Source organism: Liolophura sinensis, chromosome 10 (assembly GCF_032854445.1).
Source record: "Liolophura sinensis isolate JHLJ2023 chromosome 10, CUHK_Ljap_v2, whole genome shotgun sequence".
NCBI lineage: Eukaryota > Metazoa > Mollusca > Polyplacophora > Chitonida > Chitonidae > Liolophura > Liolophura sinensis.
In genome coordinates this window covers 5078690-5150778 of record NC_088304.1, presented here as the reverse complement: position 1 = coordinate 5150778, position 72089 = coordinate 5078690, and the positions used below count along the sequence as shown (strand labels likewise).

Genomic DNA, 72089 nt, shown 5'->3' with positions numbered 1-72089 from the left:
GGAGCAGGCCTGTGGAGACCGCACAGAGAGGAGACGAAAAGCAGGTCTGTGAAGACTGCACACTGGAAGAGACAGAACAGGTCTGAGGAGACCACATGGGGAAGAAGCGGAGCAGGTCTGAAGAGGATACAGCAGGCCTAATCTGGCTTCAGAAGGGCATGGGGTGGAACCACCCATGAAGGGCACCTCATTGTTGAATATTTTGAGGTGGGGGGGAGAGAGGCAGAGCAGGTCTGTGGGGACCACATATGGGTAAGAAGCAGAGCAGGTCTGTGGGGATCGCATAATGGGAAGAGGCAGAGCAGGTCTGAGGAGGCCACACAGGGGGAAGAGGCAGAGCAGGTCTGAGGAGACCGCACAGGGGAAGAGGCATAGCAGGTCTGATGAGGCCGCACAGGGGAAGAGGCATAGCAGGTCTGAGGAGACCGCACAGAGAAAAAGGGAAGGGGGGGGGGGGTCTGCGGAGAACGCAGATGTGGAAGTGGGGGCAGGTCTGCAGTGGCCACACATGGGGGAGAGGGGAGAAAAGCCGCATATGGGGAAGAGTGGGTTGGTCTGTGGAAGAAGCACAGGGGGAAGAGGGGGTAGGTCTATGAAACCCGTTAAAGGGGAAGGGGGGGGGGGTGGAGACCCTATAGCGGTAGTGGGGGAGGAGGTGTGACCCCTAGTGTGACAGAATTGGACATGGGTCCTAGCGTCATTGGGTTGGACAGGGTGACAGCATTGGAAATAATGACCAGATTGGACATTGGTCCGAGGGTTTTGGTGATAGAGGAGCCATTACATGACCAGACAGCTAGGGGGTTTGAAGTCACTAGGATTCGATGGTGGCCAAACAGACTGGACGCGAGATTTGCATGACCAGACTGAAGGGGGATTAATGGCTTGGCGACTAGTCTGACAGCACTGGGGCCTGGCCTAATCTGACAGAGGTAGTGTGACAGCATTTGTGGGCAGGTCTGGTCTGACAGCACTGGGGGCAGGTCTAGTATGACAGCACTGGTGGCAGGTCTGAGTTGGGGAACGTCTGGTTTGACAGCATTGGGGCCAGGTCTGGCGTGACAGCGATGGGGACAGGTCTGACCTGACAGCACTGGGGCAGGTCTAGCGTGACAGCACAAGGGCAGGTCTAGCGTGACAGAACAAGGGCAGGTCTAGCGTGACAGCACAAGGGCAGGTCTAGCATGACAGAACAAGGGCAGGTCTAGCGTGACAGCGCTGGAGGCAAGACTGGTGTGACAGAGCTGGAGGCAAGACTTGTGTGACAGCACTGGAGGTGACACGTGTGTGACAGCACTGGAGGCAGGTCTAGTGCGACAGCCCTGGAGGCAGGCCTACTGTGACAGCGCTGAGAGCAGGCCTAGTGTGACAACGCTGGGAGCAGGCCTCGTGTGACAACGCTGGGAGCAGGCCTAGTGTGACAGTGCTGGGGGCAGGCCTAGTGTGCCAGTGCTGGGAGCAGGTCTAGTATGACAGAATTTGAGGCAGCCATGACAGGGTAGAAATCCAAACACATGACTGATTCAGCTAAAACCAAGGCTGCCCTGTACTGTACCAGGTGCCGCCCACTCCCAATTAGAGGCTACCACAAAGGTATATACCTACACGCCCACTTTTGTGTCTGGAATGAGCTTATTGATTTTTGGGTGCAGATCAAACAAATGGGATTGTGAGAATACACATACTAACTTATGACCTATGTGGGTACATCCCTGATCCAGTTCACCAGGTGTTTCCAGGGTTTCTTGTCACACAGACAGATCCATTCAAATAGTTGACGTGGTTTTAACCTACATATAATTACACATGTCACTAATTCTATATGAATGAACACATTCACCCAAGTCAGTTTTGACTGAAGTAAAAATTTTGAAATGTGATTTACATGCTTAGCTTGATCTTAGAAGGTTTAAAATTAAAAAAAAAAAAAGATTTATGTAGAAAACAAAATGTATTTCAGTGATCATAACCTGGGTATTACAATGAAAAATCTCTGGATCCAGTAATCAAAAAGAATGGCACCAAAAATGTTCATACTCATCTACATATGGTCCTCAGCAGAGTGATATCTACACTTGTAACTACGAATGCAAGACACATGTTGTGTAACTACGAATGCAAGACACGTGTTGTGTAACTATGAATGCAAGACACGTGTTGTGTAACTACAAATGCAAGACACGTGTTGTGTAACTACGAATGCAAGACACATGTGTAACTACGAATGCAAGACACATGTTGTGTAACTACGAATGCAAGACACGTGTTTCGTAACTGCGAATGCAAAACATGTTAAGCAATGTAAAAATTTGCCAAGTTTCATGAAATCCGTGGAATATTTTAGGAGTTGTGCAGACGAGCTGTTATTTTTTTTTTTTTTTATATGAAAATCCAGACAATCTGCCAATGATGAAAACTTGGAAAATAATTTACGGACAGAAGCTAAAAATCTCCATAATAATTCAGCATAATTTATTATCCCAATTTTGAGGAATATTTGTTGAACACCACAGGCCTTGCATTCACAAGGTCACGACCATAATCACCTTTTAGATGGTGATAACTTAAAAATTAATTCAATTTCCAATCAATCTTCAAGCACAATAACATGTCATCCACAACACATTCACCAAGATCCATGAAAATCCAGATGGCCCGTGGAAAACCACCTACCTTTGGCAAGTTACTGACAAACTGTTAACATGAAGAACTTGATTCATACATGAAAATTGCTCTAAGTTAGTGTTCACTACCAGAAACATGGATTAATACATGGCTTTAATAAAGAGTTATGAACAGGAAAGGAAAGAATACAAATATCTGAAAATGACCAATTTAATTAAAAGAAAAAATAAATATGGGCAGTGGGTAATGCCAAGATGAAATGAGGAGTTACTGTACAGAAGGAGCCAAAAAAAAAAATGTAGGCTTGATGGAGAAGGTTCATGTCAAATTCTTAAACATTTGTATACACTACATTATCTAAATAAAAAAAAAACATTTAACAGTAAGTCTACATAAGTGTATGCAATCCCACTATTACATCATGTCATTTCACAATTTGCAGCTACAAACAGAGAAAGATGCTTGCTCAGGTCCATAACATCCATACATATATATCTGTAGACACACAACCAACATCCAAGAGATAGAACAGACAATTGTGACAAGCATTCTTATCATAAGATGAAGATATGGGTGTAAAGGTACACATAAATTACCTTGGGGGGAACCTTAAATAAGCGAAGCATTATACAGCTCCAACATGGCACTCAAAAATGGCTGGAAATGAAATAGGCCAGGAAAATATAAAGACAGACGTAAAAGGGTATTAATCAGAAATTACCATGGCGGGTGTTGTTGGAGAATACCCTGGGGATGTAGTCAGCTGTGACTATATAGGTAGCGGCTAACTAAGCCTGGGTGGTACAGGAACACAGCTCTAGTCTCCTCAAATCAATGTGGTCTCACTCCCTACACAACCGGCTTCCCTTCACCATGTGCTCTCCCCACTGGTCACCAGGATCATAGGCTATTTTTAGACTAGCCTATCGGAGGGCTGGGTTAGAGGCTGTCAGCCAATCAGATGGCTAGGAGGCCTGAGTCACTATCAGGGTGTAGGTTTGTCAGGCAGATTTATATATATGTATGCAAGTGTGGTGAGGATAAAGACAGGACTACAGACAGTGCAAGGTGTGCAAGGATACATGGAGTCTACACAACTACATGTCATCTAACACTAACCAGTGCAAGACCATGCATTTCATAATGTAAAAAAAAAGGGGCATGTTGTTCAGGTCTCAATCTGTATTGTTCCAACTCACATGCTATCATTGATCTCCTGACTGAGCCCAGCCTTTAGCCTGGCGAGCCGGTCGGTCTGGTGATCAGCTGATCTCTGTCTCTGTACATGCACAATAAGCTCAGCCGGCTTGTAAGCTCTGAAATCTGCATGCTGTGGCAGAGTTAACTTAGATCCTGTACCTCAGGCAGTCATGTATAACGGTCATGACAGTATCAACTACCTAGATTCTGTATCAGGAAGAATCACAACCTAAACTACATGTACAACGTAAAGGTCACCCTGGACTCTCAATTTCAATGCCACAATGACAATGACAGCTCTTTATCTCTGCGCCTATTAAACATGATGTTGTATGATTGGCTTATTAATAAGCCATTATGACCAACATCTAGAAACAAAAAAAAAAAAATACAAAATTTTATTATTCATGTATACGGCCTTAATTTTCACAGATTAAATAACATGAAATTAATATATATATATATTCATACATTATATATATATATATATATATATATATATTATATATATATATATATATATATTCATACAGAATTTATAGCCTGTAAGCTCTTTAAATTCTTTGCAATAATATGTGTATCTGAATTTGTACCACACCTGTCTGATTTACTTCAAAATTTAAATTCTATTTACATACACAGGTATTTCACATATGCATTTAATTCAGAATTTTATTCCACGATGTCTGCTCTACTCCTATACTTCCTGTGATTTTAATTTTTTTTAATTTTTAAACAAAATTTGACCTGCAGTTTAAGTACGCACCTAACATGGCATACAGAACCCACGTCTAATTACGACAAGAGAGAGTACAACATTCCATGTACTTTCTTTTCACATCTTATTTATTCATCAGTATTAACTGCTGCACCTCAAGAATTTTGACAGTTGCATCAAGCAAGTGCTTTACACATCTGGACCAGTTGAAATTCCCACAGCGGTCATAGCCTTTGAATGAATCCAGTGCTAGGACTTATTTTTGATTACATCAGAAAAATTTCAGTCATATTGTGGTGAAACTGCAGCCAGTGAGTGTCAAACCCTTAAGGACACCAGTTTATGCAGACACGTATGGGAAATACACACGGTCCACAATGCAGCATCAAACACATGGGAAAACTCATCGCCTTGCCTATAACAACCCAATTTGCATGGAAAACCAATCCAGTAGTCAGTGCAGCAAAAAAAACATGGAAAACCTAATCACGTCACTGAAAAGACAGGTATGCATTGGAAATAGACTGCAGCGTATTTGGAGAAAATTATCTTGTGATTTACACAGTACAATATACTTGAAAAGCTAATGACATTTAGTTACTATGATATATATGGAAAACCAGACACGATTCAGGGTCGTAAGGTGTGCAACTTCTAACCCCAAGGTACACAAAATGCGTGTTTCATCCCACCCTTGGACAAGGAATTTGTTCATTTCACCCCTTTTTTATTGTTTGAGGGACTTTTGGTGACGATATGTTTTCTCAACACTTTCGAGGCTGTATGCGCAGTCTTTGAGCCATGGAGGACAACTGATTGTCTTCTCTCTCTATCCTTGGAATGAGATATATCAGTACTTTAACTACCGTATATGATATACAATCATATTTTAGATTAAGTTTCAAAAAGATTTAACTTATATCACAGGACACCACACATACAAGTTTTCCCTCATATCTGTATGATATAGACAATTCAACTTAACGAATAATAGAACAAATCAATTATATAAGTGTTGTCAGTCTTATCAGTCAATGTCTAGTCTACGTCATTACCTGAGAAAGTATGGATTTTTCTGTCAATAAGTACATTTATTTACAGGTAAGGTGTGTGTAATGTAAGGCATTATCATCTGAGGTTGTACACATGCTACAAACAGGAGAGGGTACCTGATACGTGATATTTATGTAGATGTAAGTTCAGATTTTTACTTTTGTTGAAAAGAGGACTGAATTCCTAGCATTTTAGACATTTAGACTACAACAGAGATAATAACTGTATTATTGCATTTCTACATTGAAACTCAACAGATTTCAATATACTGCCTATTTCACAGTGGTATAATAGACTATACGACAGCAGAATGGCGTATGCAGCCAGCCAATCGGACAGACAGTCGGACAGCCGGCCAGCCAACCGGCCAGCGTAACGGACAGCCAGCCAGCCTATCAGACAGACTGCCAGCCAGCCAGTCAGCCAGCCAGCCAGCTTGCCAGCCAATCTGACAGATGGCCAGCCGGCCAGCCAGCCAGCCAGCCAATCTGACAGACGGCCGGATAGGCGGCCAGCCAGCCAGCAAATCGGACAGACGGCCGGCCAGCCAATCGGACAGACGGCCAGCCAGCGAGCCAGCCAATCGAACAGCCAGCCAGCCAATCGGACAGACGGCCGGACAGACGGACGGACAGCGAACCAGCCAATCGGAAAGACAGAAAGATAGCCATCCAATCGGACAGACAGACAGACAGTCAGCCATCCAATCAGACAGCCAATCAGCCAGACAGTCAGCCAGACAATCAGCCAGCCAGCCAGACAATCAGACAGACAGACAATAAGACAGCCAGCCAGCAAGCCAGCCAATCAGACAGCCAGCCAGCCAATCAGACAGACAGAGACAGCCAGCCAATCAGACAGACAGAGACAATCAGACCAACAATCAGACAGAGACAATCAGACCAACAGGCAATCAGACCAACAGACAATCAGGCCAACAGACAATCAGACCAACAGACAATCAGACCAACAGACAATCAGACCAACAGACAATCAGACCCACAGACAATCAGACAGACAGGGAGAGACAATCAGACTGACAATCAGTCAGGCAGACAGTCAATCAGACAGCCAGCCAATCAGATGGACACACAGTCAATCACACAGCCTATCAAACAGCCAGCCAGCCAATCAGACAGACATCCAATCTGGCAGCCAGCCAGCCAGCCAGCCCTGCATAGATCACCATGACAAGATCCTGGTTACTGAGTGCACAGATGAAAAACAGTACAGACAAACATGAACCTGATGTTGTACATGAAGATCATGACCAGTGACAATTTTACCATTGGTGTAACCACAATTTATTACAACGCCAACATGTGACCGTATCACATAACATGCTTACACACACCTTTTACTGACCCCACCTCACGAAAACATCAATAATTCCATGCACAAGGATATATAAATCAGGATATGACTGGGTTTCATATTTGTTGTTCTGCGAAATGCATCTATAGCTACATCTATCTATTTTCAGCTACATGTACATGAATTTACCACCTAGCATGTGACAAGGCGGCCAAACAAAGAGCACCTCTGACATTTATTTTTAATTTTATTATGAAGACAAAAACTACATTGGCTGAATTGAGCTTCACAAAATGCATAATTTTTATCGGTCTACACTGAATAATTCCCTAAGAATTTGCTTGAATCAACATCCTGCAAACACGAGAAAAGTTCGAATAATTTACACATCATCAGCTAATAACAGGACTTGTCTGAACTTCGCAACATTAAGAAATCAACACTTAACTTGACTTTTGTATATTTAATATCACAGTGTTTGAAACGGAAGACAATTTAATCAATGCTTAAGTAATCCTAAAATTGAAAAGGAATTAATGTGAAAATGTTCTTTAATTCTTGCGGCACACACTCTGATTTTTATGTGACAATCTTGGACTATCCTGCTAAAGCTTTATTTTATAACCAAAGAGTTACCTGGCTCTTTAATAGTTTGGCCACAGTATTAAGTTGGCTGGTGTGTCAGGTACCTCGCAAAACCTAGAGCCTTACTTGTAGCACTCTGTGGTGTGAAATTCATTGTCGCAATCATTCATTTGTCATCCCAATTTGGCGCTACAGTACTTATTCAATGTAAGTCTTGTAATTCTTTTCGCATGTTTGCAAGGTGTTTGTTCAAGCATATTCTGAGAACATTATTCCAGTGGTGTAGACTGATAAAATTACATTTTTGTTAAGTCATGAAATTGGTCAACCCAACCAATGTAGCTTTTTCCTTTTTGAGCAGATCAAAAAAGAAAGGCGCATAAATCTCACTCAAAGTTGCTCTTTCACCTTTACAAATATTACACCGTCATTAATTTTGATGTAATTAAGTAACAACACCAATTAGAGGCCACATAACACATTCAACTGACTGTTCCAAGTAGAAAGCCAAAATTGAAAGCACTATTTTTTTTCTTTTTCTTCCTGGTCAAAGCTTTTATGCTGCCTTGAGTAACCTCTATGTAAATCACAGCGAAACAAATTCCCACAAGAAAACAGCACAGCTGAACCACAAGGTCACTTAAGGTGCCAATTTAATACTGGTTATAATAAGGAAGTGTTTTAGTGCCAGTACTACTATCTTGCCAGCAGGTCCTGTGTGTTACAGGTAGCGGACACAGTTACTTAAATAACCTTGTGGGGGAAAAAGGTTAATATTAATGCTCATGTCAACATGCATGTCCTGTATTGATGTGTCAAATCACAGACTGGCTTCAGCCAGGAAGTAACCAGAAAGACAGACATGGTAAATTACCTAAAATTTTGTTTATGGCCAAGTTATACATTTTGTCCGATTTTGAAAGTTATTGATCTTACAAGGGTGTTCTGGCTTTTGTTTGAAAGGTAGATGTAGGATCATACCCTACTGGAAAAGGAAGTTTTTAAAATTACTGATCTGAGACTGGAACAAGACTAATACCACACCTTGGTGGACAATGAAATTGCACGCAACCCAACCTTGGTGACACATGCTCTCAAAGAACTCTTAAAAATGAAGAAATACAAACCATCCTTTTCAGATGGTCAAATCTGCCAAGGGAAATCCGCAATGTCACACAAATGAGCTATCAACATTCATTTATTATCTATTTCACTTATGTTTATGAATTATATTTATATGATGGCAGATTCATTAATAGAGGAAATCACCTTTGAACAGGTATATGTGAAACTTTTAAACTGAAAGCCAAACCAGTATAGTCTGTATAATTTGATCATTAAGAAACCCTTATTACAGATCATTTAGGTTGGTACAGAGTGGTTCTTAAATTACCTGTACTACATTTTACACATTTTCTAGTCCTCCACAAATGACGATATGCACAGATTACTCTGAGATGGGGGGGGGAAGAGAGAAGAGATTGGCAAAGTCCAGTCTGGCAAAGAGGATGGTTCAAGATGACCTGCTAAACATCAGGTGCCAGTCCAAGACTTGGCAACGGCTTGAGATCAGAGACCGAGTTTTCCGCAGCCTTTGCGCGATCCTCCCACATAACTGACATGTTAGTCTGACCTGATCAAAGGCGTCTCGTAAGTTAAGAGCGCTGCCCAGCCTACAGTGAGGAGACGACACAGCCGTCTACCACCATATCCTGGATGCCCACACATTGGCAGCAAACTCGTATGTGTGCCTTCTCTGGAGTCTTCTGATAATATCCCTGTTACCTACAACAATTTCCTTCAAACAATTATTTTTTTTTTTTTTTAGTTTTTGTTTTTTCATTGCACAGCTGGCTAGTCGGACCTGTGAACCATACTTCATTCAAATTTTTCCTGAAATTTGTTTTAATGTGTATAATCAATGTTAATTCCAAACTGTATTTGTTTGCAATGACCAGACACTAAGCTATGTACACATACATGTATTTATAACCATCTAAAATAGCACTATGCTCTTTCTAAAGGTTTTATTAAAAAGTGGTAAATTCAAATACTTCCATGCACCTTTCCGCAGCTTTTGAAGCCCGCTAATGCCACACCAAGTTTTTAATGTTAGAGGAAGGTATAAAAATAAAAGTTAAAAATCATCAGAATTATGGGAAATGTTAGATGTACCAGCAATAGCTCCAGTTAGACACAGTTATGTCATGTTAAACAGAAAGGTTATCAAAAAAACCAAAAAAACAATTTATATAGGGCAAAATAAAAAAAGATGGATTTTCAGTTTCAATTTAAATTTAAAATCTGACTGCCACGTAATCATAGCTCGAGAAAATAAAACTGGCATTACCTTAATCACTGGTTTTCTGCGAATGATCTTAAATAAAGCCAGAAACATTCAGGAGAAAGACTCATATTATACATATACGCATGATGCTAAAAAAAAAAAAAAAAAAAAAAAAAAAAAAAAAAAATTGGCTGCACATAAATGTGTATGACCCAATTCTGCCACCAATATTTCGAAACATTCTAACAGAACTATGGGTTTTAGAGAAACACACTGCGCAGTTTTACGAAGCTTGAAGTTTTAATGACCTGAACAAACCACCTTTAGCCGCATATTCATAATAATTGTGTGCATAAACTCCACTCCAAAAAGTGTGTTAATGCTTGAAAAGTTTGAAGATTTACACTATATACAAGTGCATGCAATGTGCCCGTAATATGCAACTTGGAACTTGTTTACACATACCTACATCTGTGTATGTATGTGTGTATGTGTGTATGTGTGTATATATATATATATATATATATATATATATATATATATATATATATATATATGCAGGTGTCTGACACTGCTGAATGACAGACTCCAGAACATATACTATATTCTTTTGAATTAAGATTAAGAGAAGACAAAATCCTGCTCTTTTGATATTTTGTATTCATGGGCGATGACAACTCCCTACACATTCTATGGATGCCGGCAGAGCTATTTACATGAAAGGTTTAATGGTGAATGCATAATGGTCAAATAAGAGAGTTCACTTTTCACCCATCTGAGCAACCCACATTAGTCTGGTATTGTCGTGCCTTTTCAAATGTCACCTAGCTCAAGAGAGACACCTCAGTGAGACTCAATGCCAAGTGAACTCTCATCAATTCATAAATACCATGGAAAAAAAACAACCTTGGCAATGTTTTTGTCTCCTTTACCCCAAGGTGGGCAAATCCACATAGCATTCATACAAACTGACTCGCTGAGCTTATAAAAAGGAGAAATCTTCAACATTTTCAACACCTCGAAAGAACTGTTTCAGGTGGAATTTGTCATGAAAATGAGAGTAAAAATGCAAGGTTCATAAATTTGAGAATTTATTATTTCTCTGGCCCCTAAAGAAGGTTTCAAAATATTGGTTGCATAGGTTCTTACGGTAAACTAAAATTATGACCTATATTTTGCAACCCAAAAAATACAGGGTTCGCACAGGTATATGAAAATGAAATTTAAGGAGTTTTCACGGAGTTTTTTGTCATTTTCAAGGTTAGTTTAAACATACCATGGTGCAAATTATAGACTATATTTTAAGTCTGAATTATAGATGCTTTAATTTGCATGCATGTATATTGAATAGTATGCACTCTTTTGCAAGAAATATCTGTCCTGCACCTCTGTAATGCAACACATTCTTTGATCCAGCCTTGGCTAATTTAAAAAAATGAACGCCATATATCATCATGCAGGGCTTCCTCTAAGTCAGTATTTTTAGTATTTTTTTTTCAACGTGTCACATTAGCCACACATCAAATTTTGTAGTAAATACTATTTTTCTTTAGCCATACTTCCTTAGCGGCCATGACTCTTGTACAGGTAGGTCTCCTTCTGTAATTCGTTTTTATCTTTTATCAATCTTATCCCCAAAATTCTCATTTGTTAGTTAACAAAAATTGTTTCAAGCATTATTTAATGTAACATAGCTTGCAACAATGCTGAATACCCTTTGTAGATTTCTGTCAAGTAATTGCCATACAACTGTGTTGTTCTTGTTTCCCCGAGATGAGGCCGTTTGAAATGAAAATGAGTGGATTATTTTCATAAGAAAAATTGCGAAAATCTGCTAAAAACTCCAAAAAACTCAAATGGTAGATTTTGTATAACATTTGTATTTTTTCTTAAGCAAATAAATCTGCCGTCAAAAAAAATTCAAATTTTATCGCCATTTCAAAAAATTGTCCTAAATTTGCGACTATGGCTAGTACGAGCGGAAGCCCTGATTATGGGAGAATTATCAGCGAGCTCCCGATATACAGACTCAGCGGTCAACAGACAATATTTAAGTTCGGGACAAATTCAGATTTTCAAGGAGTTTCCAGGGGTATTTGTCTTTTTTAAGGGCTTTCAGGTACTTGAAAATGAAATTGTATTTTTCAAGCACTTTTAAGGAGTTTCAAGGTCTGTGCGCACCCTGAAACACTTTTACAGGCAAATAAATGTCACAAAATAATACTTTTGAGAAATTTTAGGCCAAGCTATCAGTGCAGGCCTCTCTCTAATTTTAATCAAAACTTAAATAGACTCCTTTAGATTCGCATTTCCAGAATCTGGTCTAAATCCATTACCACAATGAAGTTCCTCAAAGCTAATATTTTAATGCATTTAAAGTAAACAGATTTTTGGGGCGCCATTTTTATTACTGTAGTGACGTGAAGCTTTTGTCAACTTAATGTCAAAAGAAGGTACATGTAGATATCAACTGGAAACTTGAAAACATTTGGTGATTTTGAAAATTAGACTTTTTTTAGCAACTGTACACTGCTATCATGTACAACACAGCTGGCCATTCACCCACACACATCTATATATATATATATATATATATATATATATATATATATATATATATAGGACTTGCATATTACATATGTAATACTCTTACATATTTGAGGTTTGAGTAAATGGAACATGTGCCAGTCAAAAATTTGTCTTGCCTTCATTTTCAGAAGAGCCGTATTTCACAGTGATTCAGCAGCTAAGAACAAATAAATACATCTTTTTAAGACAGTTAAACTGCACGTTTCGCAAAAACAGTCTACCAAAGGCTACCTGAGGCAAGTGTTTGTTAATTTTATGTTAATTTTGGGACGATAGTAAATATTTTCAACACAGTCAACTGGATCGTAATTCGGACTGTGAATTACAACTACGACAGTTAACAATCTCCTTATGCAAGAGGGCATTGATTGTAAGTTAGGGCTACAATCATGACATAGTGATTTACAATCATGATAATAGTGATTTACAATCATGATAATAGTGATTTACAATCATGATAATAGTGATTTATAATCAACTTAAGTTTACGATTCCTTTGTGCAAGCGGCCCCAAGTGTTTTGCAGGTGCACATGAATCTAGTTGGGGGGTATTTCAAAGGACACATTTAAAACTTGTCAGATGACTCACATTTGCTACACTAATTGATGAAATACCAACAAACTTTCCCATACATGTATACGGTTTCACTTAGATGTTTTAGAGTGATCAATGAAATGTTTATCAATTAAAATTGGCGAATATTAATAAATCTGGCCTTATGTTGAATTATCCCTAATTTTATAATAATATATAATTCCAACTAAATACACTTCTGGAAAAACCTCCACATGATCTCAATCAGACTTATTTATCAATTATTAAATTATCATATCGAGGTGTATACTACAGCTTTCTTGAAGCACCCATTGCTCACAGATTAACAAAATGTACATGTATGTATAAATACTGTAAATCTTCAACTTCTTCGATGTCTAAAAGACAGTTTTCAGTTGAATTTATGTATTCAATTATCTTGAAAATGAAACAAATGATTTGTATGTGTTAGTAAATTATTTCTTTACTCCCTACAGTTCTTTCAGAATGGTTCACATTGTCTGCTGGGGTGGGTGAAAAATGAGGGTAGCTGTACACTTCAGTCCTAGCAGGAAGCCAGCACTCTAGCCTATTGCCTGAAGGATGTGTTGTATACAGGAGATTAAACAGTGCACTGTGGTGTACTGATGTAGCTACATGTACTTGTTCTACACAAGGCCACACCAATTTAACTTGTTTTACTAACAGAATAAATCTTCTTCCAATATCGTCGGAGGGCATAAAACTTAACCATCTGCTTTGTGGGGAAGGCAGACTGTGCCAGAAAGTTTTCCTGTTCAAGAAATATTGAGTACTCTTGAAAAGGTGGGTTTTCTGTTTTATTCCTAATCCATATACAGTTTATTTGTTTTTTAGTGTTGGCTTGCTTGTAAAACATGAAGTAAAATTGGTGTAGCCTGATTTTAGCTAAACTGACGTCTGTATCTTTGAGACAACCTGTTCTGATGAAATGACCATAAGAAAAAGGAAAGATGGGAAAAAAAAAATTGAAAATGAAATGTGCCAATGTCAAAATCTGTCAATGTCAAAAATAAGCACTGTTTTTTATTGGTGTCGCCCGATGCCTGCACTTGTTGAATAATTAAACCGTTAAAAAGACAGACTGAATTTTACATACGTTTCACAAAGCCAAGATTTCAGGTTGAAAAAGAATCAACATAGAACACATGTTTGGTTTGTCCTTGAAAATGAATGGCTTCCAACCTTCACTTTTAACTTTAGGAATAATACATCCCATTCTGAGCCGTCTACATGTTTTATTATCTGCACTAATATACTAAATATACCCAGACGACCAATTGCAAAAATGGAAAAGTTCTATCTTTATCCTGTGTGCACTAAAATGAAGTTGAGAAATCTGGAAAATATCACCTGACTGTGAATCAAAAGTGAAAATTCCTCCGACATTAGCAGCACGAACTGTTCTTCAGCTCATGTCCACTTACACCTCTGACAATAGCAGCACTAACTGTTCTTCAGCTAATGTCCACTTACATCTCCAACATTAGCATCACTAACAGTTGTTCAGCTCATGTCCACTTACACCAAGAGACCGACATTAGCAGCACTAACTGCTCTTCAGCTCATGTCCACTTACACCTCCAACATTAGCGGAACTAACTGTTCTTCAGCTCATGTCCACTTACACCTCCCACATTAGCATCACTAACAGTTGTTCAGCTCATGTCCACTTACACCAAGAGACCGACATTAGCAGCACTAACTGTTCTTCAGCTCATGTCCACTTACACCTCCCACATTAGCATCACTAACAGTTGTTCAGCTCATGTCCACTTACACCAAGAGACCGACAATAGCAGCACTAACTGTTCTTCAGCTAATGTCCACTTACATCTCCAACATTAGCATCACTAACAGTTGTTCAGCTCATGTCCACTTACACCTCCGACATTGGCAGCACTAACTGTTCTTCAGCTCATGTCCACTTACACCTCCGACATTAGCAGCACTGTTGTTCAGATCATGTCCACTTACACAGAGAGACCAACATAAGCAGCACTAACTGTTCTTCAGCTAATGTTCACTTACACCTCCGACATTAGCAGCACTAACTGTTGTTCAGCTCATGTCCACTTACACTGAGAGACCAACATTAGCAGCACTAACTGTTGTTCAGCTCATGTCCACTTACACCTGTGACAATAGCAGCACTAACTGTCCTTCAGCTCATGTCCACTTACACCTCCGACATTAGCAGCACTAACTGTTCTTCAGCTCATGTCCACTTACACCGAGAGATCGACATTAGCAGCACTAACTGTTCTTCAGCTAATGTCCACTTACTACCTCTGACATTTATTTATTTATTTATTTGATTGGTGTTTTATGCCGTACTCAAGAATATTTCACTTATACGACGGCAGCCAGCATTATGGTGGGAGGAAAGCAGGCAGAGCCTGGGGGAAATCCACAACCATCCGCAGGTTGCTGCCAGACCTTCCGACTTACGGCCGGAGAGGAAGCCAACATGAGCTGGACATGAACTCACAGCAACCGCATTGGTGAGAGACTCCTGGGTCATTACACTGTGCTAGGGCGCTATCCACCCGAGCCACGGAGGCCCCCCACCTCTGACATTAGCAGCACTAACTGTTCTTCAGATAATGTCCACTTGCACCTCCGACATTAGCAGCACTGACTTATTCAGCTAGTGTCCACTTACACCGAGACAAACAAATTGAATGCAGGTTAATTTTCAATCACAAGGAAATTACTCGTTTGAAGTCTCCCATTCCCAAAACAGATCTACAGGTGATGCAAATTAAGCTCCTTGTGATTGCTGTTTGGTAACTACGATAGTGAAGTGCAATGTCAAGTGCCTTATGCCTTCACATTGCTTACAGTGATAAAACCTATTAAAAATTGCTTTTACACCAGATTATAAACCAGTTAAAAATAATACTGATTACACTTTTGAGAAAATTAATCACATGGATTCAGTCTCAGCATACTTATTGAAGTATTCAAATCACAAATCCAAAAGCAGATACGTGCAGTACTATGCATGATGTAGCTACATTGTGTAGTCTACATGTGCCACAGGAAGCTGGTAACAATTTACTTAATATCTGGTTGTTATTTACGAGAAATCTGAGTTTTATATGAGAAATGTGAAGTGCCATGTTACACAAACCAAACCGGTAAAGTTTCACATTAAAAGTCATCATTTACATGTTAATAAATCACACCTTAATTACTACTAACCAAATTTTTTAAACATCTGACCTTTAATCAGTCAATTAGGTAATAATAATAATAATAAATAATAAATGTTTTATTTCAGAACAAACGTCCATATCCTGTGTTAGATACCAAATTTCATTGTGCCCATCCAGGTACCAAAATAAACTTGACGAAAATAGTTTTTAAAAAAGTTTCCCTCCTAAAAGACTTCATGTATTTACATGCAACATTAAGTTAACCATAACAGCATTATGTAGAAGATATGCGTATTTCAGACCTGGCTATGAACAGGATATTGTGAATTCCTCAACATACAGCTAACGAAAATTGAACGTCAATATGTAGATATTTTATACATCTTTGCAATATGATAGTCAAGCATCATTCACAGTAAATAAATTTTTTTTCCAGCAGGAATATTTTCAATATCAATCTGGTTCTTAATATTGTGGTCTTATATGATGGATCATACTGATTTCTGTGTTCAACAACACAGTCTGATACAGTAAAAATTATTTTTCTTCCAATTTATTTTTTCTTACAGACCTACAGTATTTTTGAAAGTGTGAAATTCTTACCTGTGAACAGACTTAAAATCATTTGGGGTGGATAATTACAACAAATAAGGTAAGTTGACCTGCCAATAACCTTCTAATCACAGTCTCTGCTGGATTGAGCTGCTCAACATGCTGCTATATCTGTATGGCTGCGGATTGTCAGAGCACTCTCCAGGCTAGCCAGAGGTAACAGATATTAGATGTTAGAAATCTGCTGTATAAATAGTCAGGCCACCCTTACCTGGTCCCATCAAAAGGTCGTGAAAATAACAGAAGCAGAGGAAATTCTCCACATAACTGTAGTTAGGTTAGTCATGCTGAGCAAGCAGACACGTGGAGAGTTAAGGCTAGGTCTAGGTCACTGTCTGTGTGATAATCCTATTACAGGAAATACATCAAATGTCACACCATGCTGGACACCTGCAAGGCCACTCCTCAAGACACCTGTGGGGCCACCCCTCAGGGCGCCACGCGGGGCACCTGATGGCCATCCCTCCCAGGGCGCCACAGGGGACACCTGTGGGGGCCACCCCTCTTAAGGTACCACGGGGGACATCTGTGGGGCCATCCCTCAGGGCACCACGCGGAGCACCTGTGGGGCCACCCCTCTCAGGGCGCAATGCGGGACATCTGAGGGGCCACCCCCTTCAGGGCGCCACGATGGACACCTGTGGAGACAACCCCCTCAGGGCACCACGCGGGACACCTGTACGGACACCCCCATCAGGGCGCCACGCGGGACACCTGTGGCGAGACCCCCCTCAGGAGGCGCCACGCAGGACAACTGTGGCATGCGTACCCCGCCTCACTGGACAGCTCGTGGCACGTGTACCTTGCCGGGTGGTCAGCCCGCCTCGGCAAGCCCAACGGTCCCCCAGCCTCGGCAAGCTCGACAGTCCACCATAAGAAAGTGAAATTTTGCGATTCCACTGGTGAAAAGTTGCACTTTTGCTGCAGTATTAAAATCGTACGTTTACGTCACACTCACTGCATAAGACTGGGATTGTGATCTGCACCACTCATGTACCTAAATCTTTATTCCCAACACTCTTGGTTATATACCATGCGTATGTAATTAGCACATCCAGATTTCATGAGTGAAAAGGCATAGGTATGTGATAGCAGGTTTCAAATTTGAAGGCCTGATTCAGCGGTCCATGACCTGGATGTTGACGTTGATTAAGCGGTCCAAGATCTGTGTTGATTAAGCGGTCCAAGATCTGCTCACTCGATACCTACATCGCAGCAAACCTCATGAACTGATCTAATCAGAAATAAACTGCATCAGGCAAGTTGAAAAAACACTGTCTGACTTAACTGCTTAATTACAATGGTAAAGATTCTATTTAAACAAGCTTTAGAAACTGGTACCCAATTACACAGAATTCAGGAGTGGAAAAAAAAAGGTTAAAATTTGCAGGTTCTGAAACCTGACAAAGTGATGTGAACTTCCCATACTCTGGGTGACTGGTGATTTCATGGGCTGGCAACTCGCCAGGTCCTGCCTGACTACACAGACAAAACTGACTCAGACAGACTGCTACATCAGGCGAGCTGCCCGGCCAGGCCAGCTAAACACTAAGCTCTTCACAGGCTTGTCAGTCTGCCACACGTGACAATCTCCAACCAGTTCTGGCACTGTGATGAAAGCATTTGACCAGGTTCCCCAGTGCAATGATTCAACAGTTTTCACATTTCATTCCTTAATCATGTAATTCAAGAAACCTCAAATGTCTCTCACCAGTCATGTGCTTTTTTTTTAGATTGCTTCTCATTGAAAAATTGATTGTTTACACACATACATGACATGAACTGCAATATGACTTGTATATGGGAAATCTGATTGGTCCACACCCGCAATACAGGAGTGTGAGAGACAGACATTTTGTCTGCGAGGGCCTTCTGATCATGATCTGGTCATGTGATCCACATCAGCTGGGTGACCTTCCCAACTGCCATATGCATGCACAAACTGTCCAGAAAAACAGAACTTTAATACATTACACTTTCTGCCCTGTCGTGAACAAGTTCTTATCTTACACTATCTCTGAAAAAAAGATGAACTAAATCAAATCCTTTCAGCTATTCCACAATAATTGATACAAGCCAATACAGTGATGACAGACACCAGAAAACACAATTTTTCTTCAGTGAACTGTCATCAACTGACAATCGGTGACAGCGAAGAATTGGTAAGAGCGAAGGGGGATGGGGGAGACGGGGACGGAGGGGGGGAGTTTGGAAGCGAATTTAAGTATATCATTACTTACCATTGTCTGGGTCGGCATACAGTGTGTGACACTCCTTCAGAATTCGTTCGTTTACAGTCTGTATAGCCGAATCGGCTGTATTTGCCGAGGTCTTTTGTCGAACTTTCCCCGACATCTTTTCTGTGCAGTCGTGGATCTTTTTCGCCGGTCTGTCAATGAATGGGGTCAGACAATATGCCACGTCAGGTATGTCACACTCTCATTTCCGACACGCAAATACTTCAAAAACAACTTTTAAGCTACATTTTCCTATTCTTATTTTTACTCCTGTTATGGAAAAAACAAAACAACGGTGTTTGCTCAAAAATTGATTTTTGTTTCAAATTAAAATACTTACGGAGGGTCCCCTCTCGAACGTTCGCACAGACTGTTTCCCAAATTGAGCCTCTCGACGTTATAAAGGCGTTAGTCGCGCCATCTACATCCGCCAGCTGATCGATGGGTGCTCGAGAACCGAAAGTCAAAGTCGAACAATTACGGATTTAACTAGAATGACAGTTCACGATTCACACGACTAAAGTTAAATATCATCCATACATGTAAATCGTAGCATCCACAACACTCACATGTTTAATTCCAACGACACCGGCTCTTTCAACCAATCAAATTTGCAATTTATCGGATCGGCTGATGACATCAAACAAACATTGTCCACTTCCTGTCACATTTCATATGGTTATTGCGGACAGCGATGTCGTTGCTGGGATTAGTGGCAGACTATGGTTCGGATTCTGACAGCTCTAAGGAGGAGGACGATACTGCAAAGAAAGAATCAGCAGTGTCAGTTCATCTCAAATTTATTTCGCTCATTCAGTTATTGTTGAACATTTTCATTTTTAGTTCAACCTCAACTTCTCAAGTTGAACATAGTTCCAGGGTTCAGTGCGTCTTCAACATGGCTATTTTGAAAACAAAGGCATCATCTTTGTCTTCGCAACTGCCGTCGTGTCATCTTCCAAAACTGTCCTGAAATATAAGAAGGAATAATCGACCATTAATTTCTAGTTGTGGAGTGGGTATTCATGTACAATATTATAGCCGTGGCTTGACACATATGCCTCCCACCACAGTGCTGGCTGCCGTCATATAAAGTGAATTATTCTAAAGCACTGCATAAACCACCAGCGGGATACATTATTAACTGACACTCACAAAGACCTAGGCTGACAGTTTATGCAGGGCACTCCGATTTCTTCCATCAATAAAGCTGACTGCCATTGTGTAAATAAAAAAAAAACTGGGCAGTGCATCAGAACAACAATCTAATAAAAACATTTGATACAGCACACATCTTGGAACTTTTCTCTCTCGTAATGGTAGTTAGCAGATGATAAATTGAAAGATAACATGAGAATGGGAAAGAAAATAACAATGGGCAATATCCTGAGAGCTGTGTCTGAATATAAGTAAAAATTATGGTATTTTCGCTCCCAAAAAGAGATTTTTTCGAAGGCCAGTGCTTTTTACCTTTGGTGATTTACTTATATATTTCCAGCAGAATATCATGGTACTTCAACTTTTGTACAAACCCCTAAGCAGCATCCTAAGATAAAGAGAAATTTCAGTATCAAACAGAATTAGCAATCTAGCCATGGAATGAGAAATATTAGGTCAAATACAGTACCGTAGTTAGTTGATGTTGTCATTTCATGTCAGTGCTGTGGTATATGTTCACAGGAAAGAAAAGGAGACAACTACAAAAGGAAGAAATCTGTTAGAATCTACACTGGACAGTACTGATGAGGAGGAAGAGTGTAACGAGACCCCAGAAGTGACAAGAGAATCAGAAGTATCAATAAAACGTTTGCCGAATCCACTGCTACAGAATCCATTGTTGTCTCCTGCAGAGAAGACAAAGCATGACTGCGATGCCTGTGATTCTGTTGGAGTGTTTTCTGTATTCACAAACCAATACCGGGAGGCAGAGAAAGCAAAGCATTCAATTTTGGAAAAACATGTTAAAATGACATGTCCATCTGCAGCTGCCATGGGAGCTAAAAAACAAATCTGTTGGAAATTCAAGCAAGGAAAGTGTAGGTTCGGGAAAAGCTGCAGATATTCTCACGTCCTGGACACTATATCTGTGTCTGACGGTGCACCTCCGGACGACAGTGGGACACAGTTCAGTGATCAGCAAGGTCTCCGAGCTGCGAGGATGTACAATGATCAGCAAGGATGGAACAATGAGCAGCAAGACGATGACAAAGATGATGATAGTTATATGTCAAATGCCAAACGTAAACAACGTGCAGGAATCAATGACACACTGCACCCCTCCAAGAAAGCTTTGGTTCCGTTGGAGAAGCAAAGGGCCACTGAGAGGCCCTGGACTATGCATAAGTATCACTGATATGGGCTTATTGTTACCTTTTGAGGATCACCTACAAAAGATTTCCCTTGGAAAATAAAATAAGTGAGTTGTAAAGGTGTTGTTTTTAAATTAATATGAAATCAATGAAGCGTAAGACTAAATGTGGTGTGTATTTATTTCATTGTTGCTTAACGCTATACAGTTTTTGTCACATGGTAGGAAATACGGTGGGCCCAGGCTCTCCTCAGTTTCCTTCGCCCAAGAAATTATTTTAAAGACAATATCCACCTGAAAGTCATAAAATAACCCTTCAGACATATCCTCCTGACAACCCTAAGACAATCCTTCAGACATTATCCTTCTGAGAACCATAAGGCAATCCTTCAGACATATCCTCCTGACAACTGTAAGACAATCTTTCAGACATATTCTCCTGACATCCACTAGGCAATCCTTCAGACATATCCTTCAGACATCCACAAGGTAATCCTTTAGACGTTATTCTCCTGACAGCCACTAGGCAATCCTTCAGACATATCCTTCAGACATCCACAAGGCAATCCTTTAGACGTTATTCTCCTGACAGCCACTAGGCAATCGGTCAGACATATCCTTTTGACATCCACAAGGCAATCCTTTAGACATTATTCTCCTGACAGCCTTAAAATAACCCTTCAGAAGTATCCTCCTGACAACCATAAAATCATCTTTCAGACATTATCCTCCTGACATCCACAAGACACTCCTTCAGACATTATCCTTGTGATATCATGCTTACAGTCGGAGCAGGGTAAAATCCTCTTTATGCTATCATGATATGGAGCTGCCTGAGAATGGTCGTGGCTTTCTCCAGGGCTCTGCCCGTTTTCCTCCCACTATAATGCTTGTAGCTATTGTATAAGTGAAATATTCTTGAGTATGATGTAAAACACCAATCAAATAAATAAATAAATATATTGTTTAGAAGCTAAAGGTTGTCGCATGTTCAGATATACAGTGCCAGTAGTTGTCTCTGTTTATGGCGTGCTCTAAGTTTGAAGGTTTATATTCTATGAGATGGATTAAAAGTGCTTGTCTTTCAGTTTCTAAGACACATAAGGTGTGAATTCACTTCCTGCCTTGGACAGGGAATTTGTAATATCCCAGATTGTGGGATCATGGTGGCTATAAACTGTAGACTATGATGAAATCGTTGCACAATATGGTGTTCATTAAAGAATATCACCAATATGATGTGACTGATGTCTGTATGTGACTGGTGAGAAAGTTTATCAGGAACTTAAAAAAAAAAAACATTTACGCTGAGCTTAAAACTGGCCACCATGGTATAAATGAAAAATTCTTGAATATGACATTAAACAAAAGTTAACTGAATAAATGAATACTTCTATCCTTTGAGGTATACGGTCATATCCTGTATGCCAGACTACATTATGTTAGTTACATTTTCCTGAGTACAGCAAGAAAAAATAATACCTGTGAAATATTCAAATAACTTAATAAATATTGAGAGTTTATATTACATTGAAGTATTAATGATGGCTAATTATGTCCAAGTTAAACATCTGTTGGACTGTATAGTCATTCTTAAGAGCGTTTGTTGTTGTTGTAGTGGTTTACAAAGAAATTTTTTTACTGGAACAACAATATATACGAAGGAATGATGTTGTTTACGCTGAGAGTCTCTACATTAACTTCTGAAATAAACTCTTAAAGAAATAAAAGCAAATTGATAAGCAAAGATAACCTGTTTTAGTATTGTGTATGAGAGTATCTTGTCTCTTACTTTGGATACATGCCCTAGAGTACAGCGTATCAATCAAGAACCTTGAATTAAAACTAATTGTATGTGTTTGGCCTGTTTCAAAAACAATGGCAATACTTTAATAGGGGAAATTAGACTGAACTTTTGAAATGCAGTCAGTGGTATATATCAGGTGGGCATAAAAAAATGGGCCATACTTTGGCACTCAATATCTCTGAAACCCTCTTATGTCAGCTTCTAAAAATTTACAAATGATATTATGTCCTAGATATACAGACCAAATTTCAATTTTGTACTTTAAGATTTTATTCATGGGACCAAAATTAAAATAGAGTCAAAAAGGCATGTTCCGTACATTTCAAAATGATGTTTTACCTTGTTTTAGTTGAAAAGGTGATCAATTCCTTGCCCACCGCAGAGAAAACCATCTTGATTCAGCAAAACTTGTGCCTATCTTGCAGAAGGGTTTCTCTTACACTACAGCCAGACAATTTTTCCAGATGACACTTGATTGATGCGTGTAACACGGGTGCAGTGCGCGCTCTACTCATGACACCTGACAGGTGATGCAATATGCGTCAATGGAACATGCGTTTTTGAGGCTATGTTTTCATTTTAACCCAGTGTACAGACTAAAAAATGTAAAGTGTACAGAGTAAAAATTGGTCAGTATATTAACAAAATCATGCCATTTGAATGTCTAAAGTTTGAAATTGTTTGAACGAAGGATAATGGAGCAATGCAGCATTAAAGTACAGCCCATTTTTTTATGCCCACCTGATATATATATATACCCAAATTCCCCAACCTTTTCGTATATAAAAGAGCCACTTTCAGTGCAATTTATGCACATATGTAATTTGATTTTGAAGACATTGGTTGCATTGGCCAGTTTTAGGGTTTCACAAAAAAGTATGATTTTATCAGTCAAACCGGAATAATGTTTTCAAAATATGCGTGAACAAACACCTTGCAAACATGTGAAAAGTTTGAAGAATTAATATAGGATATGTGATATGAATATATCACATGATAGAATATATTCATACATGTAACAGAGTTTATGGTGCTCAGTGAAGCCTTTCGCAGATTGCCTTATAGTTGATAACATACACAATCTTGCTGACAAAGAAAGCTGGAAGGAATCTTATACGTGTTCTGGGAAAACTCTACATTGCTGGGATTTATCACTGTACTTCAGTAAAGTATAGGGCTAGAAGAAACATGCAATGTTTGGCATTTGTCAGGAAAGCGGTCTTTGCTTGTGATGTTTTATGGCAATTATGAGCAACTTTTAATAATTTATATACTACTTGCAACTTCGTTAGTTGAAGTTTTGTGCCCGCAATATATATCTTAGGTAAACCAGGAAATGACAGTCAGGAAGTTTTAGGCACCACATGAGTAAAACCCAGCATAATATGGAAAAAGTAAAAAATCTTCAAGTACACCAAGCTGTATCATCAACAGGCTTAGTATCATTAAGCAACCTTTCTTTTTAGGCACCAGGTATATACATGTACTGTGAGGGAAACCAGACAGTCTCTCTGGTAAATGGCTCATACTACTGCTCAAGTTTGACACTGGTAGGGGAAAGAGGGTTAATCCAAGGCTTGATGCTGTGAAAACCGAGCTCATTGTTCAGGAAACCAGGTCCAGTATTACTGAGACCAGACACAAGACTGTCAAAATCAGCTGGAGAAACCAAGCTCAGTACAATGCTCAATGTTATCCAAACCACGTTCAGTGTTGTCCTATCTAGGCTCACTGTAGAGAAAATCCAGCTCAATGCCATGGAAACCAGACTCAATTTTTGTAATCTAATCCGAGTTAATTGTTAAGGAAATGTAATCCAGGTTCATTCTTAAGGAAACAACGTTCAATTTTGTCTAATCCAGGCTCATTAAGGAAACCTGGTTCATTGTGAGGAAATCAGGCTCAGAATTTAGAAAGCCAGGCTCAAGTTTGTCCAAATGTTGTTCAATATTAAGGAAACAGGACTATGACAGATTAATAATGGATTATGTGTACAACACATCAGAGATTTTATACTTTCACATGTGGAGAATTCATCGTAAGTTTTGTGATATGTACAAAAACATAAACACTGACATGCTATAACTGTCATTTTTTTTAAAGATTTTTATTGTAACTCAACAAATCATCTGTTTGAAAGAAACTCCATAACAGAACCAAAACCACACATTAAATATAAAGGGACAGAAAATAAGACCAATTTTGGCAAGAATGTAGTTAACCTAAGAATTAACTGTTTACATATTATGTGCATGAATTGTATCAAGATTTTCAAGCACAGTTTTCTAAAAAAAAATTTTTCTCCATATTTTGGCTTCTCAATCTTGACTCAGAAATGGACACAAATATAACAAATGTCAAGGAAATTATTTTAAAAGACAGGCAAATATGGACAATTTTCTTTCTAGTTGACAGTTATTGTACAATTCGTGACATTTTTTTAAGGGAACTTTATCAGTACCAGTATATCCCGTCATCAAGGTTTATTGGATTGACTACGTAATTTAATGTTAATACTTTTCAAATAATTTGTATAAACTCCAGCATAACTATAGCATTGACAACAGACTGCATGCACACATAGCTAGCTATACACAATGTTGAACACCAAACAATTCTAACAAATTTATTCCTCCTAAACAAAGGGGATTTTCAAGGACAACAGCAAATTATAAAACAAAACCATCTTAATAACAACCTACCTGACGGACTTACAAATGCTTTTCTGCAACGCTCTAATACATCAGCAAAAATACAGTATTAAACATTCCCACCATGCATTTCACATTACATCCCCACAACAACACAACCGTGTCACTCAAACTTGATGAGTCCATTTTGAATTATACACAGCAAATGTTATCATACCATTGACTGAACACTACATATTATTTTTTGATAAAAGCTGCCAAAGTGGGCCTTTATGTCTGTGGGCATTACAGACAAATGCAAATTTATTTTACACACATTTAATTCACAAACTCTTAATAATCACATTACTTTATGAAAACATATTTACTTTGGACAGTCACATTCACACATTATCAGTCTCAGATCAATTACCTGGACAATTCGAAAGGTGGGAAATGCTGACTACATTTGGCCAATAGAAGCATTCTCGTGTGACATTATTACCCTCACAGAACAATAGCCAGTCAGCCATGTTGGAGTCCTGTTTACATGTGTTGGTATAGCCAGTGTACTCCAATATGGCTGCCAGAAGTAGGTCATGCAAACCATCCATATTAATATTTTCCTTAGAGAGCTGTTTTGTACCATAAGACCCCCATGCATACACATTAATTAGATTCCAATCACAACCAAGTAAGCTTTTACAACTGGAAGTTAAATTCATACGTGTAATAAAAGGGGTGCTAGATTTTGTTTCCAGTATTAGGTTGACGAATTTTAATATTCAATGCATTACTGAGCATTTAATCCATGCTTCTAGGTGGCCTATACTGAGATTTTACACTGTAAAGAAAGCTAACTTTATTTACAATCAGAATTTGTGTTACCACATTTGTGTCAAATTCTATGTTGTTAATGGAGATGTTGCAGATTTGCAAAACACAATGGATACAGACAGCTGAAACATTCAAACACATCACGGTCAGTCAGGACAATTCTCCGCCAATATCAGCGAGCTCTCAATTTAAAAGAAATACTTTCACAGACCAATTTTTATCCAAAAAAAAAAAAAAAATGCAGTACACATGGGTAACATATAATCAGTTAAAAACAAGTCCAATTATTATCCAATTGTGACTAATATTATGATATAATAATACAAACATTTTCCTCTCATAAGAACTGAGATCATGGTTATGGAATTATGATGCTATTACAGATATCCAAAAACTGACACATTTCCCCTTAAACTACACATCTTACACTGTAATTCTTTAACCTTTTAGCATGTTTGCAAAGTGTTTATTCAAGCACATTCTGAAGGTATTATTCTGTATAAACTGATAACACTGTATTTTTGTGAAGCCCTGAAATTGGCCAATCACACCAATGTAGTTTTGTCTCCAAAATCAAATTAAACTGTGCGCAAATTGCACTGAAAGTTACTGTTTCATATGCAAAAAGGTTGAGGAATTCAAGCTGCTGCACTCAGGTGCATTACTTTCTTTTCTGGGTCAAACTGATCAGGTGATGCAAGGCATTCTGAACCACTGTCATGACTGATCATACAACGTGAAAATCTGATGCCACTCCTAACTCAGTCATTGCTGGGAATGTCTTCCAAAACATACATATATATACATAAGGTATGTATGTGCTTTGAACATTTTACAACAAAAGCCACAACATTTTCAGACCCCTGGCAATGTTATGTTTAAAGGATGAATTAATATCAGGGGAAAGGCCAATTTTCTAATAACAGAATTTGGTCAAATGTTTGAATTTAAGTTCAGTTGTCCGGATCACTGCTGGTATCCAGCAGATCACGTGTCTACTTTTTTTCTTTCAGCTCAAAGATGGTATTTCATGTTACAACATAGTTTATTTATTTTCAGGAAATTATTATAGGTATTACCAGCAAACATCACATCACTACCATCCATTATTACCAATACTGACCATAATGCCTCTCCTAGAATTGAAACTTTTTACTGCACTTTATACAGTCCATAAAAAAATCTAAAAAGAGAAGATCATAAGGGAAGTAAAAGTTTAGGTATCATTTTCAGCTGTCTTTTCACCAGCATCAATTAATTCAGTAGAAAGTACATATATCTATCTATGACATCCTTAAGAGGACACAAAATGTAAAAATATTAGCTTTCTCTTGCACATAAATGCATGTTAATTTTACAATGACTCAATTTCCACGAAAATAAAACTGCTAATGTATGAAATGCATTAAAAATGCACACATTCACAAAACTTCAAAACCCCACTTTTCTCCTAACTTCTTCACTTCCATTCATTACACTGTATGATGACAAAGTACAACATAGTTTATAGACCTCACAAAAAATAATTAGGAAAATACTGATATATTATTTTTTGTGAAAGTAGACTTTCCCTTTGTGAAAGGGATTGCATTGGGTCATTTAATTAATATATAGTCCCTGTGGTGACTGTCATGAAACACTTCCGATATTTACTTATCTTTTACAACAATAGTATATTCCCTCTTTAGTTTTGGGATGCATTTCTCATTTCAAAAGAATGCATATTGCTGAAATATATACAGAATATAGCACCATTCACCATAAACATCTTTATAGTTTTAACATACATGTCAGTCATATGTTATAAACCTTAAATACCTATAAATCACCACATTAAAAAAAACTGCTAATTCATTACCTAATGAATGCCGTGCCCAAGAATGTTTCACTTATACGACTGCAGCCAGCATTATGGTGGCAGGGAAACCAGGTACATAGGGAGTTTCAACAAAAAAAAAAGTCTGATTCAACATTTTCAGTAAATTGTTGACAACAAAATCTTGTGATCGCATGATCAAAAAAAAGAAAAAAAAAAAAACACCAAAAAAAAAACAAACAAATGCATTCAAACTGAGATTTGAGCAGAGAAAATTTTCTGTCGTCCAGCAATGTCACCATCAGAAAATAATTAATGCCAAAACAATGGAATAGATCCCTTACAATAAATTTGTTCAAATTTCTTTTTTAGCCGATACTTTTTGCACATTCAAGTAAAAGATCGATGAAACTCACATATATTAAATAAAAGGCTGAACACTTTAACGATTTGCCTCTATAGAGGTGATCCCAGTTCAAATGTTACACACATGCACTGTATTTGTCCAAAAAATCTGCTCCTAAAACTACATTACAGACAAATAAAGGTCATAACATATTACTTTTGATGTGGAAACATACATTTAAGTCACTCTTTCAGTTTCATACATTATTTTTCCCACTGACCAGAAATTTTTTTTTATCACCTTTTTATACCAATCAAAAAAAACATCCGATTTCACATTTTCAACTCAATGTTGACATCAAAATCTCGTGATTGCATGATCAAAAAAAAAAAAAACGCAACAAAATAAAAATAAATGAAATGAAAATGACCAAGGGCCGGCTTCATGAGCTTACCAGAAACTTTTTTATCACATGACATTATTATGCAAATCCAAATTTTCAGTTTTAAATAATCTTGGAATCCATTATGCTGATTTTTTTATTTACACCAACAATTACCTCTGACTTGTTATTAAAACTAAATAATTCATGTTTATCTGAATGTGACTAGTCATGGCAAATCTGATAAATGGGCTCATCAAAGAAAAACTCCACTAAATGTCCGTCTCTCAAAAACATAACAAGGATACCAACACCGTATCTAAAAAAGTTTAAACACAAAGATAAAATTCCTTGAGATTCACTCATAAAAATTATATGTAAAGTTAATACTTGTCTCCGTACATTTATGTAAGGTGATTTTGTAACACAAAGAAAAAATAAACAACACTTTTATAATTCTAGTAAATATTATGCTAGATATTCACTTCTGTAATTCTGGGCTCAACTGACAAATACACGTATTCTGACATATTTGTACATCTGGACTGAAATAAAGTGTCTTGGGTAAATAAAATCCAAAAGAAAGAAGACCAAATACCAACTGAAAGAAACAAGAAATTAGTCTGGATTAAAATACAACCGATGAAATTTCACAGCACTTTGCAAACAATCTGGGAATAATTATATTCAGTGTGACCTTGACATGGCAAAGCATGATGGGAGTTGAAAGGTCAAGGTTAAAGGTTACCCCTCTCTGCCTGATCGTATTCGATGGCCTCAAACAGGGACTTGAAATTTCCAGCTCCAAAACCCTGCAAGAAAAGATAATAATCTGTCAAACCATACTTCACATGGCACATGCTTTCCGTCATTTTCTGCTTTTCTTAATTATTAGGGGGACAACCCTAAGAGCATTAATTCATACCATGGGGGTTAGCAGGTGTCAACTTTTACACCTCTACAGTACATGTAGGTGGTTCACAAAATATCGATTTTGACATCTTCAGCACAGATATGCATCAATCTCTTGTCTTCGTCTCAAAATCTTACAACCCAGTCCATTTCATATAATGGACAAATATTAATCTTTGGTTAACTCAGATAGCCAGTTTAGTCAAAGCCAAATTACTTATTTATCATTAGCTTACTCAGACTGCCAGTATACTGAAAATCTACATGTTAAGCTTCGGTTTACTCAAATTGCTCGTCTGGTCAGACATCAATAGTCCATTTCCTGAGATGATACTCAAAATGCAGATCTAGGTCAATCATTGGTTTCTCGGGTTGCTAAGTCTACAAAACAGCTGAATTCCTCAGATTGCGAGTCCACTAAAAAACAAATATTAATACTTGGCTTCTAGAGATTGCAATCTTTTTTTCTCTCTAAAATCCAGATGTTAACCTTAGGTTTCTAGAGATAGCCAGTTAACTCAAAACCCAGATGTGAACCCAAATCCCGGTGTTAACCTAAATCCAGGTGTCAATTTAAAACCAGGTATTAACCGACGTAAACTCAACATCATGGTTTTCAACTTATTTTTCTGGAGAGGTGTCAACCTAAATTTCCTGAAACAGCTGGTATACTGAAAATTCAGGTGTTCACCCAAGGTTTCCTCAGTTTGCCAGATTACTCGAAATTCAGGTGTTCACAGAAGGTTTCCTCAGTTTGCCAGATTACTCCAAATTCAGGTTTTCACCCAAGGTTTCCTCAGCTTGCCAGTGTACTCAAAGTCCAGGTGTTAACCCAAGGTTTCCTCAGTTTGCCACATTACTCCAAATGCAGGTGTTAACCCAAGGTTTCCTCAGCTTGCCAGATTACCCCAAATCCAGATGTAAACCTAAGGTTTTCCCAGATAGCCAGTTTACTCAAAACCCAGGGTTTATTACATGTCCTAAGACAGCCACTTTTCTTCAAATCCAGGTGTTAACCTAAGGTTTCCCCAGATAGCCAGTTTACTCAAAACCCAGGGTTTCCTACATGTCCTAAGACAGCCACTTTACTTCAAATCCAGATGTTAACCTAAGCTTTACCCAGATAGCCAGTTTACTCAAAAACCAGGGTTTCCTACATGTCCTATGACAGCCACTTTACTTCAAATCCAGGTGTTAACGTAATGTTTTCCCAGATAGCCAGTTTACTCAAAACCCAGGATTTCCTTCACGTCCTATGACAGCCACTTTACTTCAAATCCAGGTGTTAACCTAAGGTTTCCCTAGATAACCAGTTTACTCAAAACCCAGGGTTTCCTACATGTCCTATGACAGCCAGTTTACTTCAAATCCAGGTGTTAACGTAATGTTTCCTGAGCTAGTCAGTTTATTAAAAATCCATGTGTTAACCTGAGGTTTCCTGACATAGCCAATTTACGCAGAATCCAGGTTTTAACCTTAGGTTTCCTGCATGAGACAGCCAGTTCACTCAAAATGCAGGGGTTAACTTAATGTTTCCTGAGATAGCCAGATCCCCAGGATTTATCAGCTGCCTCACCTGGTGATTGTGGCGTTGTATCACCTCCAGGAAGAGGGTGGGACGGTCCTGCATGTTTTTAGTGAAGATCTGCAGCAGGTAGCCATTGTCATCAAAATCCACCAGGATTCTCAACTTCTCCAACTGTTAATACACAAAACCAGAAATTTCTTAAAACACAAACTCATGACCATATAATTATATTCAGGAAATCATGAATGTACGTTGAAAGTTTGAGGACCCTTTTGAACTTTATACAAATATGCAAATATCACAAAAAAATGAAAAGTTTATTTGGTACCCCAACCTTCTGACGCCAAAGACTAGTCGAAAAATGCTGTGCATCAGGCCCTGAAAATATCTGTGTATATACATGTAATACCTTTATCACATTTCTATTTGGTCTTACTGATAAGTTGGCAACACATCTCCTCCGTGTTGAAAGCCCCTCCCATTCACCTACGTTTCTTCAGGCATGTATATGCTTTTTGAAAAAAATGGGGATTCATTAGCGAGTCACCATAATTCATCAACCTATTCAACTGCCACTGCAACCAATATTTTGAAACAACTGTTACACTATGGGGTGTAGAGAATTAATTTGCACAGTTTTATGAAGCTTTCATTTTTAGTGACACAGACAAATCAGTTTAGCATAATTTACCCAATAATGCATAACTTTCACTGAAAAAATTTGTTTCACAGGTCAAAATGGTTAAAGATTTACAGTAATTTTCTAACTAATGTTTAATACCATCCTAGAGAGTATTTAACTTTTAAGAGGATGACCAGCAGTAGAAAAACAGGCAGAGCACAGACTGACAGAGAAACGCAGCTCCATTAGATCCCTGACAAATCTCTTGACTAAATACCTCTGTCAAACAAACAGGAGCCGGATTTAAGTACTCACCTGATTTGCCAAGAGTAAAAGGGCAACGTTTTCACAAAACTTCATAAATCAAGTTTTTGTAACTTTTATCGTAAAAAATGCCATCTAACGGCGCCATAACTAATGTAACAAATGTCATTTGCGAAAAAAGTTTCCAGATATATGACTGATGAAGTTTTGTAGAAGTGGCCCCTGATTTCATATTAAAATATCCATAAACAAAGGTCAATGATATTTAAGATATTTAACACCACATTCTTCCTTATTTATTTTATGGTAGTGGGAAACCTGGTACCATCCTCGGGCTGTTGACAGACTTTCCCATGTATGGCTGGAGAGGAAGCCAGCACAAGCTGGGCTTGAACTCACAGCGACCATATCGGTGAAAGGCTAACCACCGTGGCCACGGAGACCCCCTATTCTCCTCTCAGCTGCATTTTCAAAGATGCTCAAAAACTTGGCCCTGCAGCTTTGAACACTAAAATGCTGAAACTCACTGTATCCAAGTTTTCCTTAACGTCTACTTTGGAATGTTTGAGCCTCTCTCTCAAGTTGTCATAGTAACGCTTTGGCACCTGCAGGAAGTGCTGCCCTCGAGCCTGCAGATTGGTCACCTGGTGGGGAGAATGTGGGAAAGCAGGATTACAGGGAACTGTTTGTGTGGTACTTAGAAACTGACAAACGCCATGATTTCATCTAATAAAGGATTTCATCTCAAAAACCAAACTATAACCAATAGGCAGAGTACAGTAATCAATCAAGGCTCACGCCCTAAAAATTAAAAGCCAATCTGACTATAAGTCAAATCAAGGAGTGGATTGAGAAAACAACATCTAAATTTTCTGATTTAAATTATAACAAAGGCCATAGAGCTAAAAGTGTTGGATACTTTAATAGCGACTTACAGCAGAGATGATGTCATCGGTGTTCATGGCAATGTGCTGGACACCAGCGCCTCCATAGTAGTCCACATATTCCTACAATCACATGTACACAGACACTTGAGTGAAAACTTTGAGGATACTATCTTTAATGATGTTTAACGCTGCACTCAAGAATGTTTCACATATACGATGGCAATTCTGATGAAATGCCAGATATTAGGCTGCATAAGAAGCAGCGAGCAATGGATTTGATCAAGAAACCTCAGAGGTTGAGGTCCGCACAGCACCAGCGATCATGTGATTTGTTCGTAAGAAGCAGTGAGGGTTCCCTGAAATTACTGAATGACTATACATAGTTGTTCATGTTAATAGAAAAAACAACAAAACAATTTATGCATTGTTCTTTTGGAAGAGAGGAGGAAAGAGAAAAAAACTGCCACAGTAATTTATGCTGAACTGACATTTTATCTGGAATTCTTACAGAGGCATCAGAGACACCATGTTAAAGGAACAGGAAATATGATGTCTCATCACCTGTACCCCAGGCTCATGTGGCTTATACGGCTAAACAGCAAAACATTGTTCCGATGATGTCAGAGGAAATATGTGCAATTCTCTGATTATAGAAATACCTCGAGCTTGATTGGTTGAAATTGTTAACATCGTGATACTTTTGATTTTTTCATTGTGCTGCGGGATCTTGGTTATGCAACATCACAAAAGTACAAAATTTAGCTTTTTAAACTTGATGTAGGATATTTTACGGATGCATATACACATCTGGTAGAGTGTGGTATTTTCACAGCCCTGTACATCTCGGGGAATGAACTGTCTAGGTTTTTTTTAACTGGAATGGATATTTAACATAAACAACTGGCACAATATCAAACAATAGTTTTACTTCATCATTATTAGCAGGAGACTTGGACTTTTTGAATAAAAATTTGAGTTGATAAAACCACCTGAATTTGACTCTTCCTCTTCCCATTGGCTGGCTCGTTAATAGGCATCTTAATGGTCTCTTCATAATTAGTGACAACGATGGAACGAAGTGAGGAATAGTCAGTGTGAATCTGTGAATCGTCCACTGACCAAAAACGATGAAACATCAAGTTCCGCTCATACCTGATAATGACAAACAAATAAATCATAAAGCATTTAACACTACCATTGGACATCTGTCAAGCTCATCCCCCCAAACCTACAGCGGTTGCAATTATTTAAGTAATTTAACTGTATTGTGGGTTGCGGAAACCGGAGTGCCTTTGGTAAACCTCCGACAATCGGCAAATTAACGACAAACTTTCCTTGCATGCCACATTAGTTGGCAACAAGTGGCCTTAAATGAAAGTAAGGATGTGTAAATTGCCTTAAGAGTGCTGTTGGCTGCTTATTATCATCAATTCCACTTATATGATGGCAGCCAGCATTATGGTGGGAGGAAACCAGGTAGAGCCTGGGGACCATCTGCAGGTTGCTGAAAGAGCTTCCCACGTACGGCCAGAGAGGAAGACAGCATGAGCTGAAACTGGAACTCAGAGTGACTGCAATGGTGAGTTGTGGTTTTGAGATCTGCCCATTATTCTTCAGCTACCATCCCCAACAATGAGTAGTTTGAAAGACTGTCTAAATTGCAATTACATATTGTATTTAAGGTCTGACACTGAACGATCCTATAGAAGAAGTCACAATGCACTCCCAACATACCAATTGCTCAAATACAACACCTCATCAATTGGGGGGCACCTGCAAGGTGCTAACACTGTCTCAGCAGCTTTCTCACAAGTAGTCACATGTCGTGAGGACAAGAAGCAGTAAGTACTAAGACCAACCTATATTTGCTAAAATTTGCCACAATCATTTTTCAATACAGGAGGAGGATAAGAAAATAAAAACAAAACTTTTAATTTATTTTAATTTAATTTATGGGAAATGTAGACTATCCTGGAAATCCTGATCAGAAAAAAAAAGACAGGAAAATCATAAAAACATCAAGATCTGACAAAATAAAAGGCGGTTTTTATTTTTATTCCATGTTTTGATTTTTTAGTGTCATCTCGTCCATAAAACACAAAATAAACTTGATGACGCCTTAAGATGAAAAGATGACAAGACATTCAGTACCCTTACCATTCTGCCACAGACACCATGTCCTGGTCTGGCTGGTTGCCAACTATGTGGTCGATAAAATTCAAGCCTCCTTTTGGTCTGTATAAACACAGAAAAGAATGTCCTGTCCATAAACTGTGATCACTTTTGCTGTAGATTTTATGAATACAAATTTTCCAAAACTTCTTACAAAAATACATGAAAACAAGTAGAAAAATTTGATGAAAACATGACTTATAAGCCAAAACTGTCTGATCGCTGCTGTCAGTCAAAACAAAATGACCGACTGCAACTGGCAGTCAAAATACTCTGCCAAAGAGAAAACTCAAAATGTACATGCCACCATACTGCCAGTCAAACTTTGAAGAAAAAAAATTCTGTTTTCACCGTCATCTGTGGTTTTTTTTTTTTGGTTTTTTTTTTGTATTTTAGTCGACCATAACTCGGATTTTCATCATTGTATAAGTGAGCTATTCTGGAGTGCGGCGTAAAACACAAATAAAGGGAGAAAACCGGGTAGAGCCCAGTGGAAACCCATGACCATCCGCAGGTTGCTGACAGACCTTCCCACATACGGCCGGAGAGGAAGCCAGCCTGAGCTGGACATGAACTCACAGTGACCGCATTGGTGAGAGACTCCTGGGTCATTACGTTGCCCTAACCAACTGAGCCACGGAGGCCCTAGATTCACAGTAGGCTGGTGATGAAGTAGTGTACATATATATGATTATTTCAGTCTCTTAAAACACTCTAGTCTACTTTTTGAAATTGTTGTGATCAACTTTGTTTTATCGGTACTTTTGCACGTTTTGTGACATTTTATTTTAAACAAAGGAGATTACTAGCAAGAAACAAGAATCAAAGCAAGAATAATGCCACTGGAAATTCCAGACGGAATTCTGGGACACTTACAGCTTGGACAAAAGAGGATCCTCAAACATGGGTTTCTTGTAACCTGGCAGGAACAGCCCGTTGTAGTTTGCGCGGTCTATGAACGTGTGAGTGGTATCTCCGTATGTCTGTACCATCGCCATTCGCACGCTACCGTGTTCATCACTCTCTTCCCAGGGTTCCTTCTTCACAACAGCACCTCTGTCTTTGGCTCTCTGAAAAAAGTTTAACATGTCTATGTCTACATTTATTTATTTATTTGATTTACGCCATACTCAATAATATTTCACTTATACGACGGCAGCCAGCATTATGGTGGGAAAAAAACGAGCATAGCCCGGTAGAAACCCACATCCATCCACAGGTTGCTGGAAGCCTGCAAACTAAATTTAGACCACCTGTCAAGTGCCAAGGCATTACTTGTGTATACCCTCAACGACCATAAATTTCGTCATGACTGACTTGCCCGTATTTTCTGATTCTGAGAGTTCTTTTAATTTTAGAAAGGGGTTTTGAGGTTTGCTTAAAACATGAGATGATATTTTACTGGAAAATTGCAAGTCTCAGCACCAAAAATAATATTTTGTGACATTTAGCCTCTAAAAATGAACTTTCAGGTGCGAAATTTTCAGTCACTTGGGGTATGTATTTGATTTGCACAAACCTGTACCTTATTAAAAAACGGGCGTAGAGCCATGATGTAATGATATATTCCTTGTTGCTAAGCAGCAGGAGAGCACACAAGCTCCCAATGGCATGTTATACATGTATAGTCAAACTGTTCACTTTTTGGAACAAACTCTTGGTACGCCAAATAAAAAAAAAAAGATTCAATAGGCTAAGTAAATGCCTACGCTTACAAAATCTACTGAATAGTCGATCAGCACCACGTAACTTTATTTACATTCAGAACACAAAATCAGGAACTTTTGTATTAAAAAGTGTACATTTCAGTAAAGGTCACCACCTCTGGTATCTTTAATGCAAGAATACAGCTACCAAAATTCACATTTCATACTTATTTATGGCATTCAAACTTTGTCTGTAAGAATCAATACAAAAAAACATGGAGCAGATATTGTGTGCTGTCAGAAGAAAGATTTGATTTTGATGGTTTGTATAATCTGTTTACTCATTACAGGCTGGCCGACAGGCAGGCAGACAGACAGACAGACATCATTGAGAATACCTTTACTATGGCATCTAAGTCCTCCACTTGGAAGGCCACATCTTTGACACCATCTCCATGCTTGACCAGATGCTTGCCCATGTCTGCAAAAGAACATACACATGTGCACATTGTTTTGTTTTTTTCTTGTAAGATTTTTCAAATTTATTATACCATCCATCATTAAGCATGGTTAGCCTTGATTTAGTATACTCATAATATTTAACGCTATATTTCCCTTTTTGAAGACAAATAATAATGATAATCCTTTTATGTATAAGTGTATATTAGAATAGAATACAAGTATATACCGTAATACGTAAAAAGTGATGCTTGCACCCAGTCACATTACACTGACACCGAGCCAAGCAGTCCGGTTTCCCTGCTTTAACCTCTCCTTGCTCTGTGCCAAGCGAGGCAGCAACAATTAATTCAATATATAATATTACAATATTAAAAATATAATTGCAGGCTCTCGTTGACTCACTTGCCTGAAACTCTGCCTTTACTGCAGTTGACTAGCTCTTGATAAATGATGGATTTGATTGGTGTTTCACACCATATTCAAGAATATTTCACTTATACGACGGCTTGAGAAATGAGGTTGTGACCTCATATTCAGCTCTTGCCCATTTGGCTTTAGCCGTCAACTGAGGGTTTGCCTGGTGAAACATTTTTTTATTTTATTTAGAACCTGGTGTCTTCTACCACTACTGTACTAGTGAAATATTCTCGAATCTGTCATTAATACTTAATCAGATAAATATATTAACACTGGGGTTAAACTTCAAGATTTAAGAAAAGATAAATAAATAAAATTTTGTAGTCTATAGGAAAAACCCTCTAAATAAGTATATAATATATATATACTGCATATAGCAATGTAGGTTGAGTTTGTGTGACCCTTGACTTCATTATACACTAACCTTCTGGCTTATGTGGCTCTAACATGGACTGGAAGACAAACACAATCTGAAATACAGAAATCAAATTCTGAATTCAGCTTTTCTTACATGACAAACAGTACTGTTTTTGTTTGCTGTCTTTGTGAAACCTTTAGTCTATAAAAGACAAGAATGAACCATTCACAGATATCTAAGAACAAAGGCCCAGTGCACAAGAGCAACTTCAATAACTTGAAACTGGATAGATATTGAGTTACTGGAAATCCTACATCCTCAAAAAACATCAGCTCCATCTGCAGTGCTGAGCAACTGGATATTCTGCCAATCTGTTTTTAAAGTTTTGGTAACTTTGAGCATTTCATCACACGAGAAGTGTAATTTCAAAAAATGCAAGGCTCATTTTGATTCAATATTTGGCCACTTTATTTTTCCATTATCAGGAGAACTGAGCATCACAGAGCGCGGATAAGCGTCAGCAGTACATGCAGCTGCTGGTATGAGGAAACTAGACATTTCGTTCTGGAAAATCATCCTTAAAATCATGCTGATATATCATGGAACAATGTGAATTGATCGGTAAGAGCTTGGGATATTCATCTCCCTAGCTCAGCATGGCTAGGGACTTGAGTTGCCCTTCTACACCAAGATAAGTGGAGAGAGAATATAGACACTGGACATGACACCTCACCAACACAGGAGTATTGAGATCAAACTCTTTTGTCTTTAAAGGTAAAAATAGTCCAACTGAATCATATGACCTGTAAAAAAAATTTTAGGCAACCTATGTTGACATTAATTTACCCAATTACCAATGGCTTATCTCATAATGTTCCACAGAAATGACACCTCTTTCCTTAGACACTTCCCAAGTTCATGAACATTCAGCTACTTTATCTTCTCCATCGTACGCTTATTTTAAATAACATTTTGTGAAGCTTTCTACAGACGCCCATATTGTAGTAAATCTGATCAGTAATAGCTGACTAACATTTTTGACTGATCACAGTAGAACTTTTTTTCTTACCTTTAGAGATAAAAGTGACTGAGTGCTCAGGGTTTAACATCCTGCTTAACAATTGTTCAGTCATGTTACAGTCCTTGGAGTGTATGTACGTGTAATAGGCCTCCTTGTTGCAGGATGGATTTCCACCATTCTTTTATCTAGTGCTGCTTTACTGAAATAACTTACTGAAGGGAGGTAAGCGCCCCACCCAAGCCATTATACTGATACGGATCAACCAGTCATTGCACTATCCCTTTAATGCTGAACGCCAAGCGAGGAATCTACAACTCCCTCTTTTAAGACCTTAAGTGTGACCCAACCCAGGACTGACCCTGGATCTACTGTCCCCGAAGTGGACGCTGTACCTTTTCATCGGCACTGGTAGAGATAAAAAAGTTCTAACTAAACCACCCCACCTTACTTTATGCCCTAGACAGGTCACAAGAACTCACAAGTCATGGGTTTGATGTGTTAAGCATGCCAGACACAGGACTTGAACCTGCACACGAGGTATATTACTTTTATACACATAATACAGACACTGTTTCAGGGCTTCACAAAAAGTCCAATTTTATCACTCAACACTGAATAATGTCTACAGAATATGCCTGCATAAACACCTTGCAAATATGCAAAAAGGTTGATGAGTTACAGTAACTGAATTTACAAATGTAATATAGAGACTGTATCACATGACGGCATGACCTTTAACTGACTAAACTTCTTTCTCCCGATCCATCTCTGGCATTGACCTCCAACCAGGCACTTCTACATATACTATGTATATTCACCTTATTCTGTTTGACAGCATGACTGGCAACATGACGGCTACCCGTCTCCAAGCCTTTGTACGCAAACGGTTCAAACCCCATACGGGCGCAATAATGACTCGCTGCCTAAAAGTGAAAGAAAACAAGATTTTGGCCAGTTGTTACAAAATTCTTATAATATTTAATTCTTATAACGGCAGTGACTTTCACTGGCAGAGGAAAACAAAGTGAATGGACCTGCAATTCACACAAACTTTGGCAAATTCTACAAAGCCACATTTCACTTAAGTTCAAACATTTTAATTCTATTTTAACATTTCTTTATGCTAGGAGTTAAAACTGAGAGGACCTAATAAAGGTTGCTCTGACACAAACCTAAAAAACAAGAAAACTTTTGAGTCACAAACTATGCAATACATAAAAAAGTTATTTATACACTTATTTATTTATTTAATTCGTGTTTTACACTGTTGTCAAGAATCTATTTCACTCACATGATGGTGGCCAGCATTATAAAGGCAGGAAACCACAACCATTCGCAGGTTGCTGACAGACCTTCCCACATACGGTCGGAGAGGTACATGTCCCTCTAGCATACAGGCTACATGTGCATGTCCAACCAGTATATAGGCTACATGTACATGTCCTTCCAGCATACAGGCTACATGTACATGTCCCTCTAGCATACAGGCTACATGTGCATGTCCTTCCAGCATACAGGCTACATGTGCATGTCCCTCTAGCATACAGGCTACATGTGCATGTCCTTCCAGCATACAGGCTACATGTACATGTCCCTCTAGCATACAGGCTACATGTGCATGTCCTTCCAGCATACAGGCTACATGTACATGTCTCTCCAGCATACAGGCTACATGTATACGTCCTTCCACCATATAGGCTACATGTACACGTCTTAACAGCATACATGCACACACCCTTCCAGCATACAGGCTAGATGTACATGTCCCTCTAACACACAGGTTACATGTACATGTCTCTCCAGCATACAGGCTACATGTACACGTCCTAACAGCATACAGGCTACATGTACACACCCTTCCAGCATTCAGGCTAGATGTACATGTCCCTCTAGCATAAAGGCTTCATGAGCATGCCCCTCCAGCATACAGGCTACACGTACACATCATTCCAGCATAAAGGCTACATGTACACCTCCTTCCAGCATACAAACTACATGTACATGTCCTTTCAGCATACAGACTACATGTACATGTCCATCCAGCATACGGGCTACATGTACACGTCCTTCCAGCATACAGGCTACGTGTACATGTCCTTCCAGCATACAGGCTACATGTAATACTGCACTTGTAAAAAATATGTGAAAGGATCGTCTTTCACCAGACAGAAGTTTCTATCACCTACTTTGAACAAATTAATATCCCCATTAAACTGAAACTACATAGCTTTACTTACTGGTCAAGAATAAAGCAATATTTCGGTAAGACAGACAACCTAAATCAGTGTATGGACTATGCCATTATGAATTTATTGTCTGTTGTTTGATTTATTTATCTGATTTGTGTTTTACACAAGATTATTTCACTTATATGACAGTGGCCAGGGAGGGTGTGAGGAAACCATGGAGGAAAATCATGACCATCCTCAGGTCCCTGACAGACCTTCCTGGGTACAACTGGAGAGGAAGCCAGCATGAGCTGGACTTGAACTCACAGTGACTGCATTGGGGAGAGGCTCCTGGGTCATTGTGCTGCACTAGCACACTCTACCACTTGGTCACAGAGGCCCTTATGGACTCTTATACTGGTGTGAGCATGCATTTTACGAACTGACACTCATGAACCCAACTTCACATACTGTACTTCACCTTAAGTTTATGACTAGTACTTTCAAATTCTAATTAAATATGTCTATTTATACAGGCAAAAAAGTTATATGCTGCCAGTAGTCTGGGTCATTACTCTTTTGAATTCACTCACAGTGTCTTCTAAAAACAACATCAAAAAAAGAGCTGGAAGCAGCTGTCAATGATCCTGACTGGTACGACTATGATAGTAACGGCTGCATACAGTTTTTTTTTTATTTGACATCTGTTACATTTTTCATTCTTACAACATAGTGGGAGTGGAATCTACCCAATACACATACAGGACAAACACAATGGATTTGACTGCCAGCATTCTGCATTCCACAACACAGACTTCAAACAGTATTACTAATGTCACACTGTTCATAAACACCATGTTTTATTACTGACACAGTAATGTACACACAAAACATGCAGCATGATTAAAAGCTGTCTTTATATATTTTATTGCAGACTTCAGTAACACTGTAGTTGATAACCTGTTCTTTCAAGTTTGGGAACATTAATATAATTATTTATTAATTAATTTATTTGATTGGTATTTTGTGCCGTACTCAGAATCAAGGGAAACCATTTACAAGTTGTTGGAAAACCTTCCCATGTACGTCCAGAGAGGAAGCCAACATGAGCTGACAGCAATCACATTGGGACATTATTTTAATAGATATTCAAAACGTTCATAATTACAGATTGAGAGTACACATCCTTGGCTTTAAAGGTTCAGGCAAAAGGCTGAATGAATGTAAAAAAGACGTATCTGGGATTTTTGGAAAAAAGGATTTAAGCTAGGATGAGATTTAAGAGCCATTTTGATGTATAAATGATTAATCTTTTAAATAATCTTTTCTAATATTAAATTTACTATATTTAGTTCACATCACAGATGAGACAGACACTGGGATGAAGAAGAAACTATACATCATACTCATAATTTTGATATTTTTACCAATTCTGAATAAAATCATGATCATTTTTCTGTTGCATTTTTTGTATAAATGAAGAAGAATTCCTCCAAAAAAAGGACAAATCTCATGCCTGTTACATGTATATGGGTCAAAATTTTTCAATGTATAAAGATAGAAAGATTTCAATAAAATAAAGCCAAATAAAAAGTTGGTGGCACACTTGTTTGATCTTTAAATATACTCTGCGAAAACATTATGGCAATGCCAAGCAACAAGTCAATTTAAACAGATAATGAGGTTATTTGAGCAAATACAACCTTGATTGTATACCCTGAAATATAAAAATTGTGTTGTATATGTATATAAGAGTTGTATATGTACAACTACTTTTATAAGTGCATAGTCTTTATTTGGTTTCAATATACATACTGTACAGTAAGAACTGTGAATGCTTTGCCTTTTATATCATGCATGTATATTTATATAGACCTTGTTACTGTTGGCAAAACATTTTAAAATAACTGCCTGGGGTCTGATTTTAAGCGGGCAGATATCCATTACATAGAAAACACAAAAGAAGCTCATCTTTCTCTGCATCAAGTGAACAATTAACCGGCTGGCCTTCGGGGCATGAACTGTCAAATAAATCATAGCGCACTGACATTGAATTATCCTTGCTGGGAAAACAGACATCATCACGTACCTGCTTGGCGTTACCGACCCAGAAAGTAACATGGTCAAAACACACGAATCTGCCGCTGTCAGGCTGGAAAAATAACAGTGTTTGTCACAAAAAGTTCTACAAAAGAGCCAAGAGCAAGAGCACAACATAATTTAAATGTGTGGAGTGAAGTATCCCGCTACGCACTAGATAAATACAGTGTGGGTTTTGTAGGTCAAACGTTACGTTACTTGCTGGCCAGTTAAGCTGAGACCTTGAAGGACTACGTCGTATGTTTCAACGGCTCAAAATGACGACTTCCAAAAGAATTTTGTTCATACCTTTGGTCCCTTGTCTGTGTAAGTCGTCTGAAAAACAGAAAATCAATGTGTGAAACAATGTCGATTGAAATCGTCCAAAAAAATAGACGAAAAACACGGGGAAATAGTTTTAGTCGAAACCTACCATGTTGTCGTGTTGGAGCTTTCGTCGCGTGCTCTGGATCTCAAGTGTAAACTGGATTCTGGTTGGGTTATTTTGGAGGCAGTGCCCTGACGTCACAGCGGCACACCTCCAACATTTACCAATTAACGAGAGCGTTGTATTCCACCTTATGGCACCAAAACACGTGCCTAGAGCATCACCTTAGATCACTTGTAAACATTTACTCCACGATTATGTACGTCAAATCTTTGTTGATTACGGGAGCGAATAGAGGGATCGGATTAGAATTTGTAAAGCAGTTTCTAAAGCTACCACAGTCGCCACAGTGGGTGTTTGCAGCGTGTAGAAACCCAGAAAAAGCCACGGTGAGAGTAAGAATAAACCTCAATACGAAGTGAAAGTGAATCGAAATTGGTTTACAGCTTATGTATACATGTATAGATATGCAGATGTGTTTGCGCTTTTATGAGCATCGGGCATGCGAGTGTTCAGGTTAATAGCCAGACAATTATCTCTGTGTCTAAAATTTGTAGGCCTTCAATAAAACGTCGTGCATATCTGTGGTTTTGCGGCTTATATAATATTATTCCATTTAACAATATTTTCATTACCAACATGTGTTTTATTTCAACTTTCAGGACTTAAAAACTTTGGGAGAGACGTATCCAAACTTGAGGATAAAACAATTAGGTAAATAGGGATAAATGTCTAACTGGTAGACACCATATATGTAGTTTTCCTCTCCGGCCGTATGTGGGAAAGTCTTCCAGCAACCTGCGGATGGTTGTGGGTTTCCCCTGGGCTCTGCCCGGTTTCCTCCCAACATAATGCGAGTTGCCGTCGCATAAGTGAAATATTCTTGAGTACGGCATAAAACACCAATCAAATAAGTAAATAAATAAGTATATGTAGTTACACATGTACAGCTTCTGGCATGACAGTGTTCATTAATTCAGCTTCTTTAGCTAATATTTTACATTTGACGCATGACAAAGAAATGTGCATGTCGTTTTACAACACATGCTCAATCACGTGCAAAAAGAATTACTGTAATTGATTTTTTTTACAGTAGTAGATTTAGGTGCAAATGTGTGCATGATGGTCCTTTATCTTTGAAGCAGATATAATGTTGGTCAGATACTCAGTTTCACTACCATGCATACAATACTAGTATATGCCTTCCTCTTAGGCATTACTGTTTTCAATCAATACTTGAGAAAACCTAATTGTGTCAGCTATAAGGATTGATTCTCATTTATGTGCACAAACATTTAATATACCCTTCTGGTAACTCCACAGAACACTAAGTCTCATCAATTTCATGACTTAGTTTCTTCAAATGCCATTCAAAGCATGCATAAAAAGGTGTTATAAAATGAGTATGGTTTTGAGGAACATGAAAAAAGATATTGCAAAAACAATGAGAAAAAAATGTCATTGTTGAGGCACATTTTATATTTTTTATTCTACTCCACTGTTAGTGGCAGGCCATGTTGAAATATACATATTCAATCAAGATGATATTTCAGACAACAACGGCAAGTGTGTACATTTACCTCCCCGAGCAATATCATTTCATGCTGTTTTTTTGTCCACACATAAAAGAATTTGAGTTTGTTTACTTGTTATATTTTCTTTTGTCATTTATATTAATGTTAACTATCAGAATTTCCTTTATTGATAAAAGTGTTAATTCTCACAGTTTATATGTTTAACTTCTGTTTTTATATTTTAGATATTGTGCACGCAGACACCATGGAAAATAAACATTTGTTTCATGATGTTTCAATCTGAGCTCAGTGGTATGATGTCATACTATATGTACAGCACAGTTTTACATTCCTACGTCACGCAACAATAAGGTGTGACGTCATACACACGCCACTTTGAAATATCTAGGTCAATTGCAATGGAATAAGCTTGCTGTTGATTGGTCTAAAATGCATGATCTCTGTTGAGGGAGGGAAAGAGAACAGCAGCATAAAATATGAAGGTTTTTTTTCACATATTTTGGATAGAATATAGACTTTAACATCTTTGTTTTGGTGTTTGTTGTGTATCAGGTTACACAACAAACACTGCAGCTTTAAATAACCCCTCTATTTTATCCGTACTTTCTGTCAGAGGGCAGAAATATTTGGGAATGATGTTATCGACGAACAGACTTAGCAAACCCGGAAGCAGCTTAGCACCTCCATATCAGACTCTCCCCCAACAATTAAAGTTGTTTTGATGACTATCACTTTTGACATCACCCCAGCATGCTACTTAATAGGTATTTAGTGTTAGTAGTTTAGATCTCTGAAGTAAAATTTAGATTATTTTCTTGCAAAAAATGTTTCACATTAGTTTAGAGTTTGTGTATCAATTCCTATAACTTAGATGTCAATATTACCATAAATTAACCGTAACAAATAGTTTTTGATCACAATTTTCATATGCACAGAAGTGACGGATAGGGAGAGTATTAAGGATCTAGTGACCTCGGTGACCTCTGACCTGGGGGAAGAGGGATTGACCTTACTCATCAACAACGCTGGCTGCTTAAAGAGACTTCAGCTGAATGATGTGACACAGGAGGAGATGCTGGAGAGCTTCCAGATTAACTCTGTGGCACCACTGTGTATCTCGCAGGTAATTCAGGATTAACTCTGTGGCACCGCTGTGTGACTCACAAGTAATGCACCACTGTGTACCTCAAAGGTGATGCAGGGTTAACTCTGTGGCACCACTCTGTATCACTCAGGTAATGCAGGATTAACTCTGTAGGACCAGTGTGTACCTCAGAGGTAATGCAGGATTAACTCTGTGACACCACTCTGTATCACTCAGGTAATGCAGGATTAACTCTGTAGGACAGCTTTGTATCTCACAGGTAATTCAGGATTAACTCTGTGGCTTTGCTGTGTAACTCACAGGTAATACAAGATTAACCCTGTGGCACCACTGTGTACCTCAGAGGTAATGCAGGATTAGCTCTGTAGCATCACCCTGTATCTCTCAGGTAATGCAGGATTAACTCTGTGGCTTTGCTGTGTGACTCACAGGTTATACAAGATTAACCCTGTGGCACCACTGTGTACCTCAGAGGTAATGCAGGATTAGCTCTGTAGCATCACTCTGTATCTCACAGGTAATGCAGGATTAACCCTGTGGCTTTGCTGTGTGACTCACAGGTAATGCAGGATTAACCCTGTGGCACCACTGTGTACCTCAGAGGTAATGCAGGATTAGCTCTGTAGCATCACTCTGTATCTCTTAGGTAATGCAGGGTTAACTCTGTAGCACCACTCTGTATCTCACAGGCAATGCAGGATTAACCCTGTGGCTTTGCTGTGTGACTCACAGGTAATGCAGGATTAACCCTGTGGCACGACTGTGTACCTCAGAGGTAATGCAAGATTAGCTCTGTAGCATCACTCTGTATCTCTCAGGTAATGCAGGGTTAGCTCTGTCGCATCACTCTATATCTCACAGGTAATGCAGGATTAACTCTGTAGGACCACTGTATCTCACAGGTAATGCAGGATTGACTCTGTAGCATCACCCTGTATCACTCAGGTAATACAGGATTAACTCTGTAGGACCACTGTATCTAACAGGTAATGCAGGATTAACTAATGCAGGAAGGTAATGGTAAGATGAACCCTGTAGCATGACACTGTATCTCTCAGGTTTACTGATGTAGGAATAACTCTGTAGCACCACTGTGTTGTCACACAGGTGATGCAGAATTAACTCTGAGTCTGCACCTCCACTATGTGACAGATAAGTCTAGTTTTACTGGTGTAATATTAACTCTGTAGCATCCTTCTGTATCGTACAGGTGATGTAGGACCTTCTCTGTAGAACCACTGTATCTCACGGGTAATGTAGAATTAACTAGGTGGCACCACTGTGTATATCACAGGTAATGTAGGATTAACTCTATAGGACCACTGTATCTCTCAGGTAATTTAGGATTAACTTTTGTGGTGCCACTGTGTACCACAGTTAAGTGGCATTAACGGTAGCACCTCTGTGTATCTCTCAGGTAATGTAGAATTAATTCTCTAGCACTGGTGTGTGTCTCACAGGTAAGTCTGGCTTAACTGATGTAGGATGAACTCTGTAGCACCACTCTGTCTCACAGGCAAGTCTTGCTTTGCTAATGAAGGATTAACTCTGTAGCACCACTGTGTTTCACAGGTAAGTCTGGCATTACAGCTGTAGGATTAACTCTGTAGCACCACTCTTTTTCACAGGTAAGTCTGGCATTACCATGTATCTCATACTGGTACTCATGTAGGATTAACTCTGTAGCACCACTATGTCTCACTGGTAAATCTGGTTTTACTGGTGGAGGATTAACTCTGTAGCACCACTGTGTCTCACAGGTAAGTCTGGCTTTACTGATGTAGGAATAACACTGTAGGATCTCTGTGTCTCACAGGTAGTGTAGGATTAACTCTGTGTCTGGCATTGCTGATGAAGGATTAACTGTAGCACCATTGTTTGTCTCACAGGTAAGTTTGGCTTTACCAATGTAGGATTTCACTGCTTATCTCACAGGAAATGTAGGATTATACTGGAGTTAATCCTGCGTACATCACTACAGCCAGACTTACCTGTGGGATTTGCAGTGGTGCTACAGACTAAATCCTACATCACTATAGCCAGACTTACTTGTGGGATTTGCAGTGGTGCTACACACTAAATCCTACATCACTACAGCCAGACTTACCTGTGGCATTTGCAGTGGTGCTACACACTAAATCCTACATCACTACAGCCAGATTTACCTGTGGCATTTGCAGTGGTGCTACACACTAAATCCTACATCACTACAGCCAGACTTACCTGTGGGATTTGCAGTGGTGCTACACACTAAATCCTACATCACTGCAGCCAGACCTATACAAAAAAAGGAAAGAGAAGGGAAAAAAATCCAATTTTTAATTTATGAGTATGTAAGTTCCATAAACATGCATATTTTGTCAGTTTCATTTACAGAAGCAGTATATAAGTGAACAAGATATTAATCATTTTTGACCAAAAATACATCTGAATTGTCACGTTTCCGTCCAGTTCCTTTCTCCTCAGTAAATGTCATGCTGACTGCTCTGGATTTTTCCGTACAGCTGCCGTTGTGTAGGTGTGTGTGTGTGTAAATTGCACATATTCTACAAATAGTGACATGTTTACTCAAGCAGGTACATGTAATTGATCTGTACACATCAGACATGAATTTAAATGCAGGTAGAGCAGTGAACAGCTGGTTAACACAAACAAGGGGGGCTACTCTGTATTCTACAGAAGCATTGTGACCGTCCATGTTTACTATATAGAGTTTGATGGAACACTTTGCAGAGGGGGACAGAGATTGCAAATATTCCAGAACAAAAAGAACAATCAACCTGCAGATGGTCGTGGGTTTCTCACGGGCTCTGCCTGGTTTCCTGCCACCATAATTCTGGCCCCAGTCGTATAAGTGAAATATTCTTGAGAATAGCATGTAACACCAATCAAATAAATTCAAATCAAGCCTACTGCCTGTATTGTACAGTTTTTTTTATCCAACTGCCTGTCTTTTTGATACTTGTTTTGATACTTTGATTTGTCTTCCCTTTTTGCATATTAATTATTGAGGAAGTGGGGTGGGAGAATTACTTTGGATGGTGATTGGATCAGAAAGCATGTCCCCAGTGCCACAAGATCAGGATAGGTTAATCTGTTACTGAGTTTTTTCCATCTCACAGGCCTTTGTTCCCGTGCTGAAGAAGTCTTCCCTTCAGTCTCCTGGAGATGGTGGCTATGGTTACCGGGCGGCCATTGTCAACATCAGCACTCTCACAGCCTCAATCACGGACAACGTCACTGGAGGCAACTACGACTCCAGAACATCTAAGGTGATGATAGTGATGATGGTGACAGTGATAATGAGGATAATGACAGTGATAATGAGGATAATGACAATGATGATGAGGATAATGACAATGATGATGAGGATAATGACAATGATAATGAGGATAATGACAATGATGATGAGGATAATGACAGTGATAATGAGGATAATGACAATAATGATGAGGATAATGAAAGTTATAATGAGGATAGTGATGATGATCATAAGCTCTATTTTATTTGTTGGCTACTGGGTAAAAATACAGACGTACAAACTAAGCTAGGTCTGTAAGACATATTTTTCCATATAAGGCCCTTTTAACATAATAAATTACTGACAAATAAACTGATAACAGATCCATTTTGGGGAAAGAATAATGTGGTCACTGTGAGTTCAAGTCCAGGTCATAATGGCTTTCTCTCCTGCCGTATGCGGGTAGGTCAGCCAGCAACCTGTGGATTGTCATTGGTTTTCTCCAGGCTCTGCCCCGTTTCCTCCTACCATAATGCTTACCGCCGTCGTATGAATGTAATATTCTTGAGTACGGCATAAAACACCATTGAAATAAATAAGTAAAGCCGCGGCAGCCATAGCGAATACAGTGAGAGCTGGATTTGAACATGTGACTTCAGTAGTCAAGGACGTTAGAGTTGCAGTAATCCAACGCTTTTTTGTCTCAGAAATCAAGGGTCCAAATACATTCACAGCATGGCTGTATGAAATATGGTACAGTAGCATACTAAAAGGCACCCATAATTATTCCTGTTATTCTTAAGAATCGTTTTTATTTGTCCTTTCAAAAAACTCTATTCGAATCATTTCTCTCATGTTGGTTCACTTTCAGGCAGCTTTGAACATGATCAGTAAGTCACTGAGTGTTGATTTGAAACCAGGCAGAATCCTGGTATCCATCTTGGATCCGGGATGGGTGAAGACAGAACTGGGGGGCGCAGGCGCTAAAATGGAGGTGTCTGACAGTGTGGCAAGAATGATCAAAGTTATACAAGGTCTAACCATGGACAAGACTGGTACTTTTCTGAATTATGACGGAAAAACGCTGCCTTGGTGATGTTTGGTTCCATGGTCAAGACTGGTACCTTTCTGAATTACGATGGAAAAATGAAGCCTTGGTGATGATTGGTTGCTGACTTGTCTTTGTGTCGTTCAGTTGGATTTGTTCTTGCTCAGGTTCAACATCTTGTTTTTAGATAAAAAATGTAAATTTAAAAACAAGACAAATATTAATAGTGTTCAAGAAGTTACTTATCCTTCGCAAGTTATTTTTTATTGATCCAAATAGAAATCTGGCAATTTGGCTTCTGCAACAATGATTGAGGTTGACATTTTTGACATGTTAAGATTCTATGGCAATCCTTAAAGTACAAGAAAGCTAAAATATAAAGTAAGGTTTATCATACAGACAACTGAAAACTATAGGTAAAAGTACTTTTTTTTATTTTTTAAGATTGGTGAAAGGCATTTAAATATTTGAAATTTATGGGTTTGTGAGCCATACTAACTGTATCTAGGAACTCTGACGTCAACATCACCTTTCTTCCCTGATGTTCACCAGGAGGAAGGAATATTGGGAACATTATTTCAGTAATCTTTCACTCATTGGTAAAAAGAGTTGTTCCAACATCCAGTGTTCTTATTAGAGTTAAAAAAATTTCCTGTGACATCAGAGTTCCTAACCTCTGATAGTACGGTCCCAAAAAACCCACCTTAGAATTCAAATATTTAAGATTTTTATTTAAAAATCTTAAAAAATAAATGACCTTTAGATTGTGTATGAAGTAAGAATTATTACTATTATCAAGAAAATAAGACACAACATCATTTATACCATGTCACGGAACAAGTAAAAAAATTATGATTTTGCTTGAAAGACATTTTTAAAGGCACAAAGGAGGCGCAGCATCAGTTATGCTATGAACATTTAAATGGAAGAATTGAAAAAATTACAATTTTGTAATTAAGTACAACATCATTATGACTTATTAGAATTCAGCCCTGAATGGTATGGATTTGTGTTGGTATGTCCAAATAACTAAGTCATGATAACAGAGAAATGAAATAGCCTGAACCATATTTAATACCATTTGTACCAAAGCAGGAATCATATTTTATACCATTTGTACCAAAGCATGGACCATATTTTATACCATTTGTACCACTCAGGTATAATAAAAGCACCACACATGTTCACGCACTGCACACTTCTGGTGTGTAGCATTCTGAACTCAATATTCAGTCAAATATCACCATAGATTAATATAGGTAAAATCCTTCTGCCGAGTGCCAGTGCTTGCAGGGTCATTTTAATATGCCAAAGTCCATTTCCAGTCGAGACACGCATTCCTGGAGGGATCTGACATTTTCATAGCCATGGACGTAGGTGTAGATCGCAACCAGTCCAGTAATATAGTCACTGGCCGATCAAATATGGGAACGATCAATACCTACCAACTATAAATAAGTAGAATAGCACCCAGTTGTTGAGGTGAGCTAAACCAGCCCTGTTTTTGACTGTATGTAAATTTAAATGCTCATATTTTCAGATACTGGTATCATTATACAAATACTTTTCATCTTAGTAAACTGTTGAAGTTGAATATCTCTGACTTTGTTCTTCTTCTCTGGATCCTTTCTCCTGGATCCTGCACGGTGAAACGGGAGCTTGCGTACGTAATCCATTTCACTTCTCATAGAGATGTCATAGCATGCTCCATTATAAATTAATGACATCACACATGAAGAGAGAAAGGTATATATTTTCAGATGCTACAAGTACAGTTAGTTAGGGGATTTTACTTTAGCTTGGATGACAAGAATTGGAATGAGAATTACAATCTAAATTCCAGGATGGTCCATCATTTATTTCAAAGCTTCAATTCCAACTGATCCTGGAGCGTTTAAGCAAAGGTTTATATATAGTGATGAGCTGAACCAGTTAGGGGTTTGAACCAGTGACCTTTGGGACTATATCCCGAGCTTCTACCACTAGACAAAAGAAGCTCTCATTCAGTTGAGGAGGCAAAAATGTTCTGCTTAAGTTGATGAGAAAAAATATTTTAGCCTATATTTCTTACCTATCTATTAACATTCATTCCACAGATATTTGCTGTAGCCTATATAGACCAATATGTCAAGTATTGGTGTACAGGCCAAAATCAAAGAACGTTCATCTCTGGCCATGTATGTCCACTGCAGTGGTCATTGTTTAAACCTTGTAATTAGCCATTCATGTGCTCTCCCTGAGATTCGCAATATGACAGACAAGGTTAAAAACCTCTTTTTCCATAATCACCCAAAGAGAAACGAGCTATTGGAGCTTATCGCTACCTTGAAACAACAGGACACTTACAGGCGTAAATGCTTGATAGATTTGTGTCGGACAAGGTGACATAGTGCGTATCAGCAATTTTATCAATCATTCTCATTTATTTTTGATGCCCTGGGAATCATTGGCTATGGCATTCATCCAAGTGAATATTCAGATCTATTTGACAATTTTGACACCTTATACAACACAACCTAAAAGTGACGCCCAACAGGTCCGTGCCGGAATTGCCAGCTTTGACTTCATTGTATATCGTTCCTCATTGTATATCAGTATCCTTCCCATTTATCAGGATTAACTGTCCAACTTCAGGACTCGTACTGGATATACTGCGAGGCTATGGTCTGATCCAGGAAATCAAAGACGTGTATTTCAACGAACACGAAACCACTGACGTAGATTTTGAACGTATTATATACACTCAAGCGAAACAAATGGCAGAAAAGTTTGCTGTCAGCCGTCACAGCCAAGAGTTGCCAGTAGACAACAATACAGAAGCAATGTGACTTCCAGGTCAATATCTGATCACCACAAACTAAATATAGCAATACCATTGCTTGACCACATCAACAAAAACCTTGATGGCCAGTTTTCCGCTTTGTCTCAAAAACCTACATCTTTGCTCGGACTGATCCCAACAATCAAAGCCTATGTAAAAATGGTAGTACTGAGCTCCTAAATGCAATCCGTCTCCACAGAGATGACTTTTGAGCCAGCAAAGCAATAAATTAAGCGCTGGAAGTGTCGATATGACAAAGTCACAGAAAGCGAGCGACCGCAGTCACCTGCAACGGCAATCAAAGAATGTGATAAAGACCACTTTTCAAATATCCACCCTCTGCTTCAAATTTGCTGCACTATACCGCTAACATCATGGGAGTGTGAAAGAAGTTCCAGCTCTCTCACACATCTCCATTCCTTCCTAAGGGCTACCATGGGACAGAGAAGTGTAGACTATTTGTCAAGGCATCGGGAAGCGTGAATGAATTTGCATTGGTCTGGTGTATGTTGCGACATTCGCTTACTTAAGTGTACAAGGGGCTAGTTTAGTATGCACATTGTCCAAGATGATCTAATGACAGGTAATTGTGTGCGAACGTTCACTCAAATGTACATACTAAGCTGCAGAAATGTGAAACTTGGTGAACACTGTGCCGGGAGGCCCTTATTGCAAGAGATCGTCACAGTTATATATACATATAATGTATATATATGTATATATAATTACGAGATTTTGTCAGTGAGGTAACAAGTTTTCATGATCAATTAAATGACTTGTGATCACATGCTATTGTGCAATTTTACTTATTTTGTTTGTAACTCTGGAACCCATGACAATAAATACTGTATATTCAGGGGCAGTCTGTATTCAATACCACCTAAGATGAACTTGTTTTTGGGTTGTTTTTTTTTTTTTTTGTTGTTGTGAAAATGAATGTGTACACAACACATTGGCTAAATCTGCATTCGAAACACTTCGAAATCACTCAGATTCTCTCTCCGGCAATCTAATATGCCGGAGCTTCCGGAGCCTATAGGCGGCCCCTCTGGGCCCTCGTCTAACAGGCTGTGATAGTCGTTCCGCTCTTGTCAAATCCGCACCCCTCTCACACGCTTTGTCACGTGAACTACATCTGAAAAGGGGACTCCTTCATATTTGGCCAAACACATTCAGCGAAGCCTGAATGGATTGACATAAGGAGTGACGTAGAAAGTTACACGTAAATATAACCCTAGTCTTTACAACAGCCAAAAAATGGCATGCCGTTAACCATAACAATAAGTACGTAAGTACGCAACATCAGGATCAACAGTTGTCACATGGTCATTCCCGCCATCGATGTTTACATATTTCTTTAAAGTACGAAAGAATTGATTGGATTATCTTTGGACGGGCGAGGTCATGAATGGAGAAAGAACCAATCGACAACTATTTTACAAGGGCATTAGGCAGCTGTAGAACCAGGTTCGCGAAGTAGATGTGTATCAACCGGTCAGTCCGCACGTGGTTTACTCAGAGGCAAAAAACACCGCAGAATTATGAGTTTGAAGGTGAAATCCATGCTTATTACCGGTACGAACCGGGGAATCGGTCTGGAGTTTGTCCGGCAAATTGTCAAGTTGCCACATCCACCGAAATGGCTGTTTGCCACCTGCAGGAACCCTGACCAAGCCAAGGTACCTACCCGTCTCATACGAGGAGTTAGGACAAAATACATGATCGTAGCCGATGGCGATGCACCCGTCAGATAAAAAACACAGATAAAGCCTCATCAACTTGTTGAACTAAGTAATGCTGACCTATCAAAACTCCCCCTGGCTTTTCAGGGTATAGGCTCTGTAAACCCCTCTCTTAATGTGATTTATATACCCTCCCTCCCCCAGTCCCAATTGGCTATTTAATTATGGTCAGTGCAGCAAAAGAAAATGGTAGACAATACACCGTTTAACGCCATGTCTGATAATTCCTTTGTAAGCGAAGGCTGCAGTTCAAAATAGTTGTCCACTGTAACGCTTACCTCTCAGCTCGCCCGCACACGCAACATACCACGAGTATTCCATTAGGTAAGGGCACACGAGACCCAAATTTACCTCACAGTCATCGCTAAAGCAGCAGCCATTTTGCCTTCATAGTTATGTATCATAAAAAAGTTATCGTTTCTAGATGGCACAAGTGTGTTAAAGCTGAAAAGACGAGCCTAATGGCTGCCTTGTTTAGAAATGGTTTGCTGTGTCGTAAATACAGGACTTGTGTGCTGTTACCGATACGGCGTGAAACGTTGTAATTAAGGTTTACCACTGGCATTGAAATAGCAACCTTTGGCTAATTTACCCCTAGCCCCATGCAACTATTTCAACTCTTCTCCTTATACTGGGCCCCAGGTGCTATTCATAGTTTCAAGCACCCAGATTCCTAACAAGGTCCAGGAGGTGATCAACGATGTGGAGCTAAATGCTGATTTTTGTCAATGAAAATTTAGAGCAACACTGGACATGAAACTATCATATTTGAAGTCTAGATACATTCTGATTACGTTTTCAAAAAGAATTTCTTACCTAAAAGTTATATTTTTCATTAGGTATGTGCTAAAATCTTGTTGAAAGCTGATGATTGGCTCAGAGGAGCTATGACACCACTGCAAACTATGGATTTGAACTCCTGTCTTTATACTGGACTGGTTTAGTATTACACGCACAGCAGCATTCATGTCCGACGTGTCCTTTCTAAACGATGTCTGAGGTCCAAACAGGTGTCAACTTTGGCTCTTACCTCTCCGCTTGCCTGTACATCCCAAGTATACTCCACTCAATAAGGGCAAGATACATTTCTGAGTACTCTTACTTAGTCACGTACCCAAATGATTTTTGTGAAACATTGCATGTAAATGTGTTTGACTGTTCACAGTTTATTCTTAGTAACTAAGTTGTCTTTAACTTTATGTAGCTCAAAACACAGACGTATATTTTTTTGTGGCCAGATTAGATTGAACTCTTAGGTTTTTCTGCTATAGTTCGAATTTTGGTGGATAAATTGATAATTGTAACATGATCTCATAATCTACACTTGTCAGATATTGCCATGGCTCAGTTGGTTAGCACACCAGCGCAACATAATCATCCAGGAGCCTCTCACCAATGCAGCTGATACGAGTTCAAGTCCAGTACATGCTGGCTTCCTTTTCGGCTTTATGTGGGAAGGTCTCCCAGCAACCTGCTGAAAGTTGTGGGTTTCTCCCGGGGTCTGCCTGGTTTCCTCTTTCCACAATGTTGGCTGCCATCGAATAAGTGAAATATTCTTTAGTGTGGTGTTAAACACCAGTAAAATAAATAAATAAATACAATATTGCCACGGTAACCTTATTGCTTGTTTTGTGGCATATGTTGAATTTCACTATCTCAAACTCGTGTCTGAGGACAGCTGCACCTTATTTCATGAATAGTCTGAAGAATTACAGGTTTGTTTCATTTTCTCACAGGAACTGCAAGAAGTGGCAGCTCTCAATTCAAATGTGAAAATCATGAAATTCGGTAAGAAAAGTTTGCACACAGTACGGTACTTCTGCGCAGTGTTGTCCTTTGCTATTACTTTCTTTTTAATAAGACATTGGATTAAGAACAGATTTGAAATTGTATCACTTGTAAGTCTACATGTACCTTTGTGTGACCTAAGGTTTGGAATTTATTCCCAGTTTTAGCGTTTTGAATGACTAATTCCAAGATACAGTATCACACATTTTCTATAAATCTTGTATTGATTTTTTTTTTTTTTTTTTTTTTGGATTGGTGTTTTACGCCGTACTCAAGAATATTTCACTTATACGACGGCGGCCAGCATTATGGTAATCTTGTATTGAAGTTAAGTGTGAGCTGCCTACTGATGTTTTGTTCAGATATATGTGGGGCCTCTGTGGGTAACGGGGTTAGCTGATTGGCTGACAGTGGAGATAGGCTCTTATGGGTTAAACCTGAGAGCTTTGGTCACGCTTGAATAAATCTGCTGTACATAAAGTTCTGCTCATGAGACTTAGAACAAAATGTTTCTGTGATAAGAGGTGACTGATGGTGACGGCATTAAGGCCCTGGTGAGGGAGGTGGAGAAGGAGGTGGGCGAGGAAGGACTTAACCTGCTTATCAATGGAGCTGCCGTTCTACATAGGGTGAACCTGGAAGATGTGAACGAGGAAGTGATGGTCAACAGCTTCAATGTCAACTGTGTGGCTCCGCTTTTACTGTCGAAGGTACGTCAGTATGTAGCATGAGTCTCTTGCTCTTGGGCTGGGATAACTTACGCAGTAGTTCTGTGTTATCATGTTACTTCATCGAGTGAATGGGTAAAGGCTACATCACAGCTTAGGTCGCACAACCTGATAGCAACGTGTTTGATTGGATAAAATTCTCAAGATGGCTGCCTCGACTCACACCAGCCATTTGTGTTGCACTGTAATTTTGTTCTACATGTTATTCTGTGAAATCTCATTAATATAATAAAGTGTGATACTTTTTAGAAAACTTGAGTATCCTGCTTTTGATTGAAATGTGTTTTAGCCTGGTGCTGTCTTGCCCTTTAAGTAATTAAGGGCTCTCTAGATGGAACATTTAATATTAACTTTGAAAAGACTTTCTTTGTTTTTGTAACAATTATTCAGAGAATTAAGTTGAGTCAGATATTTGAATGCTAAGTTAAGCTGAATGGAATTTGGGGTTTTTTAATGTTAAACCGTGCATGCAATTTTTACAAACTTTATTGTGTAAAAGGGAATGTTTTTTACTTGAGACACTTCAGACTAAAGTATTGTTTTTAACATCTATAGTAAAAGATATTTCTTGTGATTGTAGGCATTTTTACCGCTGCTAAAAAAAGCAGTGAAAAAGTCACCAGTGGAAGGATTAAGCTGCGATAAGGCTGCTATCATAAATTTGACTTCCAAAATGGGTTCCATCGGGGACAACACTAGCGGAGGCCATTATGCTTATCGGGCATCAAAGGTAATACAGGTCTACCATCTTGTGAAAATTAGTCAAGCAAAAACCTGTCTTTTCTGATGACCCTCGTCCATCTGTCTGTCAAGCTGTCTATCAGCATTTTTGTGACGGTCATTTCTCTGAAAGAAACTAAGAAACTTGATGGTAACAGCGGCAGAGGTACTGGTTGTGATTCATGCCTGTGCCATTTGGCCTTTTCATTAATTTGCATGTTAATTAACGCTTAATTTGCATAACTGTTGTATGTGCCATATCTCTGGACCTTGTGAAAGGAAATACATGAAGATTTGAAGGGATGGTCATCTAAAAGTGCATGAAATGTAGATATAAATCACTTTGCTTTTCATTCATAAATTCATTTATAATTACTATACTTCAAAAAATTCAGCTAGGTTGCTGCTGTTGTTACAGGCCGCCTTGAATATGATCAGTCGCAGCTTGAGTGTGGACCTCAAACCTGAGGGAATCCTTGCTCTGGCGATACACCCGGGCTGGGTAAGGACGGACATGGGCGGGCCGCGTGGATTGTTGGGGGTCAACGAGAGCGTGGACAGTATGATCAAGGTGATGGGTAGCCTAAATGAAGAGAAAGCTGGCACATTTCTGAACTATAACGGAGCTCCCATTGAGTGGTGATCACTTCAGGCAGCGATGTTTGCCGAGGCTTGGCACGGAATAAAGTAGTCAGCATTCTCAGGGAATAAAGGAAGAGTTTTGTGGCAATAATGGTAGACGGGCCTACCAAAGCAAACCACTGTGTCAAACTTCGTGGTTAATGTTGCCTTTTCATGCTTGTCCATTTCCACTAATTCATTAATTATAGCAGAAAATGTAGTTTTTTTTGGAAGATTCAGAAATGTTGACAAAAAGGACTGATGTGACCTACTTTGGCCTTATGCACATATTTGGCTGGTAAGTTCTTGTCTTCAGCTACCCAAAGCCCCAAGGGAGTTAACTTTGCATAACTATGTACCCAGTACTACCACGACGGCGTAATGCCTACAATAACTGGTTGCAGTGGTAGTTCAGTGAACGTAACATTAAGAGTACTTTGTGAAACCAGGCCCTGGTTTTATAGATTGTGATGCTTCAAATGGCCTCGTCAAAAAGCAGAACAGTTACTTCTCATTCTCCGTCCTTTTTGCACATGAAATACAATAATATTGTCTCGTGGCTTTAAAACTCCTCTGTTATATGGCTAGGCCCATTGGTTAAAAAGTCTTAAAGAAAAAAGACTTAAGCCCGATGTTAATGTTAGTCAGACTTGAGTGTCATTTACTTTGTATTAGGACAAGACTGTATTAAGATTTAAGCCTGGCTTAACTTTAATACACTTCTGAACAAATGGGCCCTGATTATTAAGTGAAGTTTTATGTCATCTTTGAATACTACTCAAATGTAATACTCAAATCTGATACATGAACACTTCAATAGGCATTTGTATTGTATATATGATGTGGGCAAGGTAAAAATGGTAGGGAAGTTATATATCACAAAGACAGAATTTCCATCTAGGTGGAAGATTGCTACAGTGATCCATAGATAATTGGGTATTTTCTAAAAATGTTTTGGAACTAAATATCTTGGTTTGAGTAATGCTTAGTTTTCACATATAAGGCCTGTATAATCTGATGGAATCTGTAAAGTAGAATTTTTGTTATAGGATGTCCTTAGCAATGAGTGAAACAACTTTGTTGTTTAACTGGTTTTGAAATTGATGTACCTAACATTGCACACATTTTGTACTGATTAAAAAATTTGTTTTTAGCTTTTCAGATTTATGCCGAAATTAAAGTATGCAATTTATATTAGTATCAGAGGACAAAAACATTTTAAATTCAAGAACCCTCCCCCAAAAAACCTCCTATCTCATCTTGCATTGTTATCCGGTGTACAATTCGACATGTAGGAATATTTGTTATTGATGATGCTGTCCATTAAAATCACATGAAGTTTTTTGATCTTGTTAAAACTTGTTGCAGGGTGTTTTTGATGGTCAGTGGAGTGCTTGGATTTCAGTATGTCACTTGTCATTCAGGTGGTTACATTGTGTCTGTGGTTCAATCTAAAAGCTGTATGGTCAGCGGTGACGGGGACAAACTCTGTATGGCGACGTGACCATTGTAAACTTAAAACTACGTACATCAAGACGAAGGATCAAACGCATCATTCTGTCTTCTTAACAGACATCTCAAATAAAATTGTGACTTGCGAAAGAAAAAACTAAAAATTATGTGTACACATTTGGTATTTTATTTATTTCATTGTCAAACAACACCTGTTTATTTGACTGACTGTTGTTAATGTCATACTGTCCATACTGAAGAGTATTTCACTTATCCCATAGTGGTCACTTTAAAATCTGGAGAATGCTGCAGTGCCCCAATGTAAACAACTGGTAAGATACAAACTTACCTATGCATTGCGACCAGATACACGTGTACGCAACATGTTGGAGAAAGACAATTGTTACTCCAAGAAAATTTCACCTCAACCACTTATTATTAACAGGGCCCACAATTGTGAGAGCAGGAAATCCATAAATACCCTGTCCAAGCCTGGGATTGAGCCAGGGTTTTCATTTGTGACATCATCCTAATCTATGAACAAGTAACAAGTTACATACATTTTCGCCTGTAACCAGTAGCCTCCAGTAAAACGTTAATACTGTCACCAGGATTTCATGCAGTCACACAGGTTCACAAGTTGATTTCAGGGTAAGGCTACAGTTGTCTTTGAGAACGTTTGATAATCCCATTCACTGTCTAATGTCATTAAAATTACAGTAATAGAATCAAACATATATTTATTGGCTGAGAACAGTCAAGCATCTTTTGTTTGAAATTGTCTCCTGTGCTTCCCAATCATGAATTTCTTTGATATTTCTTTGATATATTTTGGAGTTTTAGTTTGTACTCAATATTTCACTACACAGCCAGCATTATGGTGAAAAGAAACTGGGCAGAGCCAGGGCAAAGCCCACAACCATTTGCGAGTTGCTTCGTTTTCCCATGTAGTACTGGAGAGGATGCCAGTATGAAATATCTTTGATAGCACACATGTTTATTAGCACATATTTCAACAGCGTACAGTGACATCAGGGGAGACAACTGGCTGTGGTCACTGCAGCCCTGCTGATTCATCTCAATATACTTCAACTGCACTGCAGAAAAACTCCAATGTCCTTGACCTCATGATTTCACTGTTGTTTACACTGATTTGCATCCACAGCAGCCGTGTTAGTCGCTGACACTTTCTTCACATTGTGATGTACCACAGATTTCCGGACTTTTTTCTGAGACTGGATATTCTCCTTGCCAGTTTTACTCTCCTCTCTTATGGCTGAACTCTCTTTCTGCCCTTCCTCTGTAATCATTTCCACTTGTTCTCTGATTTTCACTTGCTTTCCTGAGAGCAGAGCTGACCCTGCTTGTGTGGTGTCAGACATCAAAATGTGCTACATGTAGAAACACTGTGTCTTGGCTGACAGTGTCACAGAGGATATCACTTTTCAATATGGCAGTGTCCTTTTTGGAGTTTGGCAAAACATTTTCCTTAAGAACAAATTTAGTAGACTGATCCTGTTCAGAGCTCAAAGGATTTTCTCCGTTTTGCCCTGTTTACAGTCTTCTTACCTTCCTCTGGAAGCAAAAAAAAGAAAATTTAGAATTCAGAAGAAAAATTTCATTTATTTACTTTTTCATTTACCTGATTTGGGTTTAACGCCATATTCAGGAAAGTTCATCCAATCATATTTGATAGTGGTAACGTGTATGAAATAAGTCACTTTTCACTTCTATCAGAAACCCAGGTGTCTTCTGATTGTCTCGATTCAATTGGTCGATCTTGGAGAAAGTACCCAGGTACCTGACATACCTCCTGACTGACAACCACTGCTAAATCATGATCAAGTGAGTCAAATACCACATTATAACACAAAATGTTATAGATTCAACACAGCTGAACTGTGTGACTGAAATCATTTAGAGAGTAGGGCGATGTGCAAAGCATCTGGGGTAACTGTCATTAACAAGAGAAGAGTTAAGTAGGGGACATGAAACCATTGAAATGAGATATACTAACAGATTGAACCTACAGGGAGATGATATGAAACTGTTTAACTTTAATCCTTAATCTTTCTCAACTTTCATGCCTTCCACTTCAAGATATCCAACAGGTCATATTCCCTACAGTGCATGTGCTGCACTCAATGCTTGCTTTACATCACTGCCACCACTAGACAAATTTGACTTTTGAAACCTTTACCATGCATGTCGTCCTTTTTAGCTTAGCCTCATAACTGATTTGTATTATGTTGACCTACAGTCAACATTCACTGGTAAAACTGTTTCAGGTGTCCATTGGAATAACGTTATGCATACAATATGGTCTGATGAAGAGAATGCGGATCTATCTGATATTAATACAAAGAAAAGTTCCTGCCTCATCACCATGATCCCATTGAGATTGGCATTGTTCAAGATTTCTATAGAAAATTTGCCGCGAGTGGCCAGTGATGTAATACGAAGGTAGAGAGTGACGCATGAGCCGTAAGGAATATGCCAGCAAGTATGTTTCTGGTGATAACTTATCCCAGCGCAGTCACATGACCATATACGTACCTGGTTCATACTTCATCCTCAGTTCCTCAATGTCCAACGCCAGCCGCATGCACTTTTTATGAGCCTTGTCCAGGTCCGTTTCCAGTTTGAAAAATCTGCCTGTTCCCATCAATGATTTTGTCGTTCTTACAGAGCATCTTGAATTCTGCTGATCTAACTCCTTCTTGAGATTCGCGACATCTTCCCTTAAAAACATCAGACAAACAGGACAAACAAGATGTTAAGTAGAGTTATACTTTTCCAGATTTAATGAATTTATGTGCATTAGTTTTGAATATTTCACATCACCAAAACAATATCAAAAAATAATGTCTGTCATAAGAATTCTCTAAACGGTGACTGTTTTGGTATTACCAGTCCATTTATGAAACAGGATATTGTTATTACTGACAAGAATCAAGGGTTATAGATGCCACACGCCAGGTGTTCCACATCAATCGCAATTGACAATATATACTTTTCATTCCATGCATGGTGAAAGCTATTGTGACGTCACGTTGTTACATATAGGTTACAATTTCTGACATCTCCTCTACTGGCTGACTCAGTCAGTTAAATGATTAGCTTTGGTCATGTTAGTCATCCTGATTTTTCATAAACCTGAAACCACCTGATCAGCTGAAAATTCTCATCCCTGTAAGGAATATTCCATTTAATTTAATTTTTGTTTGAAGGTTAACAGCACAAACAAAATGTGAATTTTCATTTCCATTGTTCTACACAAACCGCTTTAAACAATTCCAGAGATATTCAAGCAGTAGAACTCCTCAGCCACTGATCACATTACCTTAATCTGGTGTTAAAATTGGAGGAAACACTTATTTCTGGTTTTTATTGATTGATTTTTACGCCTTACCTAAGAATAGCTTAAGTGAACGACGGCAGTCTGCATTCACTCATGAGACAGCTGTCTCATTTTATAATTACCATCAGTCAGTGATTTAAATTTGATATGTTCAATCAGTTAGTTATATCATAGCTTAAAATCTACTACTGAATATGGTAAATACAGCAGTTTGGATGGTGGTCTGTGAGATGTTTATAACTTACTCTTTGGCCTGAAGTACAGCAATGAGGAACTGGGTGTGACTGTCTTCTCCCTCATCTCCTTTCTCGTCTGCTTTAGCCTTATTCTGGAGCTCCAGTAGCTTCTCCATCTGTTCCTTCTGTACATAATACAACAACACAGTGTGATCATGCTGGGAGGAGCACTGTGATTACATACAACGAAATGGTATCATTTAAGAACAGGTGACTATCTGATGTACTGATGTACAAGGGAAGTTGTAGACGCTTAATTTCCGATGGATCAAACATACTGACACTAGGAGGGATACTCCATTCAGTCACAGTAAACATCATGACAAAGACATCAGACATGACACCCCCCCCCCAGTCACAATACATGTATATACCATTTCAAAGACACCAGACAGGATGTCCCACCCAGTCACAGTGTACATCATGACAAAGACATCAGACATGACAACCCCCCCCAGTCACAATACATGTATATATCATGTCAAAGACACCAGACAGGATGTCCCACCCAGTCACAGTGTACATCATGACAAAGACAACAGACATGACAACCCCCCCCCCCCCCCCCCACAATACATGTATATATCATGTCAAAGACACCAGACAGGATGTCCCATCCAGTCACAGTGTACATCACGACAAAGACATCAGACAGGACGTCCCACCCAGTCACAGTGTACATCATGAGAAAGACATCAGACAGGACGTCCCACCCAGTCACAGTGTACATCATGACAGATATCAGACAGGATGTCCTACCCAGTCACAGTGTACATCATGACAAAGACATCAGACATGACAACCCCCCCCCCCCAGTCACAATACATGTATATATCATGTCAAAGACACCAGACAGGACGTCCCACCCAGTCACAGTGTACATCATGACAAAGACATCAGACAGGATGTCCCACCCAGTCACAGTGTACATCATGACAAAGACATCAGACAGGATGTCCCACCCAGTCACAGTGTACATCATGACAAAGACATCACACAGGATGTCCCACCCGGTCACAGTATACATCATGACAAAGACATCAGACAGGATGTCCCACCCGGTCACAGTGTACATCATGACAAAGACATCAGACAGGATGTCCTACCCAGTCACAGTGTACATCATGACAAAGACATCAGACAAGATCTCCCACCCAGTCACAGTGTACATCATGACAAAGACATCAGACAGGATGTCCCACCCAGTCACAGTGTACATCATGACAAAGACATCAGACAGGATACCCCATTAAGTCACAGTATACACCATGCCAAAGACACCAGATATGATGTCAACCCACAGTATAGGTCACAGTATACTGTGTATATCCTAGTGGGTGAATGAAAATTTCAGCACCAAAAATAATATTTTATAATACTCCTTTGTATTAAAAAGTACATCTAAAAATGTACTTTTTGAGTAAAAATTTTATGCCATTTACAGTAACTACTGTGGCAATGTTATGTCCTCACTACCAGTTGCCACCATAGTTACATGCAAATAACACTAGGAGAGCTTCAGGAATGCTCTGTCACACAGTACCTGGATTGTCTCGTACTGACGTAGTTTACTCTCCAGAGCCTCCTTCTCGCTCCTGAGCTGTGACAGTGTGGTCTCCATACGAGAGAACCCTTCGCCACCCATGTTGTCGTTGTTAGCCTGAAGCATGGTTGCCATCTGCACCTGTAATATGGGAACTGTCACGTTACTTATTTATCTAATTGTTACTTACTTGCCATACTCAAGAATTTTTTCACGTTCATGATGATAGTCAGACTGACTAAACTTTCCCGTATGTAATGTACAGACATGCACACTGTATTGGTGGGGTCTTCACCAAATGTTACATTATGCACATGGCAAAATGAACATCTTTCCACCACTTATCCTCATCAAAGCTTCACAAGTGAAGAGAGCAGGGAAATGTACAAATTCCCTGCCCATGGCTTTGAACCCGCACTTTGGCAGTGTTTTACACACATCAAGGTGATTGCTTGCTAGAAATTAGATGGCCCTGTTTTGAAACACTAAGTGAATACATGCATGTTACATGCTTGATGGTTTCAGCTGCACTCACGAATATTTGACTTACCTGATGGATGAAGTGTTTGCTTGAATGTACAGTACTGCATGACTTGTATTTTTGGACGTGTTATGAGCACAAGCAGCAATGATACATAGTTGTCTTTTCATTTAATTTACAAATATTTTGTAACAATCAAAGTTTATCATGTAGATATCCAAACCTTACAAAACAGAAGACAGGCTCTCAACTGAACTGTGTACCTTCAGTCTGTGATGTTGTTGTCTCTCTTTAGCTAGTTGTTGTTTGGCGATCTCACACTGAGTCTTCGTGTTCACTAGCATTTTCTCGGCCGTCACTCTACGATCATCCAGCTGTAAACAACAAGGGATTTAGAATACTTTAATTTGGACAAAATATGAAATATAAAATAATAATTCAAAAGTTAATGAATATTTCAACTACCCTCTACAGGAATGTACTCACTGCTCGAAATAAAATCTTGATTTGCTGGGATTTGTTTTCTTTCTTGACAGAGTCTAATGGATGTTTTGAAATTAGAAAACTAAACATTGTTGTGCAAATGTATGAACTTACTTCCCCAAAGAGTGAATTTCCTTTCTCCCCGTGACTGGCCTTCTCCATTTGCATATTCTCCAGGAGGACTTTGTACTCCACGACCTCTTCACGAGATTTCTGCTCATCATGATGAACACACCGAAATAATGAGAATTCCAGCATTTTGTTCATTCAAAGACAGTGAAAGGAATTCGGGCCTTACATGTATAGTTTTCACTGATGCTTAGTTATTTTCTGTATATTTTTCGCTTTAGATTTGTTCTACATCACTGGGCTTAAGTTTGGGCATATTTATTTACAAATTTATAGGTTGGTGCTTATAGCTGTGCTCAAGGAGATTTTACCTGTATGACAGAGCTCAAGTTTATGGCTGGATGAAACGTAAGTGCCAAGAGTAAACCAACAGCCTTCGGCAGCTACCTGACAGACCTCTAGACTGAAAAGTTTTATTTATTTGTTTATTTATTTGATTGGTGTTTTACACCATACTCAAGAATATTTCACTTATACGACGGAGGCCAGCATTATGGTGGGAGGAAACCGAGCAGGGCCTAGGGGAAACCCATGACAATCCGCAGGTTGCTGCCAGGCCTTCCCACATAAGGCCGGAGAGGAAGTCAGCATGCGCTGGACTTGAACTCACAGCAACCACATTGGTTAGAGGCTCCTGGGTGAAAAGTTTTAAGCTGCAGTCTAAACATCAAGAGCTGGATTAAGGCACACAACCCCACTGGTCTGATAGTCACCACGAGCCAGCGTTTTTGCCATCTGAGTTAGTGAGGGTTTCCAGTGTCAGCCAAGGATAGAAATGTACAAACCTCCAGTGCATTGGTGTAAGAAGAAATCTCAGCCCTCATTTGCTCGTTATCCTCTTCCCTGGCCAAAAGCTCTGACTTCAAGCCATCGTTCTCTGTCAGCAAAATCTTCAGGTGCTGACTAGCCTCATTAAGTTGTTCTGTTAGGTCTTCCTATAAAACAGGTACAATGACTGACTGTGTGATTAACTGACTGACACAATCAGGTGCTGTTTACACTCGTTTAGCCGCTTGGTTAGTTCTTCCAAGGACTTTCCAGTTTAAGCACAAGCCTTCATTTGGAGATTAATAGATACTATTTTTGTGGCTCATCGACCTGCCAATTTCGAACTTATATTGCCATCCTTTCAAGGCCTCCTTCCAAATGATTTCTTTTTCAAGTTCTTCAAGCTGCTGAAAATTTAAAAAAAAATATACTTCCAAGGATTTCCAGCACTAGTAGGAGCCCTGTTACCTTTCAGATGATAAGACCAGTAGACTGTTTCCTGTTTTGAGTATTTGGACCCAACCTATTTGTTTTTATTTATTTATACCTATATATTTCATTAATGTTTCATGCTGTAGTCACAAATATTCCACTCTTATGACAGCGGCCAGCATGATGGTGTGAGGAAAGAGGGCAGTGCTTCAGGGAAATCCACAACTATACACACGTTTCTGATAGACTTTCCCAGGTATGGCCTGAGAGTGGCCTCACAGCAACAGCATTGTTGAGAGACCCAAGTTATTGTGCTGCACTAGCACACTAATCACTAGGCCATGGAAGCGCCGCTCACTTGATTTACCTGGTACATTAGAGTTCAGGCCCATCAGTGAGAACCCACAGACTGAATCACTTCTTTCATAATTTCCTGACCACGTTCTCCTGCAGAGAGGCAAGGATTATCTATGTACGGTAGAGTGTACTGACCACATTCTCCTGCAGAGAGGCAAGGGCTATCTATGTATGGTAGAGTGTACTGACCACATTCTCCTGCAGATTGGTGACCTGTGTCTGCAGGAGGAGGTAGTCCTCACTGGCCATGATGGATTTTTGCTCTGTCAGACTCTCGTGTTCCTCCCTGTACTCGGCAAACTGTTTCTCTATGACCTCTAACTTCTCCTGCAGATCCCTCTCCGAGGCGTGGGCACTCTCCAGCTGCGATACTAGTCCCTCAGTCTGAAACATGAGATGGGCAGGGACTATGTTGGTGGGAATAATGCTGAATACATAATGACTTTCTCTCATTTACTTATTTATCTGATTGGTGTTTTACACTGTATTGAAGAATACTTTAGTTATATGAGGACAGGCAGCATTATGGTCGGAATCTGGGCACAGTCTGGAGGAAACCCACAACCCACATACAACAGGAGAGGAAACCAACTTGAGCTGGATTTTCGTCTTTCTTGGAATATAGTATACACGTATGTAATACGGCTATGAAACTGAAAGCAAGGTATACAAATGAGGCAAAAACATTATAACTGAGCATGTATAGCCTAGAGTGTCCACATACCTTAAGCCCGAGTTTGGATAGTTCTGCCTCGTGTTGTTTAGACTTAGCAGAGCCAGACTGGAGTGCTCACATACCTTAAGTCTGAGTTTGGATAGTTCTGCCTCATGTTGTTTAGACTCAGCAGAGCCAGACTGGAGTGCCCACATACCTTAAGTCTGAGTTTGGATAGTTCTGCCTCATGTTGTTTAGACTCAGCCAAGCCAGACTGGAGTGTCCACATACCTTAAGTCTGTTTGGATAGTTCTGCCTCGTGTTGTTTAGACTCAGCCAAGCCAGACTGGAGTGTCCACATACCTTAAGCCTGACTTTGGATAGTTCTGCCTAGCGTTGTTTAGACTCAGACAAGCCAGATTGGAGTGCTTGCACACCTTAAGTCTCAGTTTGGATAGTTCCGCCTTGTGTTATTTAAACTCAGACAAGCCAGACTGGAATGCTCACATACCTTAAGTCTGAGTTTGGATAGTTCTGCCTCGTGTTGTTTAGACTCAGCAGAGCCAGACTGAAGAGTGTGTAGTTGCTCTTGCAAACTGGCCACTTCCTCTGTGTAATGCTGCTCCAGGTTAGACATCATCTCCATTTTGTTCTTCAGTGAGTACCTCTCCTGTTCAAACTCCTGTTATAAACACATGTGCAAGATGCATGAATAGAACACATAAGTATATGCATAGAAGGATAGTTTTTGCTTCACCATAGTATTTATATGACATTCTCCCATAATTGTTTATTTATTTATTTACTTGATTGTTGTTATATGCCGAAAGTACTCAAGAATATTTCACTTGTATGACAACAATCAGCATTACTGTGGGATAAAACCAGGCTGTCAAAATTCAATGTTAAATTGTTTCAAAAATGCACGAGGTCATCAGTTGCACTTCAAAAAATGCTGTATATTTCAATGATACATGAAAAGGTCCTTTAACAACAAGAAAACCAGCCTTTTTTCATTAAAACCAGTGTACCCTTAAGTTATATAGAACCTTTCTCAAGACATTTATCAACATGGAGTATCCCAGATTCATTTTTGTTACACAAACAAATCTCTTTACAACACAGAAACTAAAAGGAACATATGCATGAAAAAAATAAAAAAAACAACAACAAAAAACTCAAAACAATAAAAACCTCAACAGTTTTACTGTGGAGTTTGGAGGCTTTGTCCAGGTTTATTCTCAGGTCCATATTTTCCTCAATCACAGCGCGGATCAATGCAGCACGTTCTCCTGACAATCCCTCGCACATCCGCTCAATCACTTCCTGGGTAAAGTCCATGGTTATGGAACTCTGGAAAAATTTGTGTACCTATAAGTTAACACTGATGCTTGTACTACAAAATCACTGCCCATCACCATACCTGGATATGTACATCTTTACAAATTTAAGTACAGTCAAACCACTGGCATTTGAGCCAGTCACCTAATACTTGCAGGGCACAGATTGGTTGTGGAAGCAATTGCAACGTAGATAATCATCAAGGGGAAACAAAAAGCTGATTACCTTCTGGGCACGATTGGCTTGTCTAATGGATAGGTTCAATTGTTGTTCCTGTATACAAAATAAATGAGCACTTAGTGTGGTTTAGACAACAGATTCATAAGCTGCATCAGCATCACTAATCCATGTAGACATGGAACCAATAAGGTGGGAACTCTCGAAAACTAACGTGGTTAAAAGGTATAACCTTACGGAAGTTGCTAGACTGAATAGACATCTTGCAGAGCAGGGTCTGCTGGCTCAACAGCAGCTACCGTAAAATCATGTCTTTAAACTGCGATAATTTGAGAGCCCCAATCGCATCAGCTGTACCACTCGTTTGCTAAGAGTTTGATTATAACGCACAACCATCGAGGTACCGGTATCAGTATATTATGCAAACCGTCAGGTAATACGTACATTGTGCATTTATTTGAAAATTTTTTTTTGGCGCCTACGACACACTTGGAAACGATCGCGTTGTAACGCTCGTGGCTCGGCCAAACGAATCAGAGTTACAGATCTGCAGCGCCATATACATGATTACAAACCTGAGATTTAGCAATACGTTCTTATATCGATGCTGTTGTTGTAGTCGACCATACAACCATTGGACAAGTGATACTGATCTTTGGTAATTTAGGTAAAAGAACAATGACAAGGACACTGTCGCTCTGTTAGGAATGTTACAAAATACGCCAACACGACAATTATGATCTTATTTCCCCGTTATTACCGTATGCAGAACTGTAACTAATGTCGGCATTTGAAATCGCCGCCCTCTTTCGGCTGGTGGAGAGCTCCTCTGACAAGGGAGGTAATCATCACTTATCACTGTTAAATGTCACAGGAAACCTTAAACTCCGCCTAGTGAAACTGGCATTTTGTCTGCTTAGACCCATTTCTTCCGGGAATAAAAATGTTTTATGTTATACATTGATACTTAGTGTTCATTCAACTGGGACTATATTAGAATTTGCTGAAGGCAAATGCAACAAATAATGCAATTAGTCATACCAATTGCTAATGCTTGCACTGTTGAAAAATTTTATAGCCAGGAGTCTGGGTGGTTAAAAGTATGGAGGCGCTTTTGGTTTTCCAAATGTGCAAGATCTTATATAGAACTGCGATATCTTTGTTTAGCAAAACCCCCAACTTATGCTTTTCAAACTTAGTGTGCTCTTACAGCGTTTATATCCTGCATCAAGATTATAATTCAAAGTAATGATGCATGCCCCAAAGGACAGAAACCATCGTTCAAAATCTGAAAATCATTCTACCGAGATCTGAACATTC

At 39.0% G+C, this 72089-nt stretch overlaps 6 protein-coding genes across 7 annotated transcripts in view; 3 read left to right on the top strand and 3 right to left on the bottom strand.

The window, feature by feature from the left end:
* The window catches only part of LOC135476130 (sarcalumenin-like), an 85515-nt gene extending 66097 nt beyond the window's left edge, over positions 1-19418 (bottom strand). The window contains exons 1-2 of one of the 2 annotated variants that reach the window (XM_064756042.1): positions 19296-19418; positions 18959-19107 (exon numbers count right to left, since the gene is read on the bottom strand). In XM_064756042.1, coding sequence (XP_064612112.1) covers positions 18959-19073 — 115 coding nt within the window. In that variant the 5' untranslated portion in view covers positions 19074-19107; positions 19296-19418. Of the gene's footprint in view, positions 1-3346; positions 3422-18958; positions 19108-19295 lie in introns of those variants that run through there. The other variant, XM_064756043.1, reaches the window with a different exon arrangement.
* Positions 19419-19630: 212 nt separating this feature from the next.
* On the top strand, positions 19631-23001 carry LOC135476131 (uncharacterized). The gene is made up of 2 exons (XM_064756044.1): positions 19631-19738; positions 20636-23001. The coding sequence occupies exons 1-2, from the start codon at positions 19650-19652 to the stop codon at positions 21306-21308; spliced, it is 762 nt and encodes a 253-aa protein (XP_064612114.1). The 5' UTR covers positions 19631-19649; the 3' UTR covers positions 21309-23001.
* A 5573-nt stretch (positions 23002-28574) lies between these two features.
* LOC135476102 (4-hydroxyphenylpyruvate dioxygenase-like) lies at positions 28575-44067 on the bottom strand. The gene is made up of 13 exons (XM_064756001.1): positions 44051-44067; positions 43927-43953; positions 43628-43690; positions 40189-40293; positions 38416-38461; positions 37511-37593; positions 36343-36536; positions 35452-35529; positions 34284-34446; positions 33343-33414; positions 32935-33051; positions 31570-31692; positions 28575-29893 (listed from the first exon to the last, which is right to left on the bottom strand). The coding sequence occupies exons 1-13, from the start codon at positions 44051-44053 to the stop codon at positions 29819-29821; spliced, it is 1149 nt and encodes a 382-aa protein (XP_064612071.1). The 5' UTR covers positions 44054-44067; the 3' UTR covers positions 28575-29818.
* A 162-nt stretch (positions 44068-44229) lies between these two features.
* On the top strand, positions 44230-52476 carry LOC135476630 (C-signal-like). The gene is made up of 5 exons (XM_064756720.1): positions 44230-44394; positions 44668-44719; positions 46476-46663; positions 49768-49917; positions 50758-52476. The coding sequence occupies exons 1-5, from the start codon at positions 44263-44265 to the stop codon at positions 50980-50982; spliced, it is 747 nt and encodes a 248-aa protein (XP_064612790.1). The 5' UTR covers positions 44230-44262; the 3' UTR covers positions 50983-52476.
* Positions 52477-55234: 2758 nt separating this feature from the next.
* LOC135476666 (C-signal-like) lies at positions 55235-59717 on the top strand. Its single transcript, XM_064756769.1, has 5 exons — positions 55235-55434; positions 57234-57285; positions 57808-57995; positions 58594-58743; positions 59152-59717. Exons 1-5 carry the CDS (start codon positions 55297-55299, stop codon positions 59374-59376), a joined length of 753 nt encoding a protein of 250 aa, XP_064612839.1. The 5' UTR covers positions 55235-55296; the 3' UTR covers positions 59377-59717.
* Positions 59718-60991: 1274 nt separating this feature from the next.
* On the bottom strand, positions 60992-71551 carry LOC135476775 (protein Spindly-B-like). The gene is made up of 11 exons (XM_064756906.1): positions 71530-71551; positions 70446-70604; positions 69763-69933; positions 68786-68980; positions 67825-67974; positions 67025-67123; positions 66691-66801; positions 65947-66087; positions 64413-64528; positions 63363-63547; positions 60992-62381 (listed from the first exon to the last, which is right to left on the bottom strand). The coding sequence occupies exons 2-11, from the start codon at positions 70590-70592 to the stop codon at positions 62326-62328; spliced, it is 1371 nt and encodes a 456-aa protein (XP_064612976.1). The 5' UTR covers positions 70593-70604; positions 71530-71551; the 3' UTR covers positions 60992-62325.
* Between the last annotated feature and the right edge of the window lie 538 nt (positions 71552-72089).

Excerpts from the sequence above, each read along its gene's own strand:
- LOC135476131 (XM_064756044.1), top strand. The coding sequence starts at position 19,650 with ATGTCGTTGCTGGGATTAGTGGCAGACTATGGTTCGGATTCTGACAGC. Across the intron at positions 19,739-20,635 it reads GCAAAGAAAGAATCAGCAGT|GAAAGAAAAGGAGACAACTA; the intron begins GTCAGTTCATCT and ends ATATGTTCACAG.
- LOC135476102 (XM_064756001.1), bottom strand. Across the intron at positions 36,537-37,510 it reads ACTTAGATGCCATAGTAAAG|AGAGCCAAAGACAGAGGTGC; the intron begins GTATTCTCAATG and ends AACTTTTTTCAG. Across the intron at positions 33,052-33,342 it reads CCGATGACATCATCTCTGCT|GTGACCAATCTGCAGGCTCG; the intron begins GTAAGTCGCTAT and ends TCTCCCCACCAG.
- LOC135476630 (XM_064756720.1), top strand. The coding sequence starts at position 44,263 with ATGTACGTCAAATCTTTGTTGATTACGGGAGCGAATAGAGGGATCGGA. Across the intron at positions 44,395-44,667 it reads GAAACCCAGAAAAAGCCACG|GACTTAAAAACTTTGGGAGA; the intron begins GTGAGAGTAAGA and ends TTCAACTTTCAG. Across the intron at positions 46,664-49,767 it reads CACCACTGTGTATCTCGCAG|GCCTTTGTTCCCGTGCTGAA; the intron begins GTAATTCAGGAT and ends TCCATCTCACAG.
- LOC135476666 (XM_064756769.1), top strand. The coding sequence starts at position 55,297 with ATGAGTTTGAAGGTGAAATCCATGCTTATTACCGGTACGAACCGGGGA. Across the intron at positions 55,435-57,233 it reads GGAACCCTGACCAAGCCAAG|GAACTGCAAGAAGTGGCAGC; the intron begins GTACCTACCCGT and ends ATTTTCTCACAG. Across the intron at positions 57,996-58,593 it reads CTCCGCTTTTACTGTCGAAG|GCATTTTTACCGCTGCTAAA; the intron begins GTACGTCAGTAT and ends TTGTGATTGTAG.
- LOC135476775 (XM_064756906.1), bottom strand. The coding sequence starts at position 70,592 with ATGGACTTTACCCAGGAAGTGATTGAGCGGATGTGCGAGGGATTGTCA. Across the intron at positions 66,802-67,024 it reads GAAATTCACTCTTTGGGGAA|CTGGATGATCGTAGAGTGAC; the intron begins GTAAGTTCATAC and ends TGTTGTTTACAG. Across the intron at positions 66,088-66,690 it reads AACAACATCACAGACTGAAG|GTGCAGATGGCAACCATGCT; the intron begins GTACACAGTTCA and ends CCCATATTACAG.